At 43.0% G+C, this 72,089-nt stretch overlaps 1 long non-coding RNA gene across 1 annotated transcript; it reads right to left on the bottom strand.

Annotated features, from left to right (window-relative positions):
* Positions 1-31,731: 31,731 nt before the first annotated feature.
* Positions 31,732-54,925, bottom strand: LOC147725471 (uncharacterized). The gene is made up of 3 exons (XR_015309827.1): positions 54,514-54,925; positions 39,545-39,693; positions 31,732-32,855 (listed from the first exon to the last, which is right to left on the bottom strand). It is a non-coding gene; the product is annotated as an uncharacterized LOC147725471 (long non-coding RNA).
* Positions 54,926-72,089: the final 17,164 nt, after the last annotated feature.

Below are 72,089 nucleotides of genomic sequence, written 5' to 3'. Positions count from 1 at the left end.
CGACCGCCCGAAATGTGGACTCAATTTAACCACAATTGACAAGCCGATTTCTCTCGTCGATGAAAAGGAAAAAAATCAATATAAGGCTCCTTCAATTAGACAGCATTGTACCACAACATTGTTCTCGAGTGCCAGGAAAGGGGGTTACAGTATACCAGATAGCTGCATCTACAGCCCAGTAAAGCTCAAGAGCTACACAAACCTATATCTGTTCACCCAATACCAACTGTAAAGTGACTTTTTTTCCAAAATACAAGTTGAGGGGCCTTTTTGATAAAATAAGTAGAGGGACTATGTTAAGTATGGTCAAAGAAATTCCGTTGTTACTTCATATTTATTCATTGATACAATTCATGTGTATGTGGGAAACTAAAAAGGGCTGATACTTACACAGGAAGCCTGTGCTCGATCTTCCATCCTGCCCGCCCCGGTCCGACTCGGTAGCTAGTACCGTTGAGCGGAGGGGGGGACAGGGAGAGCCAGGGGCTTCCGCCCACTAGAGCGGTCAGCGTTCTAGCTGCCGAACGGAAAGGCTATTTAGGCAGCGAGGAGTCGCGGCGTGTTGTGGTAGGGAGCGACAGTGGCAGTGTCTCCCCGACCCGCTTCACGCTTTGCGAAAGACATTGGGCACGACTTGGGTGCTGTTGCCCGGATTTATTGAGTTCCCGCTTTTGATCTGATTTGACTACTCATTTTATAAAATTTCACTTAACTTTTTTAAACTTAGAAGTGCAGATTGCTTGCACTTCAATTCCGCGCATCACTGTTTTAAAATCAATTTATTTCATTGATTCAATTCATGTGTATGTGGGAAACTAAAAAGGGCTGATACTTACACAGGAAGCCTGTGCTCGATCTTCCATCCTGCCCGCCCTGGTCCGACTCGGTAGCTAGTACCGTTGAGCGGAGGGAGGGACAGGAAGAGCCAGGTGCTTCCGCCCACTGGAGCGGTCAGCGTTCTAGCTGCCAAACGGAAGGGCTATTTAGCCCCCTCGTCGTGAAGAGCGTGCAGCGATCGCGCGCAAGGGAGAACCTGAGAACGCGCCTGAGACAAGCCAGAGAGAAGCCCGTCTGCGCCCGTCCGCGACAGGACGGGGCCAGGTGCTATGACCCCTGTATCGATAGACAGAGGCTGTTGTACATCCAAGCGGGTCAGTTATTCAACTCAAACACTATTTGACCTACAATGTGCTCCACAGCTGGGCTGTGCTAGGGAGGCAGAGTCCCTTCCGGAAGGGCCATTTTCATGCCGGAACTGCCGGTTTCAGGCGCAATATGACTATGATGATGATTATCACTTAGACAGAAAGATCTTTGGGGCGGGCTCTAATGTCCAATTGGGATGGAGTAATTTGCTGTGCAACATTAGATCCCTACCTAAACACTCTGTGGAGGTATGGGACCATGGGGCACATGCATCATTGTAGGAATTTGCATTTCCTAAATAGCAAAAATTAAGGAATCGCTATTTAGGAATTGCAAAATCCTATGCATCAAGAAATCAATTTCTTTTTAGGATTTCTTAAATTTCGGAATTTGTGATTCCTTAATTGCGAATCGCAATTAAGGAATGGCATTATATTGATTCCTATGGGCCTAGAGGCCCATAGGAATCAATGCAGTTTTGCATTTCTTTTTTTAGGAAATCACAATTTGTTGATGCATTGCAAGGGTGCAGAGGGGGGTCCAAAGGACCCCCCTCTGCACCCCTGAAATGTATTTTAAAATGCATGTTTCACACACACATGTCCTAAGGACATGTGTGTCTGTAACATGACACTTTCCAAAATGCATTTTTGTGCTTTTTGAAACAATTTCGCAAATTAACAGAGGGTCAACCTCGTGTTAATTTGCACTTCCTATTTCAAAATTCGCATTTTTTAATAAATGATGCATTGCATTTAAGGAATCGCACAAATGCGATTCCTTAAATGCATTCGCATTTTTAGGAAATGCAAAAAAAAACGAATTTTGAAAAAATGTTTCATGCATCCCAAAAACGTATTTAGGAAGTGCAAACGGCCGAATTTACCGATCCGCACCGTTTGCACTTCCTAAATAGGTTGATGCATGTGCCCCCTTATTTCCACACAACTACCTGATCTATGTTTTTTAACTGAGACATGGCTCAAACCCTACTTGGTCCCCGCTATCACAATATGGATCCCTGAAGGGTACAAAATGGCTAGACTAGATCGCCCGATTAAGACAGGTGGTGGCATAGCCATAGTTTATAAAAGTGGCATTAATGTCTCTATTCTGGAGCAATGCTGCAATTCGGAAATGGAATTGATGGTTTTTAAAATTACCGTCCCTTCCAGGACCACCTGGAAAGGAGCATTGGTATTCCACCCCTCCGGCCCTTGTGTTAACTTCCTCGTTTCACTGATGGAATTACTGGCCCCTCATGTCCTCCCAGGAAGGAATTTTTTACTTCTAGGAGATTTTAATATTCATAGCGAAAGGCAGGATAGTGTGGAAGCCCCGAAATTACTGGCAGATCTCTGTCTCTTAGGTCTTAGACAACAAAACACTGGTCCAACCCATCGTGCAGGACATACACTAGACCTTATCCTTACAAACACATCAAAGGTCGTATGCCACCCCCCCCAGGCAGGTTCACTGGACAGACCATTCTGTTTTAGAATTCGTAATGTCCTATTCGGAAAGACCCTCTAACTCACCAGTGACCCTTCCTTTGTGGCGGAGACAATGGCATAAAATGTCTCAGGAGACCTTCAAGGAGGCGTTTGTAGAGCCAAATATTATATCAACTGAGAATATTGAATTTGCCCTTTCGCATTATAATGATGCCATCTAGAAGGCGGTGAATTCAATTGCCCCCTTGAAACTCTATAAACCACGCCCTGCACAAAGGCAGGAAATTTGGTTTTCAGAGCACTTGAGGTCCCTGAAACGGGCATGTAGGAAGCTGGAAAAAGTGTGGAGATCATCTCACCTGGAGGCCGACAGAATCAGATATTGGACGGCCTTGACTTCCTACCAAAAGTCTATCAGAGTGGCCCGCAAAAAGCATATTTCCTTACAACTGGAAGCGGCAGGTAATGCCCCCAAAGTTTTGTATCAGATCCTGCAAACATTCACATAACCAGTGGCCTGTGAAAGTCCCGATCTCTCATCACAACAATTATGTGATGATATTTCTCATTACTTTTCTAATAAGATAGATAGAATTTATGAGAATTCCTCCTCCGCCAGCATTCCTAGGACGTTACGTCAGCATAAAAACTCTGAAAACTCTGTGACGCTCACTAGGTTCCCTGCTATCTCATTGCCTGAGGTAGAGGACCTTATGAGTCTAATTAAGAGCGGCTGTCCATCAGATACCATTCCTGCCAGAGTCATGCCGGTGGCTGGCAAGGTGCTCGGTCCTACGATCCAGCACCTTGTCAACCTCTCGCTGGCCGAGGGCCAAGTGCCATTGGAGTGGAAGAAGGCACTAGTGAGACATATTCAGAAGAACTCATCCATTCCATGGTCAGATCTGTCCAACCTCAGGGCCCTCTCCCTGCTCCCGTATTTAAGCAAGCTTATAGAGAAGTACGTTAATAAACATCTATCGAGCTTTATCGAATGTGTGGGTAGTCTGGACTACTCTCAGTCCGGCATTAGGCCACATTACAGTACTAAATCGGCTCTACTATCCATAACAGACGATCTCCGCATGTACCAGGACAAAGGACACTCGGTAATCTTGGTACTATTGGATTTATCGGCACCGTTCAATACCATATCCCACAACATCTTGCTCGAACGTCTTGCCGGTATTGGGCTTACGAGTAGGGCCCTGGCCTGGATCCGGATTTTTTTGTCCGATCGAACCCAAAATGTCAACATGGGATCGTTTCGTTCAGCTGAGGTAGAGATTACCAAAGGGGTGCCACAGGGCTCATGTATGAACCCCACTCTTTTCAACATTTATGTGGCCCCCCTGGCTAGGATTATGAGAGCTTTTGGTTTCATCCCGGTGTCATACGTTGATGACACTCAGCTTCTCTTTCCTTTCAAATCCCTGACCTCTGAGACAATAAGATCATTTTCCGAAGGCATGAAGGCGGTCGTACAGTGGATGTCCTTGAACTTCCTACAGTGCAATGTGGGGAAGACAGAGGTCATGCTCTTTGGTGATGCCAAAATACTGTACACCTCGGACTGGTGGCCTTACGATTTAGGCCCGGTTCCCCGCCTAAGCAGGTGGTGAAGAATCTTGGGGTTCGACTGGACAAGAATTTGTCTTTAAAGGAGCAGGTGAACAGCATAGTGGGAACTTGTTTTCATGTTATAGGGCTTCTTCACAAAGTATTCCCTCTTCTTCCTGACACTACTAGAAAAAGGCTGGTGCAGGCCCTGTTGCTAAGCCGTTTGGATTATTGCAACGGGTTGCTTGCATCAGCCAATGAGGGTATACTTGGCAAGCTCCAAGTGGTGCAGAACACCGCTGCAAAATTACATTGGCTTTCCATCCTCCAAAGGGTTAAGTTTAAGATCTGCTGTATCGTCCATAAAGGGCTGCACGACTTAGGACCTTCATACTTGGCCGAAAAATTAATTCCTTACAACCCCTCCCGCAGTCTTAGATCCTCCAACCAGCTTTTATTTCAGGTACCCATTGTAAAGAAGTCCGAGCAAGGCGGAAAAGCCTTGTCTTCTGTTGGTCCAGCACTCCGGAACAAACTTCCTATTGTGCTTAGGCAGTGCAGATCATTTGGCGTTCAGGAAAAAACTGAAAACCTTCTTATTCCAGTGTTAGCAGTTCCCTCAAAAAAGTGTCCTCATGTCTGCAATCCATCTGACACGGCGTATGGCGCAGAGATACATCTAGCGCGGTATAAACCCACAAATAAATAAATAAATAAATATTGATTCATCGGATTTTCAAACAGTCACTTTTTTAAAGGCATCGGGCAGCGAAGTACCAATGTTGAGTTAGTAGACAACCAAGTGTGGGCTGAAAAGGCGTAACAGTCTACAAAATCTGATGAAAACTAAACAATTTGGGGCCGCCTCAATCCTAAAAGGAGCCAATCAGTTGAATTGATCAGTGCCACTGCAGTCTTCCCAGAATGCACCAGCCCTAACGTTCGATTAGTAAGCCAAGCTTCAACGCAAAACTTTGACTGTTCCTGGCGCTCTGCTTTCCGGTGTACACAAAAAATATATAGTTGACAGAAAAAAGGTTCACTCATCTGCCAAATACAGGACATCATTGAGGTCTGTCCCTGGAATATTGAGGGTCTTTCTAAGAAGAAAGATAATAGGGATTTTCTAAACTTTATCAGAAGATTCCACATAGTGCTCCTGCAAGAGACATGGGCCTAAGAAGAACTTGATGATCCATCATATATATATGTTTCAGTAAACCAGCAATTAAATTGAAATGAAGGGGGCGTGCAGCAAGGGGTCTGGCCCTGTACGTGTTAGCGGACTTGAACATCAGAAGAGAAGAAGTAAAAATTGATCATCCTAAGGTACAGGCGGTAAGGGTGGGGCAAACGTCGAGGTAAAGCAGCTCCCATGCTGATTATAAATGTGTACATCCATTCTCTGCAAATGAAGAAAAAAAAACAATCAAAATTATTCTGAGCTTTATAATTTTACAATGTACATCTAACCCAATACCTCTGATCATCTTGACAGGCGATTTTAACACAAACTTACTGCAAGCTACGCCTAGGGATGAAATAATAGAAATAAATGACCCCCCTTTCCAGCTTTCAAACACTGACCAGACATAAGGGGAAAGTGATTGGTGAGTAACTTGGAGCATTTGCGTCTACGAGCTCTGAACGGTAGGGTAATCCCCACCATTCCAGGTCAGGCATCCCATCACACGCTAAAGTCCTAGTCAGTGATGGACTACTCGTTAGTATCTCTGCCACTATACCATGCGGTCTACGAGCTGGGCAATAGGTTGGAAAGTGACCATGAGCCGCAAATGATGAGTTTCAATTTAAATATCTCACTCTACAAACTATGGGCTCCAGTAATAGGCCACGCCATGATGTCCATCCATAAAAAATGAGGTCTAAAATAAACTCCCTTTGGGGTATTTGTTCAGCATTCCAATTAGACTCTCACACGACAAACTCCACTCACATAAACATAATGTTATCTGGCAGTATTGCTACGGAGGAGTTAACCAGGTGCCGCACTGTCTTTATGACAGACAGTCTAGACTTTCTCGTTTTACATGTAGGATGTTTTAACTGCACCAAGCGAGAAGAGAAGAAAATTCAGAAAACTATGAGGGACAGGCCCGTTAGCATCATAATTATGGTATGCTCAAAATAAAGGGGGCTTTTTCTGTATGAATTAAAGAGCCCAAAAGCACGAGGTATCCGCTGAGCTTAATGGGCTTAGATCGGCTTTATATTTCAGAATGTCTAAAGAGTAGAGATGTGTCTTCTCCTAACATCAATGGAGTTGCGGGATTTGTTTACATTATATTGCGTCCCGGAAAAAGAAAACTTTTTGCAATGTGTATACCTTGGTGCGTACCTTGAGCTTTTATATTACTAGTACCAGTTGGAGAGGGATGTCAATCTCTTTGCCTTTAATATTGCTTTTTACACATAGAGGATAGAACCTGATCAGCCTAAACCCAGCAAAGTATATCTGTGAGTGAGTTAGACTAAGTATTTATAATATGCTTGCGTATTTAGTCATCTGTGTGAGCATGAATGTGTTGTGTCTTGGGTCAATCATTACCATTCTAACAGTGCCAGCAAGTCAATATCTTATATTCCCCTTTTAGACAGTAATGATAAGTGAAACAGAGAAAAAGAATATTAAATAATATGGTTCTAATAATTTTATTTGGAGAATAATAATAAGGCAGATAGGTTGATTCTTATTAGAGATGTATTTTTATGTTGCAATATTGAATTGTTTTTTATATATATTTTCATGTAGATAACAGTGTTGGAACAGATTAGTAGCAAGCCTGAAGAAGGAGGTTGGACCTGTGTATGCCTCTGAAATGCGTCGCTTTTTGGCCTACTTGTTGAAAAAGTTTCTATAATGTTTATAGTTTAATGTGCAATATATGTAACGGACTATGAGATGAAATATTAATTAATTGTAACTTGATTGTTTTGCCATGAACAATGATCTATTTAAACTGTGTATGTGATTTTAATATTGTTGCATTTATGTGCAAAACATGTTTTTATGTATTTTAATGACGAATGAAATATATGTATATGTCTTTTTGAACCAATCTAATAAATATTTTCTTAATACTTGATTTTCTGGCAACTGTAAAATTGATCCGGTGACAATTGAGTGAAGTTTGTGGTGTGAAAGTCTAATTGGAATGCTGAACAAATACACCAAAGGGAGTTTATTTTAGACCAAATGTCTTAGTGGTGTCCTGTCCCTTTGGTGTGTTGGACCCCTCTCTCTTTTTTAGAGAGCAACTATAACTACCAGTGGATGGTATCTAGTATTGAGAAGGTCGAGCTTCAAGTGAGAGAGCTATGAGAAAATGTATATGACGTCAAACAAAATCTTCTGGGTCATTGGGAACAATTCTCAACTGTTTTACTAGAGGAACATGCCGGTCGCCAATCAGTAACATCGTTATACCACCAACTTTTACAAGGAAAAATTCAGTCAAACTTATAACAACAAAAAAGAAGCTTAATCACGCATGAAGGGTATTAAGAAATAACCTGAACGCAAGAGACTGGAGCAAGAATTTACCAAAGTTGAGATTGCTTTACAACAAAGAGGTATGGCTCCAAACAGAAACAGAATTAGACCGGTTCTGGTGTCAAATCCTCAATGCCTCCAAAAGACAAAACTCTAGAGAATTCTGGAAATTAGTTAATTATTCCATCAGCAGGAATTCCCTAGGCTTGGCATCAAACATCTCAGAAGAAACTTAGAGCAAACATCCAGGAGCCATGTACAGGGGCAACATGACTACAACTGGATCCTTAAAATCTGTCACCAATAATATCACTGGGGAAGCTCCATCCATGAAAATCTACCCTAGATTTGTGGAAAAAATCATCTGCAATACTCACAGGGATGGGGCCCCAGGACCAAATGGCATTCCCCAAGCTCTTTACAAACTGAAACTGCAAAACTGGACGGAGGGCTTGGGCAATTTATTCAATTACATTCTTTTGAGCCAAATAATCTCAAATAACTGAAGGCGCTCAATATTGGCCCCTATTGGCCAATCTGCAGATCCTGCCAATTATCAGTAGATAGGTCTTTGCCAAAATGCCTGCTGGTTGAGCTTACCGTTGGGTAGAAGCTAAACATCTGTTGCCTAGAAATCAGACTGGGTTTATCAAAGGCCTAGGCATATCCATCATCACTCTGATGTTGGCCCTTATGATAGAACAAGCAATGCTGCGCTCAATTAATCTTCATCTGTGTTTTGTTGATTTTTGTTCAGATTTCGATACTGTGAAGAGGAATATTCTATGGCGTGAATTGGTAAATTGGGATTTTTCATCTACCTTATTTAGAGCAATTCAATTACTGTATACAGATATTAATGGCCTAAAACAAGGCTGCGTCTTGGCCCCACTCCTGTTAAATTCTGACCTCTCTGACATTACCCCTGTCTGAACATAATCAATTCACATTTCCAGACGGTGGTGGGCTTTTACTTTTCCAAATTGCTGTACACTGTTAACATTCTCTTACTTAGTTATCCCAAGGTGGGGCTCCAGAGTGTAATCAGTGAAACTGCCCAGTATTCCTTGATTCAAGGGCTAAAAGTTCATTTAAATAAAACAAAAATCATGCTAGTAACACAGGGTTTAGTAATACGAGCAACATTTATATAGGCCTAAGCCTGGAGTCAGTACAAGAGTACAAATATTTGGGGGTTATATTTGATGCAAGAGGCTCTTTCAAGGCTCACTGTGTGCTGATGTTAAGAAGGAACAACGCACTAACTGTAGCATTTGCTTCACTCCGGAACACCCTTAGAGGCTTGTCCCTTAAACCACTATTACAAGTCATGGCAGCCAAAAAAGCATTGTCTATTGCATACGGCATGGAGCTTCAAGAGACAAAATATAAACAGTCTCTGGGCATTTCTGAAATTCTGCTATAAACTAAAAAAAGATATCGACTACACTCTGATGACAACCGTATTGCAGGCTATTAGCGATACTAGAAATACGGTAGCCCATGAATATTTCATTCTGGCTATGGCTACTTTTAGTGCAGAACAACTAGGGGTGTTACCCCTCTCACAAGGCATAGTGATTAACAGGACCAGTCAAAAAGTATCATCATTGATGGTCAAGAGGCCCTAGAGAAAAGATCCCAAGCTTGGATGGTTAAACAAGAGGCTTATGATCCATGTACAAGGTAAAGGAGTTACCCCAAAGATATGTTTTGAATTTGGAAACAACCCAGACACAGGTCAAAGCCTCTCTTTCAATTGTCGAATATTTGGACTCCTCACTGGATAAAGATCTTGATGCAAAAGAAATTGTGTGGTCCTTACCCAAATTTTGTTGTCCAAAAATTGCACCAAGACCATTCAGACTGGCATCAACAGTTACCGTGCAATGATGCCCATGAACAAATGGACTAAGCGCAGGAGCATTGACCAATTCAATTCAAATTTTATTATGTATTGGCTCTCAATGAGGGCCACATAAAATAAAACATACAATATACATCGCATAAAAGGACAACAAAATTACATCTTACAGTCTAAAAAGAGCAATGTAGAGCACACAATCATTAGTCACGCAGTCCTCAGCCAATTTCGTGCAATATTAATAAATATCTAAAAAACATTTAAAAAAGTTAAAAATCCTGTAGCAAAATATTTCATTGGGTGGGCTATAAAGTGCATGGAGGAAAGTATATACATCTAAAATTCCTAACTGTAGACAAATTGGTTTTAGCCATTTGAGGCGAAAAGGGCGCAATACCTTACATACAAACAAAACATGATTGCGATTCTGTACATCCTTATGGCATAAGTTACATACAGGAGACACACCGTGCCATTTTGCATAAAGAGAATTTAACGGAAGCAGATCTTGTCTCAATAAGAACCATAACCTTCTGATTCTGTGAGGGATGTTCCAGGTGAGATATTGTTGGGGCTGTTTAAACAAGTATGTTTTTAACAAAGGTTGTCTATCTTTTTTCTTTGTTTGGGCTATCCAATCTAGTTTATAACATAGTTCCCAGGATGCATTTTTTAATTTCGTCTTGAGTTCATCAGGATCTAATAAGAACAAAATGTTTGCATCCAACTCTAGTAGATCAACAGCCATTCTAAAGTTTTTAACCAGTAGAGAGAAGTCATTGAGATCCCCCAGCAATTCTCTTTTAATCACTTCTCTCAGGGAACCATTTTTTCCTCTAACCAGACAGGCTACCCATCTTACAAGGGCAATCAGCCCCTGCACCCAACCACTTCTCAAACCAAATTCTAGCCTGCATGAGCTGTCGGAGCAGGCTGAATTTAGGGATGATATTTTCCTTAAGATTTTTCCTTCTACTTTCGACACAAATCCCCAATGTTTGATATCCACTAATTCAATCCCATAAAGGAGAGTGGCAGGTATCTTGGCTTTATACACATCAAGGAACAATTTAAAGTGTCTTTTCCCTGTAGCATTATACATAGAGCACAATCCCATCCCATGTGACAACGCTTTACGAGAGTTGTGCTCTATATGGGCAGTATCACTTATGTTTGCTGTAATTATTTTCCCTAAGAAGGTGTAAGTTTTAACTACCTCTAATTTCTGTCCTCCCAAAATCCAGTTGTAATTTGCAGACCTGCATTTTTTCTTACCGAAAATACACATAATCTTGCTTTTAGTAGCATTGATCTTCATAAAGTGTTTATCTGCAAAGAGTGATAAAGCATGCAGGCGATCTGCCAGGCCTTTCGGAGTTAAATCAAGAACAAGTATGTTGTCAGCATACATTAAAACAGATATCGGTACTCCCCCAATTTTTGGGGCTATTCCTCCACTAGATGTTACTTGGGACGGTAGGTCAGCTGTATATAGGGAGAACAGAATAGGTGCTAGTATACATCCTTGCTTTAAGCCATTCTGAGAGGGGATTAATTGGGAAAGCCCCCTTTCCCCACCCAGCAAGAGTTTGCACCATGTGTTGGTGTGAAGGGATTTTACCAATTCTAACAAGTATGCTGGCATACCCATTGTGGCAAGTTTTTCCCATAGCGTTGACCGATCTACCTTGTCAAACGCAGTTGAAAAATCAATAAATGCCACATATATTCCGCCTCTTCTAACTCGAACATATTTATCTACAAGAACCTGTACAGCTGTTAAATTATCCAGGGTTCCATGCTCTTTACGAAAGCCTGTTTGCTGCATAGGTAAAATATCATTTACGTCTATCCATTTCATAATTAGTAATAGCACACATTTAGCAAAGATTTTTCCTATTGAATCTAAAAGTGCAATTAAGCGATAATTCTTAGGGTTATCCCGTTCACCCTTTTTGAATAGAGGAATCAGAATACTACCCCTCCAAGAATTGGGGACTGATTTATTAATAAAACATCTCCGAAACAATGGGAGTAATATCTTGCTCCATAGAATAACATCCTGCTTAATCATAGTCATGGGCAATTCGTCTGGGCCCATAGCCCCTGAACAGCGCATACTTCTTATCACAGCTGCTATAGATTCTTCAGTGGGAAGATCTATATAATCATCTTTATTCAGGATAGGTACCAAAATATTATCTTCCACTCTATTGGAAGCGTAAAGATTAGAGATAAATGTCATCCATACTTCCTCTGCTATAGTAACTGGTGTCGGAGTAGTTCTCGTTCCACATCCTTTTCCTATTACAGACCAGAAGTCTCTAGAGTTATTATGGACAGATGCCTCTCTTAAGCGTATCCATAAATTATCTTCTTTTTCTTTCTTTAATTTATTTTTCAATCTATTCCTCCTTCTTTTGAGTAGGGCTAAGTTTCGCTCGTTTTCTCCAGTTCTATTTAGGTAATTTTGCCTAACGAGTTTATTTACTTCTTTATTTAAGGTTAGCAATAGAGGCGGAGGGCGTGGAGGGTTTTTAGGGTTACAGTTTGTCTTTGCCATCCTTCTTAGTTTCTGTGATAATAATTCAAACTGAAGGAGTTCTGAACCTTGCCAGTCCTCTAGTTCCAATATGGTTTGGGCCAAGATACTTTGAACATTCTTTAGGGATCTAGAGTCCCAAAAACATCTGCCTCCATTACACTTAATATTAAATCCTGTATTACTCAAAGACCAGGATTCTGTCGCCAAAGGTTGGAGGGAAATTGTTAAATTAATAATTTTATGATCGCTCAGTGTAGAGTTTGAGATCTCAATATCCTGAATAAATGAGTACGTTTCATAGTCTGTGATGATGTAATCTAAAATAGATTCACCTTTGTAAGACCCATGTGTGAACTTAGCTGGGACATCAGAGGGCATTCTGCCATTAACTATGAGCCCCTCTACCAAGCTTAATTCCTCTAATAACATCTTTCCTCTTTTGTTGGTTTTTATTTTATTGGGAAAAAGAGATTGAGGAATGTTATACGCTTCTTCCTTTGTCTTATTTCTAAATAGCTCTAAGCTTATGTTGGAGACTTTACAATTCAGGTCACCCATAAGGAGAATATATGGAGGGACAGGCCCCTCTATCAGCTGTTTTATATATAAGAACATTCGCTTTAAGACAGTGCTAAATTTTTGTTCTGGGGGTATATATGCATTAATAATCACCAAAGAACTTCGAGGACTCTTTAAAGCTAGATTGTTAATGGATATTACTTGAAAAAGTTTACTAGTATCTACATGGTGGGAGAATTGCCATTGGAAAGCATTAGATAAAAAACAGACAATTCCCCCTTTTGCATGACCTCTATGGGATGGCGTAGCTGGGGCCTCAAAAACAAAATAGTCTTTCCCCCCATATTGTATATCTTTACACCATGTTTCTTGGATACACAATATGTCAGCATTTAGAGAAAGGAGATAGTTCAATTTCTCGGGGGAATTGTATAAACCTGCAGCATTCCAGGAGATGATATTAAGCTGTCTGTTAAAGATGCTGAAATAAGCATTTACTCATCGATGTGTTACTCGATAATGCTCCAGGTAACCAATTCCATTTCTGGGGGTCATGACATTGGGATGAGTTCACATTCTCATTACGTGTTTGAATCTTAGACACCATACGCTTTCCCCTTGATACACAGATTTTTAAATCATTATTATTAGCACTCAAGACATGTTGATTAATACCCAAGGTAGTTGGTCCTTCTCTGTTACAAAAACTAGTAAATGGTAATACATCTATACCTCGACATTGAAAGGCTTCTGCTTGTTGTAAAACGATATTGGAAATTATTTTTGAGCAGAATCTAACCCTTGCTCGTTGACCATTCTCACAATTTATAATTGAAACCAGATCTATGTCACTTGACTGAATTAGTTTTAAGCTTTCAATATCTTTGAGACAGTTAAGCAACCATGACCTGTTTAGAGTTAGGTCAAAATCAAACAATGGCAAAAAGTCCAAAGTCAGTGTATCCATCCATACTGGAACAGCTTTTTGTTGCACATTAATTGGTTCTGGTGGTGCTTCTGAAGGCAATTGAAAAATAGGCGCAGATGGATTAAGTGACCTTATTACCGTGGTTTCCTTACTTATGTTTTCTTCTAATGGGACACGTGGTTCTGTCTCATTAATCTCTGAACTTGGTCTTCTTCCTTCAGTTTTTTTGGCAGCTGGAGTATCTTTCACAGACAAAGTGGGGGCGCATACCTCTGCCACAATCATATTGGTGTTTACTATGGAGTGTTCTGAGATTTCTAGGTCCTCCAAAGCTTCATTTACATGTTGTTGGAATATAACTTGCCTTTGGCGTCTTCTTGAGTACTTGCGTACTGGCTTCCTGTTCTTTCCTTTATATTTTTTGCATTTACCCTTTTTGATACCCTTAGTGTCATGACTAAAGATAGGGAATAACGCATTTCCTGTGGTTTGGTTGTTCACTAGAGAACCATTTTCCTCCTTTATTTGACTCTTTGATGTTGTATCAGATGTGAGGCGTGAGCTTTCATCCATCACTATAGAGTTTCTTTGTTTCTCATTCAACTTTATTATAGGGGATGATAATAAAGTTTCGACCTGCTCATGCACTTCTACCTGGAGCTTTGGTCCACCCACAGTGTTTGCGCTTAACAGGTTATCGCCTACCGCAATTATTTGGATCGCAGGGGTTGTTATTAACATATTATCGTCTTCCACAAAATTATGCTTTTCTGGAGTAGTAGACATAGCTTTTCCATTCTCCGTATACTTTGTCATTAGAACCTTCAAAATTTCAGTTACTGAGTCCATAATACAGTCCGTACTCACAGCAAATCTTCCTAGTAACAGTAATATGGAGGATAGAAGGTCCTCAAGCGCTATTAAGGAGTCTGAGATGGGTTTTTCATTTCTTGGGAATTCGGTCTCTGCATAAGCACGAATCCCTGATAGATTAAGGTTTGGCGATTTCATCTCACTTTGTAAAGAGGGAGTATCGTTTTGTGCAATGGATGGAGTACTGCTAAATAATGTTAGTCCAGGTGGATGGGATTTATTGGGAGTTTTATTCAATTCAGATTGATTCCCCTGTCTCTCATCCATATATCGACCACAAAGTTCTAAATCAATACTGGACAACATAGATAATTCCACTGCATCCTGTTCCATCTGTCCCACCTTCTTATTTATTTGAATTACTTCTGGCTTTGGTGATTTCAACTTAGAGAGCTCACTATCGGTAGAGGGTGGGATGATACTTGTCTCCTTAGAGATTGGAGGAAACCTTGGGATTGAATCTTGCGACAGGTCAGAGTCTAAAGGAATGACAATATGTGGAAGCAGCCCCTCATCCTTTGGGGGAGTTTCCATTTCCTTTTTAGCCGAATTTTCCCAAATTTCCATTAGTTGCCTTTGGCCCTTTAACAGCAAGCTGTTAGCGTATTTGTTTAGCAAAGGGTTCAATCTTATTGAAGTATTTGGCCGTCCTTCGAGTGTTCTTCCGGAACGTAATTTCCTAACTGACATAGTGCTCTCTGCAGCTACTAGTTGATCGCTTTCAGGTTAGACTCAAATTTGTAATTAAAATAGGATTAAACTTAGAGGATTAGAGATGGATTGACTAAAACTGAATTAAAATCTGTGCACGTGTTTAGGCTAAATGTGCCAGGACCAATGAGTGAATGTTCACAATGCCAAGAATCCGTCAACTATATAGATTGAAGGTGTATTTGGATTAATAACTGAGTGAAAGAGATTGGGCCCAGCCCAGCCTACCTCGGCCTCTGAGGACCTCAGAGGGCCCGCCCTTTGCCCGGGCTTAGCCCCGGGCGCTCCCGCGCGCTCCCGCGACGCTGGGGAGAGTCGCTCTTATGCGCCGCCTGGCGCGAAGTCTGCCCCGTCTTCCGCTGCGGGGCAGGCCGGGAAATGTAGTCCTGTGGCCCCCTCCGCTCCACTACCGCTTCTGGATGGAAAGTGCGGCGGCGGGAAGGGTGCCGAGACCAACAGACTCCGGGCTTCCTGCAGAGTCTTGTGCTGCGTTTGCGAGGTAGGCTCTCGCGTTCCACGTCCTTAGCGGGGGCTCAGGGTTCCAAACAATCAGTAAAGCGACACCCGCTCCACCGGGGTGAGTCGCTCTTATGCGCCGCCTGGCGCGAAGTCTGCCCCGTCTTCCGCTGCGGGGCAGGCCGGGAAATGTAGTCCTGTGGCCCCCTCCGCTCCACTACCGCTTCTGGATGGAAAGTGCGGCGGCGGGAAGGGTGCCGAGACCAACAGACTCCGGGCTTCCTGCAGAGTCTTGTGCTGCGTTTGCGAGGTAGGCTCTCGCGTTCCGCGTCCTTAGCGGGGGCTCAGGGTTCCAAACAATCAGTAAAGCGACACCCGCTCCACCGGGGTGAGTCGCTCTTATGCGCCGCCTGGCGCGAAGTCTGCCCCGTCTTCCGCTGCGGGGCAGGCCGGGAAATGTAGTCCTGTGGCCCCCTCCGCTCCACTACCGCTTCTGGATGGAAAGTGCGGCGGCGGGAAGGGTGCCGAGACCAACAGACTCCGGGCTTCCTGCAGAGTCTTGTGCTGCGTTTGCGAGGTAGGCTCTCGCGTTCCGCGTCCTTAGCGGGGGCTCAGGGTTCCAAACAATCAGTAAAGCGACACCCGCTCCACCGGGGTGAGTCGCTCTTATGCGCCGCCTGGCGCGAAGTCTGCCCCGTCTTCCGCTGCGGGGCAGGCCGGGAAATGTAGTCCTGTGGCCCCCTCCGCTCCACTACCGCTTCTGGATGGAAAGTGCGGCGGCGGGAAGGGTGCCGAGACCAACAGACTCCGGGCTTCCTGCAGAGTCTTGTGCTGCGTTTGCGAGGTAGGCTCTCGCGTTCCGCGTCCTTAGCGGGGGCTCAGGGTTCCAAACAATCAGTAAAGCGACACCAACTCCTTAATATTTTGAAAAGCAGTGTTAGCATCATTTGACCAAACAAAACTAGTACCTTTCTTGAGCAGAGTTCTCAAAGGTTGGACACAGGTGGAAAATTCAGGAACAAAACGAGCATAGTAATCGCAAAGACCTAAGAAAGATCTAGGAGTATCTTTATCACAAGGAGGCAGAGCTTTAATAGCCTCAACATTGCAGAATGTTGGTTTAATACCTTCTGTAATGATAGTATGGCCCAGATAATCAATTTGCTCAACCAGAAACTTACATTTCTCAGGTTGAACTGTGACCCCTCTTGAGTTTAAAATAGAAAAAACTTTATGCAAAGTGTGTAAATGTTCTTCCTTCGTTTCTGTGAAAACAAGAATGTCATCTTGATATGATTGAACGTTTTTAATATCTGTAAAAAGAATATCCATCACCTTTTGAAAAACAGGCTGCCGAAGCTAATCCAAACGGCAGCCTCAAAAATTTGTAAGCTCCAAAAGGAGTAACAAATGTGGTGAGGTCTTGAGAATCATTGCCAAGAGATATCTGGTAGTATGCAGAACGAAGATCAATGCTAGAAAAATATTTAGCATGACCAATATTGGCAAGCATTTGTTGTATATGTGGAAGGGGGTGACAGTCTGCAATAATATTACGATTTAGAGACCTGAGGTCCACACAAAGACGAAGATCCCCATTTTTCTTTTTTGCAAGAACAATGGGAGATACCTACTGAGAGGAGTCAGTTGAAGTGATGACACCATCTACAATGAGTCTCTCCAAATGTTTTTTGAGGTCATTCTTGACACTCATAGGAACTGGTCTAACCTTGTGAGTGACTGGTGTAGCATTAGATTTGAGTTTGATAACGTGTTCAAAACCTTTAATAGTACCAATCTTATCACTAAAGACAGAAGAAAATTCTTTTTTAGGTAAAGCATTAGGAGAAGAATCATTATCAATAGTTAAAATAGGAAGGTCTCCTTAAACAATTGAACCAGGTTTCAAATAAATACCTAATTTACCTAAGTCTCTCCAACCAACCAAGTCTCTGCCTTTGAGTGCAATATAAATCTTGGTTTCAGTAGATCTAACAAGAATTTTAAGGGAGCCAATGAAGAAACCAAGAAGATAAATATCTTTGTCACCAAAAGCTTTTGGACAAATATCAGGAGCTTGTAATGGTATGGAGTGACCCCAAACATTGAAAAAGGTGGTGTCAGCCAATACAGTAATAGGAGCACCCGAATCAGCCATAACCTGTATAGATTTATTAATGATGAGGGCTTGACACAATGGTTTTTCACAATCAGATGGTTCATCAATAGACAAAAGCATGTTGGAAAAGGTGTTAGTGCACGCATGACCAGAATGATCAGAGACTGGGTTGAGCGAAGACTGCACAGGAGACTCTAATTCAATACTATGTATTCTGACATTTTGATTGGGATTTTTATAGAAGCGACGTGATTTACAAAATTCCTGGAAATGACCTGACTTTTTGCATTTACCACATCTTTTACTTAAAGCAGTACATGAAGGAAAATTTGCAATGTGGTTTTTAGAACCACGCCTAAAGCAAAATGTACTTTTAAAATCCTTTTTAACTTTGATAGATTAAATGGAAAACTCAGCATTCTCAGAAATATATGAAATAAGTGAATGGCCTTCATTTCTAGCTAAAGCTTGCGATGAGACTATTGATCGCTCAATGCTTTTACCAATTTCGATTACCTTTGAAAGAGATGGATTGCGACAAGTCAACAGTCGTTCTTGCATCTTTTTTGAAAACCAATTAAAAACAAACTGATCTCTTATGGCAGTGTCAGTATAGTTTTTAAATTCACAAGTTGAAGCAAGAACTCGGAGAGCGCCAGTATATTCTTCAACAGTTTCATCACTTCCATGTTTTCTCTTGAAAAAACTATGTCTTTCTAGGATAACATTTGGCTTATCAGAGAATTGCTTTTTTAATGTGGTTTTAGATTCAATGTATAAATTCCATGTGCCATCACAAGAAGGTCTAGGACAGGGTGGTAAATTATTAAAGATTTTCTGCACTGCTGCACCCAAATGATTGTAAAGCAAAGCATTTTTTCTTTCTGGTGAATAATCTACTCCATTGATAGCAACAAGATAGTTATCAAAAATGTTTATCCATTGTTTCCAAACAATTTCAGGTTTATCTGGTTTTTGTAAAAATGGTGGAGAATGTAAATCACTTTCTGAAGACATTGTAAAATTTTGTAGCACTAAAGTGATATTGTGACGTTACAATAATAAGCCTGAAGCTCCAGAATGAAACAAATAATATAAAGAATGTTGAGAATCTAATGTGGAAGGAAAATAGATCTTTTGAAGTAGAATTATGATGTCATAAGGCACATTCTTGAAGGTCCAGAATCTGATGAACACTTTCTTTGTTTGGAGAAAGAATTAGCATTCCATTTAAGAGTTCTTTTATGAAATTCTAAAATGAGGTGTAAATTTCCAAAGAAAGCCACTAACTTTGGTATAAACACTCTAGAATTTTCTTCAGGGAAAAGATTCCAAAAATAATACACAGTGTCAATCCATTTAGAACTTGTAAACGCACTGCAGTTGCTGGGAAACAAGAATGACGAAGAGATAATTCCATGCGCTGAAAAAAAAATGTTCAGGATGCAAATTATCTCCCTTTTCGTATTTGTTCCTATTCTGTATTATTACCATGCATTCCTTTAATAAACTTAATTTTGAACTCAAAAGATGCCTGACAGTACAAGCTTGCTCACGCTGACAGAACTGCCTCAAGAATGTTGCTCGCACTGATAACATCAATTCATATAATTAACTTGTTCCCAAATTCCTTTTATGAAGTGGAACGAATTGTAGAAACAATATCTTTTCTTTAATCTGAAGCGCGATAACAACAGGCTCTGCAGACGCGATAAACTCAGAAACTCACATCTGTCTACTTCAAGAAACTCATCTCCTCCCACGGGACACACATAGGCTCTGCTCTAGGATCTTTCCCCAGCAGCTTTTTCCTACTCATCCACGAAAATAGCAGAAATAGCTATCCTCATTTCTAACAAATTTCCTGGGAAGCTAGTATCTAATCTAGCGCAACTTAAGGGAAGATTGTTAGCATACTCTTTCCACATAGGCTCACAAACACTTACAATCGGTTCGGTTTATGTCCTAAACGACAGACAGGAGGGATACATACAAAAGGTGCTGCAAGAAGTTAGTGCATCCCCTGACAGGACTCTCTAACAGGGAGTGGACTTGAACAAAGCTTTTGACAATGCCTTAGACAGATTGGCACAGAGAAAGGGACAGACCGGGGCCCTTTCAGATGAGAGACATCAGGCTTTAAAAAAGGCAGACCTAATTGACATATGTAGAGACATGCACCTCAAGGCCCGAGAATACACATTCTACTCCCACTCTCACAAGACGTATGCATGGATCAACTGTTTCCTGGGCATGCAAAGCTTATAGCTTTGTATCCAGCAAACAGAGATACTACCACGTACGCTCTCAGATCACTCTCGGTCACTCTGTCTCTTTCCCTGCCAAGTATCTAACTCCCGCCACAGACCTGGCACCTCCGAGACACACTGTTACACACTGTTACATTGCCTGAGGTGGTCCAGCAGATCTCAAAGACCCTGCAGGACTACTTGGAGTTAAACAATACCACCGAGACCCCCATAGATACCCTTTGGGATGCCGTAAAAACTGTTCTTAGAGCGGAATTTATTGCAATTGCACCCTCAGATAATAACTTACAAAAGGAAAAAGAGATCCTGTGGAAACAACCTCATGAACAGATACATCAGAGGACTAGTGCCCCTAGAGTTTGGAGACAGCTAGAAGCCATACCTTCTCAGTTAGCCACTCTAGATATTGAAAGGACAAAGTAAGCAGCACTTAGACTCCGCCATACATTCAACACTGGGGGGGCAGGTCAAGGAGATTGTTAGCCAATAGACTGAGGATACAGAGACAGTCATCCAGAATTGCTTCCGTGCTTGCCCCTACGGGAGAGGAGAGGGACACTGACCAGCAGATAGTCAAAACATTCCACCAATATTATGTAGGATTTTACAAAGTGCAAGACCTCTCCGCAATCTCCGTGGAGTGCCCCCTTCCACAATATTGCTAAGCTAGGCAGAGGACATCGAGTACCCTATTAAAAAAGAGTTGTGAATATCGGCCATTTCTAAGCAGAAACGGCTCTAATCCCCAGGCACAGATGGCTTCACTGCCTTGCTTTATAAAACCTTGTGCTCCATACTAGCCCCAGTCTTCACTAGTGTGTACCAATGGAGTATATTATCCTCTCCCCCAATCTATGTTAGAGGCCTCAGTAGTTGTCAAACCCAAACCCAAAAAGAATAAGCATCAATGTGCCTCATATATGCCCATCTCCCTTCTTAACCGCATCGCTGCGGCGGCTTTTCCTGCTGTGTGCGGCATTTTTAAAATTACTGCGTTACATGACGAGCTCAGCTCGTCATCAGCACACGGCAGGTAAGCCTGATGACGAGCTGAGCTCGTCATCAGCATCGAAGTGGTTAATGTTGATTTTAAATGATTCACTGGGATCCTTGCATCACTGTAGTCCCCTCTTCTTCCCGGCCTGATAGACCCGGACCAAGCAGGATTTGTTCCCAATCGCCAGTATGCGGATAACAGTAAATTACTGCTCCACATAATATATAAAGACCAGCACTGTGATACCGAACGCATCCTCCCCTCTATCGATGTGGAAAAAGCATTTGACAAAGTAGACTGGACATAGTAGACTGGACATACATAGAGGCAACCCTGCAGTACTTTGGGCTCCCTCCCTCCCTCTAGATTCATAGCTTGGGTTTTCAGTAGTTACACCAGACCAGAGGCCACAGTCAGAGTGAACTGATATACATCTACCCCTTTCCCCATTCCGAGAGGTACCGACAGGGTTGGCCCCTTTCCCCCTTACATTTTGCCTTATATATGGATCCAATGGCCCAAAGGATTAATGACAATCCATGTATTGCTGGAGTACACTTCAGAGGGGACAAAAATACACTTAGCCTATATGGGGACAAAGTGATAGTGACATTGGACGATCCTCGGACCTCTCTGCCAGCCTTTTTGTCTGAGCTTGAGCAATTCTCCCTGGCAGCGGGCTTCAAAATTAACATCCATAAGTCACAAGCCCTTAGTCTCTCTCTGAAGCCCCCCACACTAACAGAACTGCAAAATACCTATCCCATCCAATGGGCTCGGGTAGCTATACCATATCTAGGGATCTAACTCACTGCATCTATACCGCACACCTCAGCATTAAATTAAACCAGTTTACTTCACCAAATCCGGACAGGCCTGCTCCGTTGGCGAAAGTACTCACTTGCCTGGCTAGGACGGATAATGGCAGTAAAAATGACCATACCACCAATGATCCTAATCCTTTTAAAGACCCTTCCACTAGAAACTTCACTGGGCGCTATAGGTGGAATGTTTCATATGGGCTGATAAGATACTTCGAATATGAGAGCTGAGCTACAGGCCCCCAGCTGAGGGCTGTCTTGGGATTCAAATTTACAGGAATATTTTGGGTTGGTCCAGATCAAGGCGTTCGTGGAGTTATCGCGCCCTGATTCCAAAAAGCATTGATTTTTCATGGACAAGCTATCTTGGCTGAAGATGGCTGATAGCCAGAAACCAGTCCTAGGATGCTTAATTCCGGTCCAGGAAAGACATGGCTTGGCAGTTCGGTCTGGACTGTTCCCATGAGACACAAGATCAAGACTGATTTGCATATGGCCATGTCTGAACTGGGGTGGCTTGGTGAGCAAAATAATGATGGATTAAACCCAGATCTGTGACTCTCTGGGTGGTTTGCCCTAGAAAGAGCGCACTGAATGCCAGCCCTCGGAGGCCCTCCAAGACCAATGGTGGCAATATTGCTTTACTTCAAGGACCACAATTGCATATTGGTGCAGGCACTTAAGAAAGAAAGAAATGCTTAGAGTGGACAATGCCATAGTGTGCATTTTACTAGACTTCTCCAGAGAAGTCCAGAGACATTGAGCATCCTACCAGGGGATCTAGAAGAAGCTGCAACAATTGAACCTCAACTACACCATACTATTCCTGGCAAAGCTAAGAGTAGTAACCCTGGACGATTCTTCCATTCGCCACAGGAGGTAAAGGACTGGCTGGAGAGCCAAAACGACCTGGGGGCAGTTGCAAACAAAGAAAAATGGAAACAACAGAGGTGCAGTTTGAGATGCAGGCACGCATGGTGGAGTCTGTCGGTGACCTCTCAGGCTGAGGGGCAGTTGGGACAACGCCAGCTGATAGAGGTGGTGGCCCAGCTTAGCGAAAGCCAGGTGGCTCAGGCGCCCCACTCAAGCGGGGGCCGCTCCGCCCGGACACGGATCCTAAATCGAATGCATTGGAGACCTCGAGCTTGGAGCTGTACAGAGTCATGCTGAGAGCAGCGAATGACATTATCTGAGACATTTAGTATATTGTTAATGGGCTGGTGTAAAGTAGGACTTGGTGAGTTAGCTAAGTGATACACCAAAAGTTAATCATGTACAATAAGCAGTGCTTCATATCTGTACTTCTTTGCGCTAGACTGACCTCTGAATGCCAGAGAGACTCAAAGGGCACCCCCTACTTTTTGTTCTTCTTTTGCTACCAAACATTGTGGACCCACTTCCATGAGAATTATTGACTATTAATATGGTTTGGATGGGAGGTGTTCTCCTACTCATCCTGGGGAGGGGTAGTTGGGATTGTTGGAGACTGTTCCTGAAATTGGGATTTACTGAGTCACGTTTTCTGAGACTATGTGCTGGGTAGTTTGGGTAGGGTGCACTGGGGAGGAAACAGGACATGAGAGGAATCTGTATCCCTGCTGGGACTCAAAATGGAAGGACACCTAGCATACAAGTGCCTGACATGTAATAATAGGGGCATGCACACCATGGCACCGTGCTATAAAGTGTTCTTATTCCTCCAACAGAGAGAAACAAACCTCACTGACAAAGAGGGACTGGACCTGTGACGAAGATGGACGGGTCAGATCATATACACCACATACTCTGCATATGCCAGGGGAGTCCTCATATCGATCCGAGCTGGGGTCCCATTCGAACCTCTCTACTCACTGATTAATACTGAGGGACAGCTGGAGGGAAGGGAACAGACAATAGTTAACGTATATGCCCCAAATATTCAACAGAGTGGGTTCTTCACCAATCTATAACAAAAAGTAGAGCCGTTCTGAACTGCAACGACTATCATTGGAGGTGACTTTAACTGCACAGCCAATGTCTTACTGGACTGCTCACTCCCTTGCCCTCTTCCCAGATGGTCTGCACAGCTAAAATGTTCGCAGATTGGCAACAACAGTGGGGCCTAATAGACTCCTGGAGACACCAAAACCCGCACACATGAGACTACTCCTTTTTCCCGGGACTCCACAAGGTGCACATTCGTCTGGACCTTTTTCTTTCCACCCCTGACTTGCATAGCCTGATAAAAGCTATAGAATACCTATCTTTCACTATCTCAGATCATAACCCTGTGATATTGCAAGTACAGTGGGCCTAGCCTAGGCCCTCCATACCTACATGGCGACTCCAACCCAATTTATTGGAAGATCCATTCTTCCGTTTGCCTATAAGAACAAAAATCACCCAATACACAAGTACGCCGACTACCCTCCAGATAGAGTGGGATGCCTTTAAGATGGTGACATGAGGGTACTGCATAGCTGAAGCTAAAGGAGTTAGACAAACACTGCTGCATGACTTTGACATAGCTGCAAACCACTCGATAAACATAGAGACCCAACGGCCAGGTCGCCCCAAGCTCCAGCCTGACCTCCTGACAGCTAAAGAGGTGGTAGTGGCACAGGTAGAGCGGCCGAGGTGTTTTGATTAAAAAACACTACATAGACAAAACACAAGCGGAGAGGGATAAATCAAGCTCTTTATTGGCCTGGCTGGCAAACCCAGAGAGGTGGGCCTCACCAGTCATGGAATTAGTATACGGCGAGGGTGCTTGAGTATACACACAGGGGGATATCAATGATGCATTTGCTAACTACTACTCTGAGCTTTATACTAGTTCCCCCACCAGACATCTGCAAGACCCATGAGAATATCTAACAGCTCTCTGACTGCCTTGACTTTAAGGGGACGACGGGAGGGACCTAGGAAGGGAGATCACAGCACACGAGATAGCGCTCAGGTACGGATGGTATACCGGCAAAATGTAATACTACATATTCTGCTGAACTGACACCCCACCTCAAAGGACTATATGCAGCAGCTAAAGAAACTGGCTGTCTCCCAGACACTGCATATTTTTCTTTCCAATACTCCACAAAAACAAACTGCGTTGTGCGCTAAGAAGGAACAACGTCCCAACTTTGCACTCCAATTAGAAAAGTTTACAAAATATATATCCTGATGTAATTCTTCCATCAATTTGTAACTATTCTGTAGTCAATTTCTTGAATTGTAAATCATCATATATTCAATTTGAAGTATTCATATACATAGTGTTAGAACATCACACGCTGATTGAAAGTGTCCATGCATTTGATCGGAATCCCAATGCATTTTGGAACTAGCCCTTCCTCAGGGGAATGTGTCCTGAAATATAATCAACAACCTATAATCAAATATTCAAATATCCAAGAAATTCACAGCCCATCAGTCAAATTTGTAATCAAGTGAAGCTGCAAACATACGTGTCAAGTCATAAGCAAAACGTGTCATTTCAGTGCACTCCAAAGATAATAAGCATTGGCATAGCCAATAGATCTCACCTTTGGGACCTTATAAGTGTTTAACTGTGCAACAGTTGATGGTGTTACACCAAGTATATTGTGCTGCATAACTAAATACGTATGAGGTCCCAAAAGCGAGACCAATTGCTATGCCAATTGCAGATTTCTGAAAGTTTTAAGATATTAATATGTAATACGTGTGACTGAGTGATGGGACCTGCATATTGCATTATATGTTGTTGTTATTATGAGAAGCCTACTTAAATTGTATCTGTTATTTTACAGTTGCAAAACGGACGGGACACTGGGGAAGACAGAGATGCTCCCAGGATCGGATCACACAGGATGGCTTAGTATGAAGTGTCTGGCAAATAGCTTCTAAATTTTCAGAACTGAACCAGTTGAGCCCTTATTAACATTCATATTCAAAATCTCCAACAAGCTGTGCACAAATCGACCAGGCATACCCAGGGAACGGAAGTCCAATTACAAAGCAGTGTCGGATCCAAAGAAGTGTGTCTTGTTTGAATTAACACCACATTGAAGTTAGAACAAATCTGCAGACAGTGAAACTGAATTGCATGTATTTAAATGGCTGGAGGGCGGTAGATGAAACCACTGTTATGTCTGTAGTGAGGGTGAAAGGGCCCCCTTTGCAAATGCAATGAACAAGTGTGTTATCATGCAGCTGCTGATTACACTTCCTGGAAACCTGGCATTTTGTAGATGCAATGTAACTCGCAACAGTTGATTTAAGGGTTTCCCTTTCCATTCGTTCGGAGTTATAAAGTGCATATAGTGCTTGTTTGATCTCAATTTTATCTTTGGGTTCAATCCTACTTGGGTCGGAGAAGAGATCTTCCCTGTTCACGGCACTCAGTGTTTTTAGGATTCCCGCAAGCCAGGGGATCAACATACCATGTTCACATTTAAGACAGTCTTTTATAATGTTTTACGTTAAAGTGGCTGAGTTATTCCTCCAGATCCTAATCCAGAAAAGAACGGGTCTAGATCTAATAAAATCACATACATAGGGGAGGTTTAATTCCTCGTGGCAAATAAATTCAGAAGATGAAATTGGGGAACCCAGTATTTCCCTGCAAAATCGACCTTCTTCTCGCTGGATACTAGGATTATTCCTCAATCCCCAGACCTCAGCCCCGTATGTGGCTACTGGTAAGCACTGTAACCTAAAAATGTTTAAAATGGCTCTAGTGGCGCCTATTTTCTTTGGGCGGGACAAACTCAAAATGGAATTGGTGGCTTTCGAGAACTTGCCCATGGCGTGGGCCGTATGCCCACTCCATGAGCCGTTCGCAGCGAAAACCAAACCTAAGTACGGGAATGTTGTTACAGATTCTAGTTTATCTGTCCCTATATGTATAGTGTTGAGCTTTCGTTTCCCAGGTCCACATGGCATAATAATAGATTTTTTGAAATTGACGCGCAGGTCTAAGCCCTCCATGTAAAACCTTTAACAAGTAAGCGAAGGGCATTTGGTGTTCGTCCCGTAAGGACCGCATCGTCTGCGTATAATAAAACTGGCAATGGTTGCCCCTGGATTATTGGTACATCACTAGTCACTTGTTTTAGGGTTTTGGCTAAACCATTAATGTAAACGATAAACAACAGGGGTGCTAAAACGCACCCCTGTCTTACCCCTCTACCAATGTTGATGGGTCCAGAAACTTCTCCACCCATCCCAATCCTAACTTGTGCTTTGAGATCGGTATTGAGGTACGCCAGGAAATTAACAAGGGCCTCGTCCAGTCCATAATTCAAAAGAATTGCCCATAGTTTAGATCTATTCACTAGATCAAAGGCGGATCAAAGATCCATGAACGCAAGGTAGATAGGGGACGATCAAGCAACGCTATACTTATAAATAATCAGTTTCAGGTTCAAGCATTGCTCAACCGTCCCCACCTTGCTCCTGAATCCCATCTGACACGGGTCCAATAGACCCGTATCTTCAGTCCACTCTACCACCCTATTATAGATTACTCGCCCCAAAATTTTTAAGGTGTTATCCAAAAGAGAACGGTAATTCACTGGATCCGACCTCTCGCCCTTTTTAAAAATTGGAACTATAGTACTAGTAGCCCGGGTAGTGGGCATGGGTACTGTTGGCAGGCTATTAAAAACATTGAGGAGGATTGGTGCACATAGATCCGGACTATGGTTAATTATATCTATGGGCAGTCCATCGGGACCTGGAGCCTTGTTTCCAAGGCTCTCTTTGATGGCTATCTCCACCTCATGGAGATCTATCTCTAAGCCAAGGAGCTGACCAGGGGTAAAGCTAGTTAATTCCTGAAATGGAGCAGCATAGATTTTGGAAAAATGGGCCTCCCAAGAGCTGCTGATTATGTTGCAGCTAATTGCGGTTAATTGTTTGCCCATTTCTCGCATTTTTCTAACAGCTGACCAAAAGGAGCCGCTGCTTTTCAAATTTGCGCTCCCAACCAGCGACTCCCATTGTTCTTTTAATAATGCAACCTTCCTTTCAGCTATTTTAAGTTTATAAAATTTCCTGGCTGCCTGTACCTCCATTAAGCACCTTGGTTTAGTGGTTAATGCCCTGCGCAATTCCCTATTTGCTAATGAGCAGGCAGAATCAAACCACCTTGGTTCTTTCCCTTCTTTTGGTAGTGGAACTGACAAGGAAGTTTTTAAGGCTAAGCACAGTTTACCAAAATCATCGATTATCCTATGACAGTTCCCATCCATTGTTAAGCAAGAATTAATTAACTGGGGATATTCCCTGTTTACACTTTCCAATATTGCCCCGCTGTCAACTCCCCTCGTTTTTGAGACGCAAGCCGTCACCCGTGGGTGTAATATCTCTTGCGCCATTTAAGTTGGCGTATACCTGGCTAGGGCCTCATTTTAAAGTCACAGTGAGGGGGTTGTGATCACCAAACGATGTTTCTACCACTGTAGATTTTGTCACACGGTCTAATAAATGGGGAGACATAAAGATAAAACCAATGGTGAAGGAGCAATCCCTGCCTCTGAACGTAGGGGCGTGAAGTATACTAGGAGTGTGGCTTGTATGCATAGCGTTGCTGAGGGTATACTCAGTTAGTATATTGGCTAATTCAATGTCCCTTCGTTCAGCTTGATCTAAGTGATTTCTATCCTCAGTCCTGCAGTTCTTTGGGATTTTCGCATTAAAGTCCCCCCCAATTAGAATCCCTGTTTCCTCCCCAGTTTCTAAACTGGTTTCAAGATTCTGTAAAGTCTTAGAGAGTGCTTCAAAATTTTTGTTAGGTACAGAATAAAAATCATTGTTATAAAAATTGATTAAATAAATCTGGGTCTTTCTCTTGAACTCTAAAATCTGTATGTTCGGGTTTCCTCTTGAGAGGTCTCTAATTGTGCCACCAGCCAGTATCTTGATATCAATGAACAGGCCTCCCACTGCGCGTCCTGAATCAGGCTTGGGTGCTGTCACGCTAAAGCAATGGTTGCCCTCTATATATAAATTCTCAACAGCCCATGTCTCCTGAAAGATAATAATGTCTTTACTATCCAGTAGCTGGACCCATTGTGGATTTGACAATCTTGGTTATAGCCCTGCTACATTCCAGTTAAGAATGGACAAGTCACAGTGATTGGTATGTCTAATTGACTTGCTTCTGACACTCATAACTGTACTTCGCTTAGGGTTAGTTGGTATAGGAGATGCAACCTCTTGTGTAGTTACAGGTGTGGTAGTATGAGGTTGTATTGCTGTTTCCTGAGTTGTGTTAGTTAGTATTGGGGGTAAGTGTTCCTCATTATCATTGCTTTCATCTTGACATCCGATGTTACTTCCCCTTTTCCCCAGTCAGTCCTCATCTTCTAAGTTTAAGAAGGCGTGTTCAAACCGATTATAGGTTGAGATGTTATATAGGGGCCCTAACTCATTCTGACGCAAATTCAGGTTTGAATTCAAGCTTAAATATGGCCTCTCACTATGGTTGTGCGGAGGCATAATGGGGAAGTATGGGTGTGGCATCGAGTGTCCCAGGAATGGGGCCTGGTAGCGCTGAGCTGGGCCATTCATTAAGCCAAAATCTTGATTCAGTTGGTGAAATGGGAATAAATCCCTGATACCAAGATTTGGATCCTGATAACGCAGAGCCGGGTTATTCATGGGGTTAGAGTTTGGGGCTACCCAGGGGAAGCAAAGTCGTATTAAATTCCCACGGTGAGGGCAGTGGCGCATTAGCAAGGGTTTTTTGAGCCCATTGAGGGGACCTAAAGTTTATAACTATGCAGTCCCCATCAAACTTTTTTCTCAGTGGGCCCACCCACCGACTCCTTTTGTTTGAATAATCTCCCTTACTCCTTCCATTGGGAAATGACAATTTATAGATAAACAATGGAGAATCCTGTATTTAAGAGTGATATGGTTTTCCTCTTGGTCGTTCTTTAATTTGGGCACATTGACTAAAACCAGCACATATGCCCCACATTCAGGCGGGAAGCTGATGCGGGTGGGAATCTTCCGCGTGTTGGTTGACATGTTTAGTTCGGATTGAACTGTGGGGCGGTTTTAGGCATCATTCTTAGTTTGTCGAGTTGGGGCCCTTTTGCTTTTATCAGCGTTACGATCCGTCCCTTCCAAACTAGCTACCTTAGTCGTGTTTGGATTAGGGGCATGTGTAGCTAGAGGTTGACTTTTGCTTGTGCTAGGTACGGGCGTCGTTGGAGTTGGTTTATTATGGGCAACTGTGTTTGTGTTAGCTCCGTTGTTTTTGGCCTTGGTTCCACATAGTGTCCCCACGTTGAGTTTATTTATTATGGTCTGCCCTATGCCCAATTTTGTTACATGGTCATCCAACACTCTCAACCTCTTATCCATGTTTAGGATTTGTTGATTAATTGGATCTAAAAGGGTAGACAATAATGTCTCCATCCTCCCCCAAAAGCCTTTGTTCCCCAGTGCTACACTGCCTTCTATGGCAAGGGAATCACTTCCGATAAGTTGGTCTTCCCCCTTATCCCTTTCCCGCTCTACGGGGGCAGGAATCCTCCGACGTTGCTTGCGCCCATACTTGTTTCTCTGTGTTTTTAGCGATAACTCAGTGTCTAAGTGCTTCAGTTTTCTCTTAGCTTTTTGGCACCTGGTTCGCACAGGAATGCTGTCACTTTTGTCCCCCTCAGTGTTTGATATGTCAAGATCCGCACATGGATCGTTACCATCTAAATGTGCCTGATCGTTTACCAGTGGTGCGCAAGAGTCTTGACTAATGTTCATATCAGACCTGAGCATAGTGGGAGTTGATGATAACCTGCCACCTGGGGTAAATTGTCCCGGGGGCCGTGTCTACAATTATGCAGTTCTCATTAGAGTCTGTGCCTGGAAGCCCTGCATAGGATGCGGCAAGTCTGGAGTCCAGTGAGTTATCTTGATTCAGAAGAGGAGGGGGCAGACTTGATGGGAGCGAAAAGCGCCTTTCAGTGTTCTGAATGGCAGTAGCAACAACATCGATGGTCTTCTGAAGCATTATGTCAATGGCGGTCAAACTTGGCCGCGGGGTAGTGGAGGATGGTAGAGCCAGTTTGTGCACGTCTTTTGGCCTGGGCACTGCCGGTGTCCTTTTGCCCATGATTGCGTTTAGTCTAAATCAGTTGTGTGACAAATGTTTGAGCAGTAGAGTATGCTTTTTCACTTACCTGATAGCAATACCGGGAGAAAGTGAAAAAGATGGAAAAGGCCTGCCAGGTGGGGTGGCCCAGCCCAGGCTCTTCTGGCCTCTGAGGGCCTAAGAGGGCCCGCCCTTTGCCCGGGCTTCACCCGGCATCCCGCGGAGCTGAAGTGATGCTTGCTTTATGCGCCGCCCGGCGCGATGGTGTGGCGTCTGTCCGCCGCTGAGGGATCCTGGGAAATGTAGTCTTTACTGCCCCCCTCCGCTCTGCGGCCGCGGGAGATGACCACTGCGGCGGCGGGAGGGAGACGAAATGGGCCGGTAGTCAGAGGTGCAGAACCCAGGGTCCAGGGTCCCAAAACAAGGTATGCCGCTCAGAGACCCCTGCAAGCGTCCCCCGCTCCACCGGAGTGATGCCTGCTTCATGCGCCGCCCGGCGCGATGGTGTGGAGTCTGTCCACCACTGAGGGAGCCTGGGAAATGTAGTCTTTACTGCCCCCCTCCGCACTGTGGCCACGGGAGATGACCACTGTGGCGGCGGGAGGGAGACGAAGTGGGCTGGTAGTCAGAGGTGCAGAACCCAGGGTCCGGAAACAAGGTATGCCGCTCAGAGACCCCTGCAAGCGTCCCCCGCTCCACCGGAGTGACACCTGCTTTATGGCTTTGAAGCATTGGTCTATGTTGATAATTGAAGATGATTTTAAGGGTATTCAATCATCTACTTCTTTTTGCATATCAGAGAATAAAAAACCTAAAAGAATGCTAGACAAAACCAGTCAAAGCACACATAGATCTATAAAGGAACCACACCATGTTACAATTGGCGACATTGCAATAACATTATAAATGGTAACACCATCATGCATCCTAAAGGGATCACAGATATTGAGGCCTGTAGCATAGGGAGGGGGTTCCCCTGTCTACGAAAGAGTTGAACAGTCTGGTGAGGACTGGGGCGAGAGTCTGGTATAAGGTTTTGTAAAACAGGGCAGAAAAGCAATGTGGGACCAGGGATTTGAGCAACTTCACGCCTGAGATAGCAGAGATTGCCTCATTGATGTCTATAAGTTTGTCTTGGGACTCAGCCTGTTGAGAGGTCAACTAAGGGGTGTTAGCGCCCTGAAGGTATTTGTGTATATATTCGATACCTGGAGTTCCTGGGTGTCATATAGGGACGTGTAGAAGGCCTGGAAGGCTGGCGTCATTGGTGGGTTCTGTGCCACCAGGGGTGTGAATGGCCTCAATTCTGTCCGCCTGATACTTAGCTCACAGCTTGTGGGCAAGCAGTCTGCCACACACTCACCTCCCACATAGAAAGCATGATCAAAGCATATTAGCTAATATTCAGCCCTATCTGTATCCAAGTTATGCTGCTGGGAGCGCAGAGTCTCTAGCTTCCTCTAGTTCCGATGGGCCCCCGCCCAAGCATGGATAGCCTCCAGCTCCTTCGCTTTCCTCTCCAACTTTCCCCTTTTATCTTTGCAGAACATATTTTCAGAGGTTGATGGCACAATGAAGTCCCTCCTTGTAGCACTCTTCAGCATCTCCCAGAGGGCGGCAACTGAGGTGTCTGCACTATTCTGGGACTTTTGCTGGTCTTGGTAGTGAAAACTAGAGTGTGGTACTTACACCCCTGCTCCCCTGTGTGGCCAGTAGAGGTGGACTTGTTGTTGATTATCTTGAAGGAAGGAATTTCACTTGGACTTTGTGGACCCATCCTAGTTGTGAGTGGTCCAGGAGTGGGCACCATAGGCTACTTCAAGACAGCAGCACACCATGCAAGTGGCTGAAGGCTATAAATACTTAGAGAGTAGAGGCAGGAAAAATGGGGGTCCGTTAAGAACCATTGGATGCTGCTTCAGGAAGACCAAAGAGCATGAGGACATGTCCATGTTTTTAGAGCCAGCTGCTACAGAGGAAGTGGAAGCATCATTTGAAAGGGATGTAATCGAGGCTTCTGAAATAACAAAGAAATAACATCACAAATTAGCGAGCCATGAGGTCCCACAGTAACACTCCTGAGTGCTGAAGAATGCCAGCAGGAGCAATATGCAACAACCCCAGGTGATTTGAACCAACAGGGCTCTAGGGATACTAAAGGTCAGATGTACCTGTAGATAAATTACCTACATGGATTTAACATTTCAATCCGCCTTCTGTTAACATTGAGGCACCTTAAGTCAAGCAGAGGACCATGTAGTAACTGTATCTTTCAAGTATCCGATGCTGAGATTCACTTGGAGGCGGGCCGAGCAAGGGGTGGGTCACATGTGAATCTCAGCATCCAATACTTTAAAGCTGCAGTTACTATGCCGTCCTCTGTCTTGACTTAAGGCACCTCAATTTAACACCAGCTGGGTCTGAATATTAGATCCAAGTAGGGAATTTATCTACAGGTACATATGACCTTTTAGTATCCCTAGAGATCATCAGACATACATTTGTCATTACCAATTCAAATTCCCCGTCCTGAGATAGGGTAAGGACACTTTAGCTAGTTGGTCCTAAAGAAACACCATGGATCCCTCCTGGACCATGCAGACACAAAACATGTGGACTTTTAAATCACTTACCAAGAGATTGTCATATTTCGTACCATATATAATGACAATCTACACTCACCTGTTTTTAACTACACCAAGCCGACCATTGATTAAAAAATCTAATTATACCCTGTAGGTAGTTTTAATACACTCTTCACCACACACACCATTGAATCCCCACGCACCCGCACTCAACATTATGGCTAATAAAAAAATATTTCCAGTAATGAGCCCTCTTGTGGGGCCCATGGGTCGTTGTAGCGCTGGCTCCACAAGGAGCTAAGCCACATGATGAAGCATGACACCAACATGGATTTGTGTGGGCAAAATCTTTAATAAGGAAGATCCCCTCAATTATCATACTCTCCATCTGTACTTCTTCAAAGGAACAGCTGTCCTCTTTTTGTTGAGATTTTCTTGCTTTAACCATTTGGTGCCTGTAGCATGTCTCGGATCACAACTTCGTTTAGATGGCAGTTGGGCATTGTGTATTCCTCCTGGACAGCCACATACATTGGGAGCGTAGTTGTGACTTGCTGGGCAATTCTGGCAAGATGGGAGGGAGGAGCTGGACAGAGCCTCACTTTCACCTGAATAGGATGTGTCCTGTCCATACACAAAGGGCTACATACCACCCTGTAGTGAGTTTGGAGCCACGGCAGGAAGGGAGGACATCTGTGCACGTCACAGGGGTATCTTTTGAGTCTCCGCCACTTTAAAGGCACCACTGGGTATAAGTAATGGACCTCAGACACCACCACTTCAGCCTGTGGATGCTCTGCCAGTAATATGGATTGCTGTACTGCTGAAGGACTACCACCTTTCTGGACCTATCTTTTCAGGACTAATGCTTGCTGTGCTGATCAGTACCCTCTTGCCTGAGTGAGTAGGACTGGACCTCCAGCTCTTGAACCCAGAACCCACAGTGACTCCAAGGCTAGTTGGCTAGCCTCCTGATCTGACAGGTTCCCAAACCCTGGACTCTGCCATCTGTGAGTTTACCCTCTCAAGTCGTGCCACCCCAGTCCTGGATCCTTGGAAGTGGGCCTAAGGTGCTTGCCAGCAGAACCAATGCATCTTCTCTGCTGAGCAATACATCCCCGAGAAGAAAAGACTCATCTCCTCAGCCGAGCTGTGTATCCCCGAGATGAACCGACGCACGGCCGCTGCTCCGTAGATTGGACCCATCACAAAAGACTCACATTGCACCACTTACCTCGTCTTCGGACCAATGCCTCACTTTAAGAACCACCACTGCATCACGCTTTTCCCGGTGCAAGCTCCTCACATCTCTTGTTGATGACAACCTGGATGACGATGATAAAACTCTACATCGCAGTTTCACCGCTTATTGGAACCAATGCATCGCCTTGGCTGTGCCTCACATGCTCAACTCTTGACTTTGTATCGCAAGCCACGCCAACAGAATCCTCAACATCGTCGAAACGGAACCTCGCACTGCAACCTCGCTGTCAGTTTGCAACCAGGAATTAAGGTACTCTGTTTAGCAAGGCTAACTGGGTCCCTGCAGCCAGGCTGCCCTCCATAACAGTTGGCCTGAAAATGTGACTTTGTCCTGGTCCTGCACAACCAGATATCCCCAATAGCACTTTGTGCTTTTTAGCACTATTTTCCACTACAACCTTTATTAGGTTTTACTTAATCGAGTTTTTTCATTTTGTTTTTGTTTTATTTATTTAAGTCAGATCATTTTTCTAACTTCCTGTGGAATCATTTTTTGTAGTATTTTCAGTTTTAATTTACACACAGCCTCTAAATCTAAGCCTGACTGCTTTGTGCCAATCTACCATAGGGTGACCACAGGTTAATTTAGGGTTTGCCTGCCTCTTACCCTGACTTGGATTGTAGTTGCTGCTTGAGCAGGGCTTACATCCCAGTCGACCAACAACCCAATTTCTAACATGAATTTATTAAAATGATTTCATGTTTAAAGAAAAAAAACTGTACATTGTTTAACTGAGTCTTATGTGTTGTGTTGCTGAGTTATGACTTTCTAGCCTCCAGCGCCAGCCTTCAATTGCTCTGCCTAGCTATCCTAAGAATCAAGTCCCAAAGGGGTGCAGAAGATGGGACCGTCTAAGTCCTTTGGCCCAAATTATGTTCTCCTTTGCAGTTCGCATTCAACTTACTTTGTATATGGTTTGGTCTCCCCATGAGGACCAGAGTAGATTTGTACTATTTATCTGAGTTCTTTGAATTATTTCCATGTGTGTTGTTGATATATCTGGCTAGGAGATATACCAAGTAATAGTGATTGTGTTGTGGAATAAATAGACTTATTTTTTATAAACACTGTGTGGTTCTTTTTTATTTGATCTACACTATTAATTAAATGTGGTAAAACAAGCTGCTCCACACACCTTCAAGATCAGCCTAAAGGCTGCTCTCCACAGCAACTACTTTGAAAGCTTTCCAAGGTTATGAAAGACCACCAAATTCACCATAAGGGTTGCCTGGATTAGTTCAAGGTGCATTACTCCTTTAAGTGTGCACCATATACTAAGTTAGCCTCCTATGTTAACATTGCCCCTGTCTTTCTCTTCTCTTCTGTCCTTGTTTCCACTTCTGAGGATACGGTGTTCACTGCCTTTCTCAGAATTGGTTTTTGAAATGTCTTCAAGCAACACACCTTGACGAGTGGTTAAGCTTGTCACAAGATGAACACTTTTTCCCCTTTGATGGACATTCAGTGGGTTGTGCGAATACTTTTTCCCTCAGGGACAACATGGCTGAGTGCTCTGTTCCTCTTCCTTGGAATTTGTCACTTTGATGATCTGATTTACACGTTCTTGTTTGAGCGGCTTCTGTAAGGCTGCTTCCATAAATGAGCTTCCATATGTGAAGTCCTGGCCTTGGCCAGTTCCTTGGACCTTCCTAGTATTGAGATATGTAGTAGGGGCTTTCCAGGTTCTTAGTGGATCCGTTCACTGAGGCATAACCTTACATGAGTTGTGCGGGTATGTCCTACATCACATCATGGAGTGTGCATGTGCTTGCCGACTCTTTAAGTTAGGCATAGAAGCGGTCTACGAACTCCTCCAAACTCTGCTGCAACAGGAGACACCCAGAGTCATTTTGAACTGCGGAAAGGGGGTTGGGAGAACACTGTCTCACAGTCCCAGCATAGTTCGCCCCTTTGCATCCTGGTAAATGCAGTACACAGTTCAAACTTACTTCAAAATTAGCTGGAGTTTTTCACCAAAGTTGGTGCAGGCATTGCTGTATATCTCTAGACACATGTTTCTGGGTTGAGCCCATCTTCAGTAGAGCGCAGCAGTATTAGAGAGCAAAGAAAAATCATCTGGGGTTGCTGGAAAGGCTGTCAAGTTCCTCTCAGGTCACAGTACCACTCACAGGCATACAGGTGCATCTTCAAAGCTCATCAGCTTGCTGGTTATAGGGAGCCTTTTAAACAGAAAGGGGGTTGGGAGCACACAGCCTCACAGTCCCAGCACAGTTCGCCCCTTTGCATCCTAGTAAATGCAGTACACAGTTCAAACTTACTTCAAAATTAGCTGGAGTTTTTCACCAAAGTTGGTGCAGACATTGCTATATATCTCTAGACACGTGTTTCTGGGTTGAGCCCATCTTCAGTAAAGAGCAGCAGTATTAGAGAGCAAAGAAAAATCATCCGGGGTTGCTGGAAAGGCTGCCAAGTTCCTCTCAGGTCACAGTACCACTCACAGGCACACAGGTGCATCTCCAATGCTCGCCAGCTTGCTGGCTCAATGGAGCCTTTTACACAGAAAAGGGGTTGGGAGCACACTGCCTCACAGTCCCAGCACAGTTCGCCCCTTTGCATCCTGGTAAATGCAGTACACAGTTCAAACTTACTTCAAAATTAGCTGGAGTTGTTCACCAATGTTGGTGCAGACATTGCTGTATATCTCTGGATACGTGTTTCTGGGTTGAGAACTACGACTCAACTGTTGTAGATGTGTGGTGGCCTCACTACTTGCAGATTGCCGGATAACTTATAGATACCCTCCCTGGCCAAATGGAGTAGGAGTGGGCATTTCCAGGTATCATCAACTTATATGGCTGCAAAGTAAGCTCCAGTCTCTCCACCCATAACTTCCATTTTGCTGCTTGGGCTGACGGAGCCCCAGCTACAATGAGTGATTCGATGGCTGGGGCGGACACAATTCACAGAGATATTTTAAAACCTCACAGTTGCCAAGTTACACTGTTGATATTGTGCAAGACACAGACTACAGTGCACAGACATAGCCTGAGTGTGTTGCCTCTTAGAATGTGCATAAATTCATGGCCCTGCGGATATTCCAGCATTGTTTACTATTGTGATATGCCAGTGCTCCTTCCCTGAAGCACCGTGTCAATATGGATTCCCCACAGAACATGTCAGAATACATTATGTAGTAGTTAGTGCCTTGCACTGCGGTGTATCTGCTCATCGATGAGGTACCCCTCAGTACCACAAACAGGAACACCATGGGGAGTGTTCTCATTTACAAAAGATAGATTTCTTGTTGCTATGGCATTATTTCTGGGTCGTCATAAGATTCTAAACATAAAATCATTGTGTAAGGAGAATAGCATGAAATACAAAAGATAAAACATTTGCAAAACAATAACTGGTAAAATAGATTGAATTCATTCTCAACTTTTTGAGACCAATTATATTTGTTTACTTCACCGGCGCAAAGTTCAGAGCGGCATGGAACACTGAGAATTATATTTCTTTATCCAGTCTTTATTACCACAATGGTTCAACATGAATTACAAATACCAAACGCGCCTATTTGGTGCATATGAGGGATTTATTTTTTAGGAGAGTTATTTTTGCTAAAAGGTATTACATTAAAGTTTGAGCTTATTTGCATTTTCGTTTTGTTCCTTATTTTATTTTCGCTAGCAAAAATTATACTTATTTGTATTGCCAGTTTAAACCAGTTTGTTTAGAGTATTCTCTGTTCCATTAAGCATCTACCATTTCGGTTATAATTTATAGTGTGCATTATCCAGATTTAAGACCCGCACAGCGCCTCTGGCACTATTCTGTTTTAAAGTCTATTGTAAAATATTGTACTTTATGAAGCAGAATAAAACAAGCTTTTAATAAGAACATTGTTCAGTTTTTCAATCCTTCTAATTCAGAATGCTGAGGAATGAAATAATAGCATACGAAAACATACAAACGAACTTTCACTAACAATTTTGAAGATGGTATTAATTAAATATGAATCTTCATTATTTTTGGTATACAGAAACTCAGTCTTTTCCCCCACCACTGACTAGATTGTCAGCCAACAATCAAAATGCAATGTTACTTTTGATAATTTTCAGTTTAATGGTATTCATCTCTTTTAGTGTCAGGGTGTTTGAGCTGGACTGTGAAATATTTTTGGAAAACCTGACTATTACGTGTAGTGTAAAACTGCGTATTTGGTGCTGTATTTTAGCGCCCAAAGCATCTTTGAGCCCACATGTCACAATGAAAAAATAGAGCAAACAGCAGCCACTCATGTTGTGATTTTTTGCGTTGTCCCTGTACACTCATGCCCAATTTCATTCAAGCTGAGCTCCAGTACCTGAAGATTTTGGATAAAATAGACCATCAAAGAATCTCATAGACATGATCATTCTAGAGGGAATGCCTGTTGTGATGCCAACATCTGCTGTGAGAGTCTCACATGATAGTCTGCTCATGCCAGTTGAGTAGTCAATGTGGGAATTACCTGAAGAGAACTGGCAAACTGAAGGATAACTTGCAGTGTAGGTGCAGTGACTGCTGCCTTTTGGGAACTTTTGGGAGTGCACCAATAGCTCATCTGAATAGCAAACCCCCTGCATGCCAGGAGACTTGTGGATGAAACAATAGGTCAGTTTAGGAAGAAGGACAAGGAGATCCTGAAACCTTAAAAATAACAAAGATTATGTTAGAAGATGACGAGGAGGGATGCTGATATATGGAAATTAGTCGACATAATCAGATGGTGCCAGTCATTGTAAAATTACCATCAGTGCCCAGATTGGTGCAGTTCCTGTTCTACATTGCCAATTAGTGACTGCTCTGTCCTACCAATTCCTTCAACCCATTTATTTTTGCACCAACACTCACGTCTCTTGTGAACTGTACCACTTTGTTGCATCTTTCGCTCTTCTCTGCAGTTGTCCCCTGTAATCCTTCATCTTCTTTCAGATACCCACCTGTGCTGCAATAACAGGAATGTAGCTTATCCTGAGAGAATCATATTTTGCACATTTCCTCTGTGGTTAAAAGAAAACAGAAAGTACAAGTTTTTTTAATTTGATTGAGTAGGTGTGCTAATACTAATGTCTAGTATGAAAGGAGGCTGCTTCAATAATTTAGAACTTTAATAGGTTGTGGTAATTGTGGTGCAAATATGTGGGCATCAGCAGATACTGGAGACGGCGAATGTGTCATTAAAACTGTTGGAGTGTATCTCTGAACTTCTAGAGCAAAGTATGCAATTCATAATTCAGTCTACTGAAAAAACACATCAGAGTAAGAATAGGTGAGCTGGTGGGTGTGGGGGCAAGTGCAGGAGGTATAACTGGTTTTCCTTCTATGTGTCAGTACTATGGAGGCACTGTTCCTTTTCCAATTATTCTTTGCAAACGTGTTGAACACTTATTCTCTCCTTTATTATGTTACTCTTATTCTGAGGTAATATGTCCTTCTATGTCTCTTCAAAATAAAGCACTTCCCTAAATATACAGATCTATCGCTCACTCGTAACCTCACACACTCACAAATAAAAAAGCAAGAGCAGCTGTACAAGAAGACTTACATCTCTGTTGTGTCCCTAAGCTCACAATGCAACCTCCTTAAAGGAGCACAGGAGACATGCAGCTATACTGAGGGCGGGAGAACCGCACAGTGAACTGCCCATGAGGATCCTTACCTTGCACATTGATACAAGCATTGCCTAAAGGTTTATAGCAGGATTGAGGAGTTGCCAGCAGGGCTCATGCTCATGACATTATACCCTAAGACCAACAGATGCGACACCCAGAGTCTATGTCAGAAAACCACGCCTCCGAATAGCTGTAGGTGACTGCACCCCCTTCACCTGCAATGGTGGCAACAACGGCACAGCAAAATGCCGGAGTCTCGGGGGTCTTGAGCACGGCAAAGAAATTTGCAGCAAACTGATACTATGTTGCAGCAGCGACGGAACTGGATAGAAGACGCGTGCTGAGAGGTGAAAGGGAACCTTTAATGAATGCTGACTTGCGGTAAATACAGCAAAACGGCAGGAGAGCGTTTAGCAGGGAGCAGTGACAGGCGAGGAAAGTCCAATTTTGTATCTCAGGCATGGTACTACAAGGTCAAAATCAACTGCATGGCAGCTAAGTAAAATCTGGCCTGGACTTCTTAAACTTTCCCACGGAGGAGACTGGAGAAGAAGGCGGTTAGTAAAGAAAAGAGAGGTAAGGAGGTTGGGAGGTGAGGAGGCGAGTGGTCGGTGATGGGAAACGCTGGTGTAAGTAAAATTCAAGGGAATAAACAGAATCTGTAACGCATCCCAGAAACGGGAGAAGCACTGCAACAACCAGTGCTAGTATATTAAAACTGACCATGAAGAGACATAATAAACAAAATATCCAAGTCTATAAAGTAGACTCAGCGACCGGACTAAAAGCAAACACCCGCCTGGCGCAGGCACAGGCTAAGGCTCTGTCTTCTGGGGTTGGAAGAGCAGGACTTTTGGGACCTCGTAGTGACCATAATTCGGGCTTTGAAAACTCAGAGGACGATTTGGTCGATGAGTTCAATGCAACAAGTCGGACAAAATCTCTCTTTCAGTGGAGACCGGCGAAAGCAGCAAGGAAGAGGGAAGGAATGTCAAGGAGTTTCCCCTCTTCATGAAAAAGCTAGCACTACCAGCCCCTCCACAGTCTAACTCACCCCAGACGGTGGTAGTCGAACTGGCCAGCCCATGCCAGATTCTGCTAGATCTTAGTGTGTCATCTTCACCCCCTAGCTCCTCTGCCTCCTCAGCCCCTCCACATGTTCAAAACACGTTAGCCTCAATTTCCATGACACAAGAACTGAATGCTAATTCCTTGAATCCTCCCCAATTGCCTGCCACTAAATATGCGCTGATTCAGAACCAGACGCTGAACGATATCAACACGTCATTTATTCCAGGATCACAGGAACAACAAAAGGTTTCAGCGCAGAGGATAAAAAGTTCAAAAACTTCACAAGCGACTCACAGTCAGAAGGTCCAGACTATATCAGACTCTTCACAGCTTTTAGGTTCAGCTTCTGTCACAGTCTCAGAGTCAGTACTAGCTCTTTTAGATGATCTAACAGAAACAGCTTCCACCAAACAGTTAGATATCAAAATGCTGCTCAATCTTATCCCAAGAGATATGAAGAGGTTTCAGGAAAATGAAACTGCCTCCCTTCTTCTCCGCCTAGATAAGATTGAAGACGCAATGTCTTGCTTTCCAGTAAAAATCCAGGAAGCAGAATCCAGGATTTCTCAACTGGAGGACCAGATGACTGGATTGCTCACCAAAGAATGTGAAGTGAAGACAGAAGTTTGTTAGAAAACAAGCTTGAGGAGCTCGAAAATCCTTTGTGTCGCTCTAACCAGCGTATAGTGGGAGTTCCCGAGAGAATGGAGGGAGCCCAGACACCGCAATGGAAGGAATCCTTTATTAGGGAAAAGGTTCTCCCCGAATTCAGTGGGGATCTTACCATCACCAGAGCTCAAAGAGATCCATTCCATTCTTTGCCAAGCACAAGTGGCCCCCGCACCATCTTAGTCAACTTCGCGGACTATCGTATAAAGGAGAGGGTCCTGTCTAAAGCAATACAACAAAGGCAATTTCCAGTCAACAAACTTCCAATTGCAGAATCTTTCTGACATGTCTGCAGCGTCGGCTTGCAGACGCAAAGAATTTGTCAAGTTGCTGTTTTTATTTAAACCTAAAGGCACACAGGTGTCAATTGCTCAACAGTCAAACTTGCGTGTTCTTTTCAAGGGGAAATTTCATATGTTTGCTAATTTTTAAGAAGCACAAGATCTTCTTAAGGAAATTACGAAGTCGCAATAAATTGGTGGACTAACGAATGGTTTTTCACTTATTGAGTAAATCCTTGAATGTATCTAACTGTTTTTTTTTTGACGCTGTAGTCAACATCCTTATGCCGTGGTCGGGGAGTAGGCACCGCAGGTGCAGATCCATGGCACCTAAAACAATAGTAGGGGTGGATGAGAGGTGGTTAGTGTGGTGGTATGCCTCTCCAGAGGGGTGGGTTGAGAATGAGAGGGGGGTTTAGGCGGGTGTATAAATGCAGGAAAAAAATTAACTGGAAAAGAAAAATGTGTACTCGATTTTACAGATTTACTTTATTTTGATGCAGGCCATGGTAATAGTGATTTTTCAGCCTTATAGATAAAATGTTTAAATGCAGAATGTGGAAATTGTATCTTGTAATATTAATGGATTACTTAATCCATGTAAAAAAGCTGTCTTTTTAAATTGGGTTACGTCACTCTCTCCTGAGATTGTGTTTTTACAGGAAACTCATTTTAGATCTGATGACCCAAAAATAGTATTTCCTAAAAGGTATTCACAGGCATTTTTTTCTTCTGCCAACTTAGCCGTTTAAGGGGTTGGGATTCTACTTACGAATACACTGGATTGGCAAGTCAGAGATGTCCAGCGAGACGGGAAAGGAAGATGGCTGTCGGTAAAGGTTAAACTTTAAGAAATATTCCTGAATTTGGTAAATTATTATGGTCCTATCGAGGACGATACTGCAGCACTTGTCCAAATTTTTCCAATCAGCAATAAGCATGGAAGGCTTTGTAGTTTTAGACTGTGATTTTACCTTTATCCAAAATCTAACCTTGGATTCATCAAATAAAGAAAAGCGTCAACTGAAACCTAAAACCGCAAAAATAATTAACAACCTAAAAAAAGACTTTTTGCAAGTGGACCCATGGAGACTAGCTAATCCCTCTCTCTCGCAATACACCTGCTATTCTGGCAGATTCAGATCAGCCACACGTTTAAATTATTTCCTAGCGATAAAACAGCTGTTGGGGGTCCAGTAGAAACAGTAACCAGCTCATTTTCAGACCACTCTCTAGTCTTTTTTTCTATATTATTAAATAGGAAACTGAAAAACAGACCTAGATGGACATTTGATAAAACTCTTTTACAAGATATGACCTGGCTAACAGAAACTAGATGGTTTATCAAGGAGTTTTTTCAAAATAATCTAAACACAGCTCCTTTATTTTCGGTATGGGAGGCATTTAAAGCCACTTTTAGAAGCCAGGTTATCTCTTATAAAGCAAGAATCAATAAGCTACGGAGACATATGATCACCATACTTCAAACCGCGGTGGAGTTGGCTAGATGAAAGATAACCCTTACAGATTCCTCAGCGCCCGTAATAAAAGCACAGCAGCAAGGGTTAGCTACAGCAATGGAAAATCTGAAAGCTTTTTTTCTTAACAGAGGAAATTGCAGGAAGTAAGGCTTACCGACAAAAATTATATGAGGAGAGTCAGCAGATTTGCTGATTTCTGGCTTGGTCCACGAAAACACAAAAAGCTGCACAAATAATCTCTCAAATAAAAAATCCTGTAACTGGTCTCCTACTAGAGGATAAGCGGGTGTTTAATTCACATTTTATGCATATCTATGGAGAAACGCAGGGGGTGGATGAGGCACATTTTTAGAGATATTTTGACTCTCTGGAGCTACCGGTGTTATCACAGCAATTCTCAGAAGCACTGAGCTCTCAAATTCAAATTACTGAAGCACAGGAAGTAATAAAAAGTATGGCGAATGCCAAAGCTAGTGGAGCAGACGGGATGCTCATAGAAATTTATAAGACATTTCAGACTGAATTGCTTCCTTTTTTAGTAAATTTGTTTAATGAAATTAAGGATGGCATCGATACCCCTAAAAGTTTCAAGGAGTCAGTAGTAATATGATAAGGACCCTGCCTATCAGTCTGTTAAATACAGAATATAAACTTCTAATGAAAATTTGGGCAAAAAGTTAGCTCCCTATGCACAACAGCTGGTTCGTAATGATGAAACGGTTTTATCCCTGGACGTTTAATGGCATCAATACTTATTTTTTAATGCAAGCAAACAGATTACTTTTCTATCAACCAGACAGATGCAGTGATTATGGTGATGGACACTGAAAAAGCTTTTGATTTAGTAGATTGGAGTGCGTTCTTTTTTATTTTATCAAAGGTTGGTTTTGCTCAACAAATTATACAGATGCTAATAAAAAGATACGGAGGGGCAGAAGCTACAATAATGATTAATGGCTCAGTAATAAGTATGGGCGGAAAATCCGTTTCGCTCGCGGATTTTGCGGATTTTCGGTAAATTCGCAATCCGCGAGATTCGCGAATCTCCCGCAAAATCCGCAAATCCGCGAGCAGGGGATTTTATGGCTTGCTCGCACTGTTCGCGGCTTCCCAGTACAACTTCCCGCCCCGCGAATAAGCGCTAAATTGCAGAAATACGATCTTAGCAAAACTGAAACTACTTACCAGGTTCAAAAGTTCAGGCTCATCATTAGTAGCCATTTCCTGTAGTGCTTCCTGAGGGGCCCCTCCAGAGTTCAGTTGCCTACTTGCAACTATTATGTGACCCTGCTCTGAACCTCAGAATAGTTACACATATGCCACAAAGGTCCTGAATTACAGCTAAAGGAGACAAGCAGGAGCCAGGCTGGAAGTTCAAATCCATTAATCAGCCCCTAATTCATTATTGTCAGTTGGGGCAGGGCAGGTGTTGTAACTAATTTTGCAACAATGAAAGCACTTAGCAAGTGCAAAAGATCACTAATCAGGAAGCACTAAGGAAGCAGGTGCCAGCTAAAAAAATATTCTGTGACACATTAATCAGCCCCAAATTAATTCAGGTCACTTGAGGCAGGGAAGGTGTGCTTTGCTTTGCCACAATAATGTACACTGACTGGACAACCAGAGGGTGCTGTGATGAAACAGAGGGTGGCATGAGTGGGCCAGAGGGTGGCATGAGTAGTCAGAGAGTGGCAGTGGTGACAGAGAGTGGCAGTGATGAAGAAGAGTGTCCCAAACAGGCTGGACACGTAGAAACGACAAGTTCGCAAAACTTGCGACCCGACAGGTAAGTTCGCGTTTGCGAAATTGTACAAAACCCTCGCCAACTGGCAGAAACCCGCGCGAACACAAAAAAAAAAAATCCGCAAATTCGCGAGAATTCGCGGATTTTGCGAATTGCGAGTCCGCAAATCCGCAAAATTCACGAACGCGAGATTCGCAAAATTCACCCATGCTTACTCAGTAAATGGAAAGGTTACTATCAAACAAGGTACCCTTCAGGGATGCCCGTTGTCCCCTCTCCTATTTTCACTATTTATGAACCCTTAGCCGAGAAGATCTGGAAGAACATAAGTATAGTCCCTCCTATAGATGCAATGTCAAAAATTAAGCTATATGCAGTCAATATTATTTTATATCTGATGGCAGGGGCAGATAACATACAGAATGTATCAGATGAAATTCAAAATTTTACACAAGTTGGAGGATATAAAGTTAACCATGCAAAACCTGACATTTTAGCATTTAATACGACTCCTTTGGATTTCCAATCTGCCATCTAGCTAAAACCGATGCACCCAATTTGATATCTGGGAATTTATGTCAATAATGATTTTGGGCAATTATTTTCTTTGAATTAAGTTAGTTTACTTTTGAAAGTCAAAAAGCAATTTGATAACTGGTCGTTGCTGCAACTGTCTTTAGTAGGAAGGTTTTCAATGGTTAAAATGATGGTACTTCCATTATTTTTGTTTTTGCTGATTAATCTGCCTATGAAAATCCACAGTTATTATTTAACGAACTAGAACAATTAATAAGGATGTTTGTTTGGAATAATAAACAACCTAGGGTTAAGCTTTCTATACTGCAACTTGATATAAATTCAGGAGGAATAGCACTCCCACATTTTTTAACATACTATCAGCCTTTTTTACTTAATCTATTTTTTCAATTGGTTAAGGAAAACAGTGTTTTCCCAAAGAATTTTTGGTACATATGCTGGGTGAAAGTGTCATCAGACTTCCAGCTTTCCTACGTCTGGCAAAGCTTCCTAAAAAACGTGTTATAAGATTACTTTTACTCTGGTTGAAAGAATGCACATATTTGTTAAATCACGGAATTTCCCTTTATTTCACGCTTATACCCCAATACAGGATGGGGCAGTAGGAGGTCTTAAACTCTCTAGTAGGCTTTTGCAGGATTGTCAAGAATTAGGCTATCTCCAGTTTGGGGATTTTTATAATCTTGATTCCTTAATTACTTGGAAAATTGTATCTTTTCAGGTCACTACACCAAATACTGCACTGGCCTTGAGCTTTGCACAATTATCTAATTTTCTTAAAAACAATGATGCAATTCTAGATGAGACAATTAGGCCAATTGCCAGGCAGGTAGTAAATACAATGGTAGGGGTTGGCAGCTGGTATCAGCTACTTAATCAAAAAGCCAATAAAGAAGAGGTCCTGATAAAAGAACTGCAAAAAAATCATTCAGAGACAGGCTGCAAGTTTAATTCCAAAGAATGGACTCAGCTTAATGAATTAGCGAATAAAGCATTTAGAGGAGCGAACTTTAAAAGAATGAATTTTTTATCAAGATAGTTATTATATTTTACTGCTTTGAAAATGTCTAAAATGTTTTCAACTTGCCCAAATAAATGTTTTCGCTGTAACAGAGAGGGGGAAGGGGGATGGTTACATATATTTTTTTAATGTAATGATTTACAATATTTCTGGAAGAGGGTTTTTGAGGTAATATCCATAATTTTATCCTTGGAAATGTGTCCAACAGCCATATAGGTGTTATTTGGTTCTACAGCAGAAGTGAAATGCTTCACAAAAAATCTGCAATATTTTATATTAATTGCCATTGCAGTTGCTAGATCACTTATTCCACAAAACTGGAGAACCAGCTCACAACCTAGCATTGAATATTGGTTTAATAAAATGATAAGGACGTATAAACTTGAAGAGGCCTATGCCAAACATATCGGAGCGATAGTAAGATTTAAAGGAATATGGCACCCTTTTTCTCCTTATGGATTCATTACCGAAGCTTGATGATTATAAATTAGTTAATATATAAGCTATATATGCACATAGCACTTTGTAGAATACAGGGTATTTTCTTAAAAATATAAAAATAAAAATAGGCACATGGTACTTTCTATATTTGCACTTGGCACTTTATTTTTTTTAATTCTATTTAATGTAATTTATCAAACAATAGTTTAGGTAGGATTTTTTTGATCTAGGATTGTGGGAAACTGATCCTTCATCAGTTGCTTTTCGAAAATGTAATATGAAATGCTCTGTATAATTGTTGTTATTTTTTGTGGTCATGTTATATGTTATGTAAATCGATATATAAAATGTTTACTTTACCTATTTTTTTCCTAATAAAAAAAAAGACCAACAGATGCAAGTAGCCCTATTGGAGGCCTGACCTCGGTCCCACCCAGCATGTGCCCCCAAAATATGAAATTCAGCATCTTTGAGGCATCAAAGATGGAGGACAAATAAATCCTTTTAGAGTCATAGCTAGAGATCGAACCCAGGATAGCCTGGTATGTCCAGTTTCCTTGTTATCTGCCAGGTCTGTAAGCAATGATGTGGTGTAGTTTGTGTTCCTGTTAAAATTAGGCAACTGATTAGGTTTTGCTGTGGTGCTAAAAGCTGACAGTATGACCATCTCTAAAACACTCATATGTGTTTTTTAGTGAGGAGACCTAGGAAACACCCTTCACCCACAAGGTTACCAGAAGGAGTCAAATGCTGTTTGGATTAACATCCCCCCTGTGAAAGCAGTAGAGATAACATATTATGCAGTAGGAATCCCAAGTATTCTGAGGCAATGAAAAAGGGCTTGTTTTACTGCAGGGGTACTCATAGTACGGCCCGCGGGCCGGTGGCGGCCCGGCAAGCCTTCCTTGGCGGCCCGGCCGCCGGACCTTGCAGACATGTACCAGTTTAAAAAAAAAAAATTCAAGAGTTTTAGTAAACACCGCTGGTTGATGCAGCCTGACTCGGAGAGGCTCTGCTCTAGGGGGGCCGGGAATTTCCAGCCATAGAGTGGAGCTGCAGGGGCCTCAGAAGAGGTGAAACAGAACAAAGCCTCATTAACGATTTAATGGTCTTTTAAAGGCCTGTGAAGTGCTCCGGCTGTGTGCGCGCCAGGCAAGCTGACTCATCCCGGGCTGCCACAGAGGAGGGGGGGGGGGGGATTATTGGACAATTACAGTGATCAGGACAAACCCCCGTGACTGATTGAACCGAGCCGAGCATGAACTTGGAGATCACTCTGCGCAGCCTCGAGTAGCATTTGTTTTATCGACACTGAAGGGATGAAAGTCTGAATCAGCCCAGCCTTATTTGGAATCTCTGCCCTCCGGATTACACCTGATCTCTGCTGCAGTGGTCCAGCCAGCTCTCGTGCACCTACATTAGGGAGTCACTAATAATGTGCTGCAGATTTTGGGAAGGCTGGGGAAGGTGGTTCGATGTGTGCAGCAAATAGCTCTTGCTTTTCGTGATATTTCTAATAGAATTAATACACCTTGCCTAGACAGAGATAGGGAGACAGAGATGGAGAGAGAGGGCGAGGGAGGGAGAGACAGAGGGAGGGAGAGTCAGGGGAGGTTGAGGGAGTGAGAGAGTCAGGGGAGGGAGAGGGAGGGAGTGAGAGAGGGAGGGGGAGAGTCAGGGGAGGGTTAGACAGAGGGAGGGAGAGACAGCGGAGGTTGAGGAAGGGAGATTGAGGGCGAGAGAGGGAGAGTCAGGGAAGGGAGACAGAGGGAGAGCCAGGGGGGGTGAGGGAGGTAGAGAGAGGGAGAGTCAGGGGAGGGAGAGAGAGGGAGAGTCAGGGGAGAGGGAGGGAGGGAGGGAGAGCCAGGGCAGGGTTAGGGAGAGGGAGAGTGAGAGTCAGGGGAGGGCGAGGGAGGGAGAGACAGAGGGAGGGAGTGTGAGGGGAGGGAGGGAGGGAGAGTAAGGGGAGGGAGGTAGAGAGAGGGAGAGTCAGGGGAGGGAGAGAGAGGGAGAGTCAGGGGAGAGGGAGGGAGGGAGGGAGAGCCAGGGCAGGGTGAGGGAGAGGGAGAGTGAGAGGCAGGGGAGGGCGAGGGAGGGAGAGACAGAGGGAGGGAGAGTGAGGGGAGGGAGGGAGAGACAGAGGGAGGGAGAGTGAGGGGAGGGCGAGGGAGGGAGAGACAGAGGGAGGGAGTGTGAGGGGAGGGAGGGAGAGTGAGGGGAGGGAGGTAGAGAGAGGGAGAGTCAGGGGAGGGAGAGAGAGGGAGAGTCAGGGGAGAGGGAGGGAGGGAGGGAGAGCCAGGGCAGGGTGAGGGCGAGGGAGGGAGAGACAGAGGGAGGGAGAGTGAGGGGAGGGCGAGGGAGGGAGAGACAGAGGGAGGGAGTGTGAGGGGAGGGCGAGGGAGGGCGAGACAGAGGGAGGGAGTGTGAGGGGAGGGAAGGAGTGTGAGGAGAGGGAGGAAGAGAGTCAGGGGAGGGAGAGGGAGGGAGAGAGAGAGAGTCAGGTGAGGGCGAGGGAGAGAGAGAGAGAGGGAGAGAGGGTGAGTCAGGGGAAGGCGAGGGAGGGAAAGAGAGTCGGGGAGGGAGAGAGAGGGAGAGTCAGGGGAGGGGAGGGAGGCAGAGGCATAAGGAGGGAGGGAGACAAAGGGAGGGAGGGAGGGAGGGAGAAAGAGGGTGAGAGGGAGAGAGAGAGGAAGACAGGGAGAGAGAGGGAAGGAGACAGTTAGAGAAAGGGAGGGAGACAGTTAGAGAAAGGGAGAGAAAGGGAGACGGAGAGAGGGAGGGAGACAAAGAAAGGGAGGGGACCAAGAGAGGGAGGGATACAGAGAGAGGGAGGGAGACAGAGAGAGGGAGGGAGGGAGATAGAGGGAGGGAGGAAGTGGGAGGGAGTGAGGGAGACAGAGAGAGAGGGAGAGAAAAAGAGAGGGAGGGAGAAAAAGAGAGGGATGGAGACAGAGAGGGGAGGTAGAGAAAGAGAGAGGGAGGAAGACAGAGAGAGGGAGGGAGGAAGACAGAGAGAGGGAGGGAGGGAGACAGAGAGAGGGAGGGAGACAGAGAGGGAGGGAGGGAGACAGAGAGAGTGAGGGAGACAGAGAGAGTGAGGGAGACAGAGAGAGTGAGGGAGACAGAGAGAGTGAGGGAGACAGAGGGAGTGAGGGAGACGAGAGAGGGAGGGACGGAGAGAGAGAGAGAAAGGGAGGTAGAGAAATAGAGAGAGGGAGGGAGACAGAGAGAGAGATATGTGTGTATGCTCGGTTCGGTGGCTCAGTGGACAAAGACATCCGCTGCCAGGGCCTGTGTTCAACCTCATGGTCACAGGTTTTTTTTTGTCTCTAGCCCCGCCCCCTCTCTCACTGACCACGCCCCCACCGGTGCGGCCCTCGGCCACAAACTACACTGTAAATTTGGCCCCTTAGAGAAAGTTTGTGAGTACCCATGTTTTACTGACTTGTCACAGGAGATGATGTGTTGCCTGACGATCACATGTCTAATAACCAATGGGAAGATGATGCAGTGTAAATGTTTCCAGTTGCATGGCCCAGATGCTGTGACAGTTTTTATAGTGTGAGAATGGTTCTGTGTATGTCCTTTCCCTGGATGAGTAGGTGCTATTTAATGCACCTGCTAAAACCTAACTCCCCAAGTTTCAGAAATAGGAGGTGTGATAGATTGTGCCTGTTTTGGGGATTAACAAGCATATTTTGGCGATTACCTCGTCAAAATCCTTGTTACTGTAAATGACATATATTCTCCTTGTTAAATTCTTGCAGGAACCACTTGTCGAAATGTAACAAAATGTTTGGACTTTATTTTATCCGGCAATTACTGGGTGCGATAAACACTGGAATACTTATAATTTCGACCCATGCCCAAATAACGGTTTATGCAGGGGTTGGAAAACTTCAGCCCACTCATAATCAGAGCCTTATCCGGGTTTTTAAAAGTACTACTGAATATAATCTAACTCCCAACTTTTCGAAAAGAGGCATTGTGGTACCCAAGTAGAAGAGTGGAACACCTACTGTACAGTTAGTTTTAAGTGGATTACGTTGTGCTGTGCGACTGGGAACATTTGTATTTGAAATGTACTGCAAATGTTCCAGATGTGGGCGCTTTCCCACTATACCTGTGGAATTAAAGTCCAACACTTAATAATACCAAGGTAAAAGGAGGTCTGGCTCTGTAACATCTCACCATGAGGCATGAAGGAAAACAAGTTGTTCATTTAGCTCAAGCCGTGGATTACGTGGGCAGATCAAGAATAATTATTGTGATGTTGTTTAATCTAAATGGAAAATGCTTAGATTTTTCTACAAGAATATATGGAACTTTTTGAAAATGTATCAAAAAGGGATGATACAAGGGGGCTTTCAGACTTTCTTCTAAAATCCCTATATTACAGTGATCCTTGCTGCACACTCCCTTTGTGAAATAAAAGGAACTGCAGGGAAAGGTGGTAAGAAGACAGATACCAAGCAAAGAAAGTTAGAGGGAGGCAGGCGGAAATAGAAAGGGAGGATTCAACGGATATGAGGTCAGATGGAAGGGACGAAACCGGAAGCATGATTAATAGGAACAAGGAGTGCAGTTAGCAGAGGTGGATGTGAGGCCAGCAGGATGATCAGGTAGTAGTACTGTGGAGGTCACAAGTTCAAATCTCAGCAAGGCTCAACCTTCCCTCCTTTCGAGGTATTTGCATTAGGCACCATAATTTGGGCAATTATTGTTTTTTTTTTGCAGCACTTAGAAATGCCAGAGGTGCAGTACGCAGTTTGATATAACAAACATATCAGAGTTTATAAGTCTGAGCACCTCTGCTTTCGATCAGAGCCTTTGCTGCTCTATCTGCAGGAACCATCTACACCTCCCCGCTTTCTGGGACACACACTTGTTGCCATAGCAATAGGCGACATTAATCCATTAATCATACTTTAACGTTCTAGTTTATGTCAGTTTCCCTAAAGGTGAAAACATTCCTGGCTATTGTCATCTCTAAAGGCGAGAACATGTTTCTAACACTGCCGAAGGAGACGGTTTCTCCAAGGTAGAGTCACAGCAACCTGATGATTTTCCTTTCTGTTATGGGTCGGATTTTAGTTTCCATAACAACTATGTGTGTGGTGTCCGCAGCCTCTAAAATTCAGTCAATCAGTATTTTTTTATTCGTGTACACAAGTGTACTTTTGAAACACTGGAACAGAGGAGTAAGCAAATGGGTAGAGGAAACTCCATGTCGATAAGAAATTACAAGTTTTTTATAGCATAGGGCCACCTTGAAACACGAATGGTAATATTAAACACAAGAGATATTGTTGGAATCTCTGCAGATGATTGTAATATTGCTGTTTTTACTTTATTATCACTAAAACCAATATTTCCGAGCTTATTGTGTTTATTCCCATACATGCTTCTCTTCCCCTGCCCTTCCCTTAAGTGTGCGCGCGAGGACCGTGCGCGCGAGGACCTCGCGCGCTGTCAATGGAATGTTCAGGAGGAATTTAACGGAATTTAACGGTTGGGTGGAAACGCTAGATTCATATGTGTTTATGGCGCGGCTCTAATAAGTAAATAAACACGCCGTGCTCCCTCAAAGGCCTCTGACGTTATTACACTGATGTACAAATTACTACTCTAGCTCGGCGTTTCAGCACTCAATATCAAGCAGGCTGCTTTCTTCTTTCACTTTCAAATGACAAAGGAGGCAGAAACCTTAACCGGTGAGTAAAATGTTCTCGGGCCTATTTGATTGTGCAGAAACAGTTCTTACTTATTTTTTAATTAAAAAAAATCCTGAATGGTCAGTCGTGTATTTGCCTGTCTGTGCCCCAGGAGGATGAGAAATACGTGTCTTCCTGTGCTGTGGGTTGGATGTGTTAAATGGGGTGGTTAGCAGGGAAACTGGTTGCTTGGAAACTCCCATATAGCTGCCATTACCTGTAACTGAAGACAATAAACCAAGGCATTGTCACTTTAAAAAATGCACATAGAACTCTGTGTTGCTCAGTGGAAACAGCTTTTGGGGTGTCATAGTGTCGAACCTCCACATTCTTTTGAAGTCTTGGCCAAACATTCCAAGTCGACACCTCCTTGAGCTATAGACTTTATGATCAGCTTTCTAAATAGGTAGTTTAAACATTTTTTTACATAAACACGGTTAAAAAAGTTGACTTTTAAGTTTTTCTCCGAACACTTTTCTGTTGGAGGACTGCAGGAAAAAAGAGGTAGACAACTCAGTAGAGCGCAGTGGACCTAATTTCCTAACAAGAGATATTGTGCGAAGAGCCATATATTGAGAGAGCGAAGATCAAGTCCTCAGTTGTAGTGGGAGAGCAGGGTCATCATAGAAGAATCTGGAGCTTCTTAAGTACGGGGTGAGTTCTCTAATTCACATTAGGCACTTAGGATATAGCCACAGCCTGGTAGCTCCTGTTCAGGCTCCATTATCCTTGCAACTGTAATAAACTCCTAGGCTTCCCTCAACACTCCTTGCCCCATCACTATCTTACATCATCCACTATTAAGATTCTACAGCATGCCCACTCAACCCAACCATATGACACATCACATCACTACATCGTCCCCTTTCCTTACACACAGGTTAACCGAGACATGCCACATCTGTACATCCTTCCCCAGGGATGCAGAAGTGAAAACGTTGGTCAATATGAAACATGTCCTGAAACCAAAATCTTTCTGCCTCTCCCTGTGAAAGCCTTATTCTGTAACCAAATGGAGGCTCATAATACAATACAATATACGATGGACCTTACAAAAAGTATCCTAATTTCTGTGTATAGATGTAATATCCTGACATGTGCCGGGCACCGGGCCCAGCACATGAGGTTAGAAAGTGGGGAGGGTAGCGGCAGACGGTAGAGGAGGAGTGAGGGGCGTGAATAGAAAAAAGGCAGTGTGGAGTAGGGACAAGGGAAGTAGGAGGTCAAGAATAAAGCTACGTTACGTTACCTCTTGGTGTCCGTGTCGTCTGTGCCTGTGAGACGACACAACAACTGGCGACCAGGGCAGTGAATCCCTGTGTGTTGTCTGCCTGCACTCCGGCATGTGCCCTGCAGTGAAGGTGCCGAACTGAGCTGCGAGCTGGGTGCCTGCCCCGGTTGCGCTGTGTCTGCCGCGTCTGGCATCTGCTCCGCTGCCCCGGAGCAGTAATCTGTGCATATGCGCGGTTGCGGCCCACCCCAGCTGCGCGTGTCCTGGGGGAGAATAGTTGCCGCCGTGACCCGAGAGCTCACCCCGGGAGCATGAGTGTGAGGGAGTTTGTGTCGTCCACGACGAGCACAGGGAGCCTGCTCCGGTACGTCTGTGTAGCCGCTGAGGATCGCGTTATGTCAAGGATCGCAGCTGTCTCTCTCGTCTGCCACCTGTGTGAGACTGAAATGCCAGGTCTGGACTGCTGACGTACTGTAGATAGTGCCTCTCTGTTTGCCTTGCACTGGAAAGCTCATTGCCCACGAGATCTCACCGGCGGCCATCTTTGAGTCAGGCACCTGGACCAATCTCCTGCGAGCTAGGCCCAGCCGCCATCTTTAAGTCAGACAGTTTCCATAAAATCCATCAAGCATTGGCAAACGCAACTTGGAAGTGTCAAAATAACGCCTAACTGCCACAGAAGTGCATATTTGAGGCTGTTAGCTCGCCTGGTTGTCTGCACCTGAAGGCTGTACACATGTATATAAACACTGTCATGTTTCCTGTCCGCAGAGCACTGTTGTGCGCAGGTGTTTTCTTTCTGTTGGCTGGAGCTCAGCTGGTGACTGCAGTGTCTTGCTATGTCTGGATCGCCAACATCTCGTCAGCAGCATGCCTCGGCCAGCGCCTCCACCACGCAGGAGTCACCTACGTCCACAGGGCACGTGGGCGGACCCCGACTTGGAATACTTGGGGTCTCCTTTTTACACCCACCAGAGCCTCTGGTCCTCATTTCGGGAGGTGGTATGGGTCTTCGCTGGCAGGATTGGCTAGAAGATTTTGAAGACTTTATGAAAGGGTCTCATGTGACCGAGGAGGAACAACGACTGATTGCATTACGTAACCTAATTGGAAAGGATGTTGGTCAGATCATAAAGGAGCTCCCAGCTGACGCTGCCTCATCTTACGTCAATGTGCAGGATGCATTAAACAGAACATTTCTTCACAAACTGAATGTCGACTATGAAAGATATACATTTAATCTAGCTGCTCAAGAAAAAGATGAGCCAATGAACACCTTCATCACGCGACTGAGGCGTTTGGCCCACTACTGTGAATTCGACTCGTTTTCAACGGAAGACGCCCTGCGTCTGAGAATCATAGAAGGGTGTCAGTCTGAGTCACTACGTAGATGCCTATTAAAGAAAAGCTACTCCCTGGATTAAATAGAAGAAACGACACGAGTGCATGATCAGGCAGAAGAATACGCCAAGAAGATGGAAGCTGGAAGAGGTTAAAAATGAGAACAAGCATTTCGACTCCAATCACGCAACAACAACAAGTCATTCCCTGTACGACAGCGATCATCTAGATCCAAGGTCTCTTCTCACCACACAAATCGACGCCGCCGCAACTAAAGCCGCTCAGACAAAAGACAAGAGAATCAACTCAAATGTTATCACTGCGGGTACGATTTTCCTCACACAGAGACATGCCCCGCAGTGGGTCAAAAGTGCAGGAAGTGTGGTTGTGAGAACCATTTCGAGAATGTGTGCGGAGCTTCTCGGACAGATACCCGCAGAGACAATTACAGACAATCTAACCCGCCACCATGCCAAAGCAGTGTGGGACTATAGAGATTCCTCAACCGGCTCGTCGCGGTCTAGCCGACAATCTCGTGAGACGTATCACTCTCGAAGATCACAGTCCAGTGAGTCAAGGTCACTGTCACCGATATCCTAAGATAGTGATGAGTACGTATGCATGGTTGCAGATCCGACGGGCTGAAGAAATGCCCGCGACTAGATCTGAAAATGGACACTCACTGCGCCAAATTTGTACTGGATAGCGGAGCATCTCTTAACTATATCTCGGTCGCAGAGTACAAGACGATGAAAACACCACCAAGACTACATAAAGCCAACGTACATGTGTACACATGGATGTCAAATAAACATCTTTCATGTCTGGGATACTTTCCAACCAACCTCACATACAAAGATAGAACTATTCCAGCTCACATTCACGTCATTGATGGTCCTGAAGCAGACTGTCTCCTTAGTCTGCCCACAGCTGAAAGGCTCCGATTAGTAGACATCTTGTAAAAAGTTGATGATGAACCAGACATTGTGCACAAATTTCCAAAATTATTCATAGGGCTCGGGAAACTGACTCACTGCAAAGTTCGATTACACATCAATGAACGAGTAACTCCGGTTGCCCAACACCACAGGAAAATTCCATTTCACCTACAACAGACTGTAGAAGAGGAATTGCAACAACTTCTCCAGGCCGACATCATCATTTTTTTTTTTTTTTAAATGTTGTCCTCATATTGCCAAAAAAAGAACTCATAAATAGAATACCTCCATCTACTCCTTGCCTTTTGCCAACCCTCTGGATAGGCCTCTGAGGATGATAGGGTATTCTTTTCTTAATTCCACCAAGACCTTCTCCAATCCCGTTCACTGTATCCGATTCCAGCCCTCTTAGTAGCTAGGGAAAATAGGACCAAGGGTGTTCTCTTTTTTTGCTTAATCATTGGAACCATTGTCACTTTCTCTCCAACATAACAAGTTTTCCCATATCTTCACCTTACTTTTTATATCACATGCCATGTCACTCTCACTTGTACATATTACATTTCTTAAAAATTCTGAAAATACAGGGGGATCTTCTGACTTCCAAAGCTTGCAAATCTCTCTCCTAGCTAAAATAATCACAAAAAATATAAAGTTATTCATAGGTGAATTAATTTGATAATCATTTGGTAGACCGAAGAAAACCATACCAATACTTAAATCTATTGGTCTCTTCAGAACAGCTTCCAAAAAAGAACATACTTCTTTCCAATAAGGTTTGATTTCTACGCACTCCATAAATATGTGGACATCGTCCGCCTCTGGAAATTTACACCTTGGACAGCAATATACTGTCCCTGTTACCTTAGTCAACTTTTCTGGAGACCAATATACTCTATATGCTGTAAAGAGGTGATTTCTCTTCAGGGCAGCCGGTTTCACTAATTCCTGTAGCATTGAGAAAGAGTCAGACCAAACCTTATATATGTCTCTTCTTTTCCCCGCATTCTCTCTATAATCCTCCCCATAATCTAATTACATCAGTCTTTGCCTGGTCTTCCTGATTAAATAATGCAGCATACCAGTATGCCACTTCTTTTTTCTGGATTCCTCCTCTCACTATTTGGTCTAAAACTTCATAGTACGTTTCTTCCTCTTGCCAAAGTTGTGTTGACCACCATGATGCTATTTGATAGTATTTAAATCTTGTCAATAATCCGTGGGTGAGCTTACACAATGCTTCCCAACTCATCAAGTTACAACCTACTTGTAAATCCCCCCAAAACTTTATTCCCCCTTTTTTAAGTGGTTCACTCAATTGATCCTTTAAACATTCAGGAGTCCCAGGTGAATCCCATACTGGTGCTTGTGTTGCATAGTATGGTATTCCCATTGTTTTCCTTATAAACATCCATGTTTCTAAGGCCGCCCTTAACATCTTTAATCTTACTTTTTTGTAGAATTTGGGATTGCCATACTAATATAAGAAGGAGTCCTGACTTTTCGTAGCATGGCCTTATATAAAAGACCTAATGGTGAAGAACCAGGGTTATTCAACAAAATTCTAAAGTTTTTAAAATGAAAAGCATAACAATAAAATAATAAATCTGGTAGGGCTAGCCCGCCCACTCTTAGACCTCTTCTCAGCTTTTTCCAGGCTATCTAGAACCCTTTGTTGCCCATATAAATGTACCGATTCTGCCTTGCAGTTTAGCGATATCTTTTTTATTAAAAGTTAACGTGATAGTATTAAATAAAAACGTTATCTTAGGCAAAATAATAATTTTGACTAAATTCACTCTTCCATATATATTTAGAGGGAGATTCGCCCATCTAGTTAAAAGGTTTACCACTTCCTTCGAGATCCTCTTAAAGTTTTTTGGGGGGATATCTTCTATGTTCTGCACTAAATGGACCCCTAAATATCTCATCTCAGTTTTTACCCCAGGATAATTATTAACTTGATTCCACTCCATTATTTCTGTCTTATCTTTATTGATTGAGTATCCCGAAACATGCCCAAATTCTTCTGCCAACTCGAATAACCGTGGTATAGAGTGTACAGGATTTGTTGTATATAAAAGCAAATCATCTACATAAAGAGCAGTTTTAAGTTCTATCTCTCCCATCCAATAGGGATGTCTATCAGAATCTTGCCTCAACTTATTAACAAAAGGTTCAATGTAAAGATTAAATAATAATGGTGAAAGAGGGCACCCCTGTCTTGTCCCTCTCTCAACACTAAACCTAATTGTCAATACACCATTCACTAAAACCCTCGCCCTGGGGCTCAAATAAACATTCTTAAGAGTTTGGACAAAGTTATCGGGGAATCCCAATTTTTTGATGACTTGCCAGAGATAAGGCCACCTGACCTGGTCAAACGCTTAGCAGCGTCTATAGCTACTATTGTAAGTGGGTTTTTATTTTCTACAGCCATGTCAATGGCTCCCATTACCTGAAATGTCAGTTCATTTAATTGTCTGCCTGGTATAAAGCCTTGTTGATCGGAATGCACTATCGTTTTAATAACTTTTGCCACTCTTCCCGCCAAAATTCCAGTGAACAATTTATAATCTGAATTAAGTAAAGATAGAGGTCTATATGATTCCATTAGTTGTGGGTCTTTGTTAGGCTTTAAAATTAATGTAACTGTAGCTTCTCCCCAGGAGCTCGGGGTACTTTTGCCTTCCACATAGATGTCATTAAATATAGTTTTCAGTATTGGGATTAAACCTTCTAGTGCGAATAAATAGAACTCATTAGGAAGACCATCCGGTCCTGAAGCTTTCCCCCTGGCCGCCTTTCTACACTGTATCCGAATTTCCTCTTCTGTGATTGCAGATTGTAGAAATACCTTAGATTCATCCGGTAAGCTAGGAAGCGTTACAGTATCTAGCCAATTCTCAACATCTAGTTCTGCATTTGTTACTTCTGTATACAAAGCTCTCATAAAGCATCTTGCTTCTTCTAATATCTCTCCCTCGCTACTTGTTTGTCTGCCAGTGCCTCTCAGGGTTAAGTTCTTTATCCCATTCCTGGCCTTATCTGATCTAGCCTTCCAGGCCAGAAATGAACCACACCTTTCTCCATATGAAAAGTGCTGTAGCTTACTAACTCTCCACTTATCTACTAACTTCTTATCTATCATAGCTTGATATTCTGCTCGTAATATATCTAAATCTTTTTCTAAGGTAGCAGCCAGTGCTCGGATCCCCGTTTCTTCCCGTGAAGCTTTCTGTAATTCTGTCTCTTTGTTTTCGATCTTAATTATCTTCTCAGATTCTTCTTTTCTCATTGCCCTTATTCTGCCAACTGATATCGAACTGAGAACCCCTCTTATAAATGCTTTGTACGCCTCCCATATTTCTGTGTTTTTACTGTACCCATATTAAATTTTAAATATTCTTCAGTTTTATTTATCACCTCTATCTTTACATCTTCCTGCAATAAGATGACTCTATCTAAAGTCCATCTCTTTTGTGCTTCCATGAGCTTAATTCCGAGAGTCATTTCGACTGCAGAAGGATCTGATAATATTGCTGGTACATGTTTTATTTCCACAACATCGGGTCCCAGTGACTGATCTATAAAAAAATCATTTCTTGAATGGTGTTTATACTTTTTACTGTAAAAAGTATAATCGTATGATGCGACATTCCGTCTTCTCCATATATCTATTAAATTAAATTCTTTAATTAGATTATTTAATAATGAAAACGTTTTTGGTGGGTAATTATATTTTACTCTGGAGGTACGATCTTTATCTTTGTTCAACACCAGATTAAAATCTCCCCCCATTATTATTGGCCCGGTCGAATTCATCAGACAGGCCTCCATTCTAGCTAGGGCTCCTGGATTATCATCATTTGGGCCATAATAAGCTGCACATACTAAGGGTAGGTCATTAACTGTTAACGTGGCTACCAACCACCTTCCTGAATAATCAGTCTCCTTTTTCACTACCCTAATGCCAGCGTTATTCCCTGGGTCTCTCCGGTGGTCGTTGTACCTAAGAAAGGCTCAACTAACAAAGTGCGCCTCTGTGTGGACATGAGAGCGCCCAATACCGCCATTGAGAGAGAAAGACACCCGGGACCTCATATCAGTGATATGATTGCGTCACTCAATGGGGCACAGATATTTTCCAAATTAGACCTCAGCAAAGGATACCACCAACTGGAACTTCATGAAGAGTCGAGATACATCACTACTTTTTCGACACATCAAGGCTTGTTCAGATACAAGAGACTCAGTTTTGGGGTTTCCTCTGCCGCCAATATCTTCAGGGAGACGGTTAGAAAAGTGATTCATCATGTGCCCAACACTCTAAATTACAGTGATGACATCTTAATTTACGGAGCCACCATGCATGAACATGACACCGCGCTCAATCGTGTATGTCATGCCCTATTGGAAGCCAACCTCACGCTAAACAAGGACAAGTGTGAATTTCACAAATCTAGGCTGAAATTCTTCGGACACATCTTCTCAGGTGCCGTAATGAAGCCTGACCTAGAAAAAATTGCGGCACTGAATGACACACCGAGGCCTAGAGATGCAGGAGACGTACGGTCCTTTCTGGGCATGGCAAGCTATTGTGCACGCTACATTAAAGATTATGCCACCATTAGTTACCCCTTGAGGAAACTGACCAAGCAAGCCCATCCATTTCAATGGACCACAAGATGCGATCAAGCCTGCCAAGCAATTAAAGGGGCAGTTGAATCTGCCAACAACCTGTCATATTTCAATCCGAAAAGAAAGACGGAAATCACAGTGGATGCGAGTTCTGTTGGGCTGGGAGCTATACTAGCTCAGTACGACCACGACAGTGACCAACGGCATATTGTCGCGTATCCCAGTTGAAGCCTTACGGACACAGAGCGAGCATATTCCCAACCGGAAAAGGAAAGCCTGGCGGTCATCTGGGCCTATGAACACTTCCACATCTTCATATATGGAAAACAATTCACGCTGATAACGGATCACCAGGCATTGATAACGATTTTTGGAAATCCCCGAGCCAAAATGCCACCCAGAATAGAGCTCTGGGGTATTCGCCTTCAGGAATACACCTACACAATCATTCACAAACCGGGAAAGGCTACTAATCCTGCGGACTACATGTCCCGACACCCCAAGGCGACATGTGCATCCAATCCATCTCTAGCTGAGGAATACATTCACTTTGTTGTGGCTCAAGCCAGCCCACCGGCAGTCTCCATGGAAGCCATTTGTGAAGCCACAAATAACGATGCCACTCTACAACGGGTCAAACATCTCATCCAGACGAACAACTGGAGACAATTGGACGAGCTCCGACCGAACGAGCAGAGTAACGATCATGAACTGTTGTCCTTCAGACACGTGAAAGATGAGCTGTCTGTAACCTCGGATGGTCTTATTCTGAGAGACAAAAGGACCTTTGCTGAGTTTGCCAAACATGTCAATTTCAGACACCGCAAAATCACTCCCCTGTGGCCCCAGGCCAATGGAATGGTTGAAAGGTTTATGGCCATGTTAAAGAAGACCATTCAGCAGGCTGAGCAGTCAAAGCGTGATGTGCAAGTAGCTTTAAATGAGGTGCTACAGGCCTATCAGACCACCCCACAGAGTACTACTGGCAAATGTCTGGCAACTCTAATGCTAGGCCGCACTGTACGCACCCGAATACCCGTGTGAGAAGATGCAGCGAGTGAGATGTCACCCGACTATGAGCGCGAAGAACAAGTAGCAACAGATAAACGGAAAAAGGAAAAGATTAAAGAATATGCCGATCGACAGAGGAAAGCTGTACAGCCCTCCATCCATGAAGGAGACTTGGTGTTAGTGCGACAGGACCAACAAAGGAAAGCAGACTGTCAATATCATGCATGTCCGCTGCTAGTGACGAAGCAAAAAGGGACTATGATTACAGCTGAAGCCGAAAACAAAAGAGTCACTAGGAATGTGACGCATTTTCAGAAATGCACACCTAATGTCCGAGAATCATTGACGGCCTCCCACAGCATAGAGCCAGGAGATGTACCCGAGTCAACCAGTGGATTCCGACCTCCCCTTGCTCTTGAGGCCAGAGATCAGGCATCTCAGGAGATCTCTCTCCGGCCGCAACGAACACTTCGAAGACCAGCTCGACTAATTGAAGAACTGTAACTATGATGCTTGTTTTACTGTTAACTTAGCACGCCTGGACATGTTAAATAGTTAAATTTGTTAAGGAAGGGGGAGATGTAATATCCTGACATGTGCCGGGCACTAGGGCCAGCACATGAGGTTAGAAAGTGGGGAGGGGATTGGCAGATGGAAGAGGAGGAGTGAGGGGCGTGAATAGAAAAAAGGCAGTGTAGAGTAGGGACGAGGGAAGTAAGAGGTCAAGAATAAAGCTATGTTACGTTACCTCTTGGTGTCTGTGTCGTCTGTGCCTGTGAGACGACACTACAATACTAAAGAAGATGCATAAGGAACATTTAGAGCAATAGTGGCAAAAGATTTGTAAGTGCTCTAGGGATGTTCTCTCCCAGGAACATTTTGTGAGAGGGGGTGAAATAGTACATTTTAGAACATATTTAGAACCTAAATCCAAACTATTCTAGACTATTTCTCTCATTAAATAGTCCAATACTGTAACAGTGTCACGTCATAAACCCTGTGCGGCTGTGCTTAATTTATGAAAGAAAGAGTGTGGGTGCCCCCCCACCCAAATGACAGAGGTATCTGGCACACTATTTATGAAAAACTCAGTTTAAATTCAGTTTACCTAAGGTAGCTGCATTCATTTTTGATTGCATACAACCTTATTGGAAAGAAAGACGCTGAAGTTCGGAAGGTGAATAAACAATAAAAATGCCTTTTTGTGTTGTTACATTTGCTGCATGTTAAAAGACAGAGGTTAAATGTCAGGCTATGTAGTTTGAAAAAGTGCTACTTATTCTTTTAAGTGGAGATGCCGTTTGCTTTTCTTTTTCTTTCTGCAAACTGGAAGGATTTTGTAAAGTTAACTATGTTACTACTGTAGAAGCATGGCCACTGGAATTATGCAGCAGGGAGGCTCAAATTATGTGGCAAGGTTCACTAAATTATGCAGCAACAAAACACTAATTCTGAAGCTTAATGCAGCACAATATTTATGGTGTTACTTCATCATTTTGTACTTTTTAAACATGTTAATACTGTTTGAGCAAGGGTTTCACTTTATTAGTGCCAGTTCCAAACTCACACACAAGTATAAGTAACAGGAGGAGGACCAGTCAACCTTTGCGAAGGACCTTCCGCTGTGCGACAGCACATATTGCAGTGTTTTTAGTAACTTTTGATCGGTTTGAGCAAGAAACATTTTTTTGTTCAAGCCTGCAGATTATGCAGCAGGTGATGGATTATGTTGCAAATGCAGCAAGTCATAATTATGCAGAAAACACTGCAGAATCACATAATTCCAGTAGCCCTATTTACAGGAAGTGTGAAAAGAAAGACTGTTGGATGCCACTTTCATACACAAAAACATGTAAATACCAGAAAATGAACTGTACAGATATTTCAATGTATATCAGCAGTTATGAAAGCAAAAATTAATCAATGAAGTTTGATGGGAATAAAAGATTTTAATAAGAACAAAACAAATCTAAGTGAAGCATACATGATAAATAGTGTATTGTATTGTAATGCAGCATTTGAATAGTGCTTATGCACATGGGAAGCAACCAACGCCTTATAGGGCGGTGCATGTTTGGAAGGGTGTGCTCTTTTTTTTCTGATCCTATGTGGGAAATGTTTCCCTGTTGCGCATGATGATCACAAAGGTGCAGTTATCATGAATGTGTCGAATGCAGTGCATGCCAGGGACGTGAATTATGTGGTGTAACAAAAAATAAACACCCAATTTAGGGTTTTTCAGTATGTTGGCAAATTTGACCAGGTCTAGATGTCCCTTAATGGCATTTCGTATGATTATAGTTTGCTTATCTGGTTACTCCACTACATTGTACAATCAGAAATATGTGTATAGTGGTGTCCTGAGCTACCATTATTGGAGGGGCAGAGAAGTGGTAAGATCTGCTGGGATATGCATTTTAACTATTCTCCCATATCTGAGTGTCATTGTGAGATGCAAAGAAGCGGCTATAGTGTATAGATAACCTGCCGTTGTGTACTAGATTAAAGTCCTCTGATTGACCTGAAGTTTGACACATCTATTCAGTTACTCCATGGTGGTTAATTTACTAATGGCTGGTTTATTGTTTGCACAGTAATGGTGATGGACAACCATTGTAGCACATATGCCCTAAGTGCATTTCAGAGGAGTAAGTTAAAGTTGGCTGCTGACCTCGGAGTCTTATAGTATTAGTATTAGTTTTTGCCAGAAATGTTATATATAAAATTGCATACCTATATAATACCTCGGTGAACCATAGGTTAACCCTCCTTCAGTTATCTGCCTATTGAAAGTAGTTTGCTTGTTGGGTTGTTTCCAATCTATACACCGTAAGTTAAAATTGAGCTTAGGAATATGTCTGTCTTTCTTGGTTCTGTTGGTGGTGTAGTTGTCTTGGTAATCGCCATGTTTTCAACTGCCTTCCAATGTGTAAATGCTCCAGCATGCTTTGGATTCTGGCTGGTAGTAAGTTCCAGAGCTTGGTAGATAGTATTGAAAAAGCAGTTCCCCCTATGAATTTCTTATCATAAGGTGGTATGATGATAGGTGGTGCAAACCTGAATCACATGTGTCTTGTTTTGTTTGCGTTGCTTGAATTTAGCTTGTAGGTATAGCGGTCTTTCTTCTTGAAGGCTCTGTGGATAATGCAAAATGTATTGAACATAGCCTTACGTGTATAGGTAGCCGGTATAGTGATTGGAGGACTGGAGTCATCTGTGCTCTTGGGTGAAGGTGGAGAAGAAATCTTACATTGGCATTTTGGATGAATTGTATTTTGTGTATGATGACTTTGGGTGCACTAAGGTATTGGCTGTTTGCATAGTCAAGGTTGGAGATTTCCTGTGCGAAAATGGTTTGCAGTTTATGTTCGTATCCAAGGTATGAGAGGATTTAACATAGGGTTTTCATTTTGTAGTAGGTACTCTGACGTTATAAACATGTAGTATCAAATATAGGTTGAATCCATGGTTACCACTAGGTTTCTGACTCTTCTGACCTTGTTGGAGGGAACTCATGTTCCTTAGACGTTATGGCAGTTGGCTGCTATTTTTGACAATTTCTGCAGGTCATAATCCCTGTATTTGCGGTATAGATGGTTATTTGTAATCCATATGTTTATGGCTCGAAGGTAGTTATCTCGATTTAAATTGTAGAGGTCTTCCATAACATTCATTTTTGAAATGATTAGGGTGTCAAATGCATGGTTCTAACACATGAGGTTGAATGATTTAATCAGGTTTGGTAAGGTGGTTAGGTAGATGCTGAATAATAGAGGGATGCTAAAGTGTTGTGTGTGAAGAACTGATGTGAAAGCTGGTACCATCATTAGTTCACAGTAAAAAATTAGAGGCTAAGAATTCAATGGGCATTGGCTAAACTATCTACCCACCTTTCACATATGATGCGTCAAACAAGAATTTGCTGTGTGAAAAGATTGCACAACAGTAGAGGACATTGAGACATGATGTTGTTTAGTCAGCAACGTCAAGACCTTTCCTATTCCTGTACATAAGTGGTTGTCACTACCTAATAGCCATTCAGAAGCAATGTTGAATCAGGAGGAAACTCCAGTTTACAAAATAGCATAGTGCTTTGATTATTCTATTGTGTTGGGGCAGGGTCATCAAAAGTCAGTTGTGACTTACATTTGACTGACATTGTTAAAGCCTACAATTGCTTGGACTTAAATACATCCTAATGCGATAATGTATCACGCTAGATATCTTCATTTGTTTGCAGGACCCAGACAGTTTAATGTGTCTGCTGCAGAGTACTGCTTATCCCCTAACTAGCAGCATTATTAATCTGAAATGACCCAATATAGCCTACCTTGTCACATAGGGCTGCTATAACAGGCTATTTATTTTTCTAAAAAAGTTTAATATCCAGATAATCCTGCAATGGTGAACATGCCGAATATTCATCTCTGAACCAAAGTTTGCGGAAACCATAATCAGAACATGTGAGGCTGAAAGCATTTGAATCACAATTGACTTCTCATCCCCATGTCATTTGTTACTATATAATCTTTATGAGAGTGAAGTACTGACACCTTCTCTTTTAGTGCATATCAGCTTTGTCTACACTTGCTTGTATAGTTGTGGGAAAGTACAACCTACTTGCTGAGAAGACTATGATTTGGCTTTCTAGTGTAGATTGAAACAAGGCAACCTCTTGACTGTTTCATACCATGAAGATTCACTTTTATCTGCACTTGTAGCCACGCCAAACAATCTTTCTGGAAGTAAATATTTTCAATTTCTTGTCTACATGGCAGACTTCCATGCATCACTCAGAAAATTGTATGTTTGTCAAAGCAATGTTTGGCACATAGAGGATACTACCTTGAGAATTCTATGCAAGGAGTCTACTGCATGTCAAAAAGGTGGAGAATGTCCATAATTCCGAATGTGGATGACTCCGTGGCATCCAAATGAGAGGTACCATGCCGGCAGTATCAAAAAGAGATGTTATCACAGAGCAGGATTTTAGATGTAAACCATTAATCCACCACAGTCATCTATCTTTTACCATGCCGTCCTGTCTTGCTGGTTGATGTCTTACAAAGGTCTCCTTCTGTACTACACCTTTTGAACAACCTGTCTGTAACTATGAGGATTGTATTCCAATGTCAGAGTCTGCTTCAGGTCCATGCTGTTTTGACTGGTGCTTTTGAACAAATGTAATTGAATGATCAATTGACAACATTATAGAGAAATTCTTTGATAGGCCTTCCCAACTTCCCCTGTAAACTGACATCTACATTCTTTTCACCATTGTTACAGCCCTGGGATGTTTAAAACACACAAATAATTTCCCAAAATGTTCATAATGAATATGTTCGAAGCTCTATGTAAAGGTAAGGTTCATCCTTTCGGGTCTTCCAGGTGTCATAATTTTCTGATCCAGAATAGGTAGGACATCCTGCAGCAAAAAAATATTGAATGTGGTGGCCGGACATCCACCGCCTAAGGTAAAGGTGTGGGAGGGAGGGCTCTGAGATGAGGCCAGCTTGTTTTGTTTCAAAGAAAAGAACCTCATAAGCTTTGCATTTCATAAAGCTTGAAAAGTTTACAACTTTACTACCCTTCTGCATTAAATCCCACCTAGTTGACAGAATTTAAAGTTAGATTGCAGGAAGTTAATTGTGTGTGCTAAATATGCAAAAAATCCAAATATTTGTTCATATTGATTTATATGTGCCCTCCATCCTTTTTTCACTCTTGCAAGCTCCTGCTTTATGTTTGTGACTGTTTTACCGTCTTTATCTTCCTCCGTCTTACCTATCTGTGTGTTATTCCTTCTCTTGCACAAGCCTGTGGGAAGCCCGCTGCACTGGTGGCTTATCACCAACAGTCAGGAAAATGCCCATAGAAGGCATTTTAACTTACCTGTATTCCCGGAGGGTCAGGGATATTTGTTCTCCTGGGTTCTAGAAGGGTCACCAGGCTGGCCACTTCTATTTCATGGCTTTTTTTCAGCACATTTTTTCTGATTTGGGGGCGGGGGGAGACCAGTACTCTCCAACTACCCATTGGCTTTTCTGGAGAATAGGGCTATCCTTTGTCTGAGGGACTGGGGGAGATTTTGTAAGGAGCTGAAGTCCAGGCCTGGTTTTCCGTGTACCTTCTTGTGTTTTCAAGATGGAGGTGTGATATTTTTTGTATGTCTTTTTCCCAAACTCCACTGGCTCCTGTCTTATAAATTCTATATCATATCCTTTTCTTGACTATACACTATTAAATAACTTTCTTATTTATCACTGTGTTGTAACAAAGCTGTTGTATTTTTCTATGGTTTCCATACTCCTCTGTTGTGTAGTTTCTATTCCTGATTTCTTGTGGGGGAACTGACTTTACAGCATTGGCTTAGACATGCGTGCCGTTTCCGCACAAGCCTGAACCACGCATCTGCCTTAACCACGCATATGTGTGATAAAGGCAGATAGCGGTCTAGTGTCCACATGGGCAAGGGGAGAGGAAGAGGAACGTCAGAACAGGAAGCTCCAGACGGGTAAGTGGTACTGTGGCTGTGTTTGGGGAGTTGTTTTTAAGGATTGGGGCGGTTTTAGAGCTCATACCCGGGGGGGGGGGCTTATTTTTAAAAGGGGACAAGGTTTTAGGGCTGCAGGTAGGGAGGGGTAGATTTAGGGCTAGGCTAGGGCCTGGGTTGGGAGTAGAGTTTTGGGATGGGATCAACTTTACGGTTCAGGGCAGGGGGATCATTGTAGTTTTTTTAAAAGGGGCAGGGTTTTAGGCCTCTGGACTGGACTTAATTAATTAATTAATTAAAGGGTTAGTTTCAAGGGCAGTGCAGCAGTACATTTTAGGTCATAGGGCGAGGGGCTGGAGGGCTGGGGTCGGGTTAGTTTTTGTATAGGGCAGGTTTAAGGATTCAGGGCGGGGAAAGGGGAAGGGGTAGGTTTTTTTTAAGTTCAAAATGTTTTATTGAATTTTACAGCAGAGAGATACAGTGGAAAACGAAACTAACCCACAGTAGGAAAGGAAAGTAGCACGAGGAGGAGGACAGAGAGGCTGTGCATAAAGTGAAATAGTAAGCGCTCTACAACAAGGGTTGAATGGTACATTGTTTAGGGGATAATACATAAGCATGCAGATGTAAGTATCGCAAATATTTTATATTGGGAATAGAACAGTACTGTATATATTGAATAATACATAGGCATGTGAAGATGATTATTGCAGGCTTACACATTATGTCATATCATGTCGCATGGAGTGAACTACAATGCGGTACATACATCTTATGCAATAACCTTTATACAGACATGAGTTTTAGAAACCTTTAAGTTTAAAGATGATTAGTGTTATTAACTTAACATCTATGATATAATAGAGTGCACAGGGGTGAATAAAATGGGTATGTCTCATATGAATGAGGGAGGATAGTGACGCATATGTATACATAGGGCCTAGTATAAGGGTGGCTGACGAATTACAGGTCAAATACAGGGAGAATGGAGTGATTTCAGGGGGAGGGAGTTTATCATTGTGATGATCATGGTGGTTTATAGGTACAGGCGTTTGTGTCTAGGGCGTTCGAGATCGAGCACTGCGAGTGTCTCCACTGGGAGGATTGGAGAACAATGTTGTCAGCTCCTCTAAGAAAAGTTAGCCACTCACGCCACTTAGAGAAAGAAACTGCTTTGAAGTTTTTCCAGCTGTTTAAGATTAGTTTGCATTAGGTCCAGGAGGTCATTGTCATTTTTGATTTAGGGATCCAAGGGGCCCAGTATAATGTATGAGAAGCCTTCCGTGGGGACAGTTTTTCGAGTATGTGTGATGAATTTGAACACTTTAACCTAATATTCGTGGAGCAGGGGGCACTCGAACAGCATATGTGCGAGGGATCCCTTGTGTTTGCCTCAACACCAACAGTTGGGGTCTTCTGTAAGGCCTACCAAGAAGAGTCTAGCGGGCATCCAATAAGTCCTATAAATTAACATGAATTCAGTTTGCAAAAGGGTGGCAAAGTTTTATGTGAAAGGGAGACTTGTTGATGGCGGGCCAATTGAAAGCAATATTTGATTTAGTAGAGTCGGCTTCCCCATTCCGTTGGTTAAGAGAGAGGGTATCAACCTGACTGACGCATGGAAAATACAGAATCCTACAGAAAGGGATTATACATTTTATTCCTTTCCCCACAAGTCGTACTCACGTGTAGACTATATCTTGGTCTCCAACAATGCGCTTTGCAAGGTAGATCACACATCAATTGAACCCAGGGTGATCTCTGATCATTCCTGTATCACATTGTCTATCTCTGACCCTGCGCCACAGAAAAAGCAATCCAGATGGCGATTCAATGACGAAATACTAGTTGATCAAGAAAATCTAGAGACAATTAAAAAAAACGATTCTTAATTTTCTTGATGAGAACAAGGCTGGTGAAACATAAGATCTAACAAGATGGGAGGCCCTAAAAGCAGCAATAAGGGGGAAATAATCGGGATTAGATAACAAATTAACAAAATAACTAATTCTAATTCAGTAAATGTAGAGACAGATATCGCGGATTTAGAAAAAATGCATATTACTAACAAAAGCGATGTCACTCTTACTAAAATCCTCAACTTGAAATATGAATATAATAGAATCATCAGCAACAGGGCAGGGTTAAGGATCAATAAGCAAAAAAGCATCAAATTATGTGAATCTAACAGGGCAGGCAATTCCCTTGCCTTATATCTAAAAATTAAAGTACAGAGATATGCCAGTAACGCCATAAAGGACAAGGCGGGGAATATTATTGCTTACAAAACAGCTGACACCTTTATGGATTTCTTTAAAGACCTATATAAAGAAAACATTAAGGTAAAACACTCAAAATGTTATGACTACCTAAACAGTGTTACTCTCCCCTTCCTAACAGAACATGAGAAATCGTCAATAGATGGTCCGATCACTGAAAGTTAGATACTGATAGCGATCAATAAGTTGAAATCAGGTAAAGCCCCAGGCCTGACGGTTTTAACGCCAAATTTTTCAAAACCTTTCTCCGTCTCTTCTATCACCACTTTTGAATCTATTTACCCACTTCTCAACTACTGGTCAAGTAACAGGTACACCTGCAGAAGTAACTATAATTGTCCTACCCAAGGAATGCAAAGATCCCCTCTTACCTAAAAACTACAGGCCGATTTCATTATTAAACCTGGATTGCAAAATCTACTCATCATTTCTCACGAATAGATTTCAACAACATATCTCTAAACTAATACACCTCTCTCAGGTGGGATTCTTAAAACATAAGTTCTCCAGTTACAACACGTCTTTTATGTCATATCATAGAAAAGGCTAGACTTCCCGGCTCCCCCACGGTTGACCTCACATTAGATGCGGAAAAAACCTTTGACAAGGTTGATTTGAGGTGCCTAAAGGCTGTCTTAGAGAAGTTTAATCTGGGCGATAGCTTGGCCAAAATGAAAATGGCTCTATACCACGATCCCAATGCTAAAGTTAGAGCAGGAGGTATAGTCTCCTCTTCTTTGAATCTTAACCAGGGTACTCAACAGGGCTGCCCCCTCTCTCCCTCCCCCCTTTATCTCCTGGCTTTGGAGCCATTCCTCCAATACATTAGGGAAAATACAGACATTAAGGGTGTCTCCTTTGGGGATTCTAATGTAAAACGTGCCACCTACG

This window comes from Lissotriton vulgaris, chromosome 3_2 (assembly GCF_964263255.1).
Source record: "Lissotriton vulgaris chromosome 3_2, aLisVul1.2, whole genome shotgun sequence".
Classification (NCBI taxonomy): Eukaryota; Metazoa; Chordata; class Amphibia; order Caudata; family Salamandridae; genus Lissotriton; species Lissotriton vulgaris.
This window is presented reverse-complemented; position numbering and strand designations above follow the sequence as displayed.